A 60,948-nucleotide genomic window follows, 5' to 3' on the forward strand; every position below is an offset into this window, starting at 1 on the left:
GTGAGCTACCAAGTGGCTAGGCCAGGCAAGCACCACACTATTGTGGATGACTTAATTATTCCTGCAGCCGTGGATATGGCTGGGACAATGCTGGGGGAAAGGCCAACAAAACTATTTAAACAAAACTAACAAAACAATGCCTTCATCAAACAACACTGTTTCACGATGCATCAGTGACATGGCAGGAGATGTTTTGAAACAAATGCTGCTTCGCATACAAGCCAGTGAATGATATGCATTAGAGCTGGATGAGTCAATAGACATGGCGGGCCTAGCACAGCTCCTAGTATATGTCTGTTACGTTTATGCGGGGTCAATTAAGTATGACATCCTCTTCTGCAAACCACTGGAAACCAGGACGACATGAGAGGATGTTTTTAAAAGTACTGGACAGCTTTGTGACATCAAATGGACTTTGGTGGTGAAGATATGTTCGTATCTGTACTGATGGCGCAAAAGCCATGACAGGGAGACATAGTGGAGTGGTAACGCATGTGCAAGCAGTTGCTCCCGACGTCATGAGTACATTCCAGCATCCACAGAAAGGCTCTTGCTGCCAAGGGAATGCCTGACAGCTTGAAAAAGGTTTTGGACACTACAGTGAAAATGGTCAACTTTGTTAAAGCAAGGCCCTTGAATTCTCATGTATTTTCTGCATTCTGTAATGATATGGACAGCGACCAGGTAACGCTTTTACAACAAACAGAAGTGCGCTGGTTATCAAGGGGCAAAGTATTGACATGTTTTTTTAACCCTTGTGTAGTCTTAACATTCTGTACGCTTCCCTTGTCCTAAGGGTCACAAATAACTCGCCTTCACTAAACCCCTAAAATAAAGCAGCTTAATTGAAATCATGGTGATCTTCCTCTTCAGGAGCTGCTGGCTGAGTTCATAAGAGGTGAAGAAATTGTCACACGTGACATTGTGCCCCCTCAGACCATCTGTCACATCAAGCACAACCCGCATCCCCTGGCTCTTCTCTGGGCCTCCACTGGTCGGCTTCCCTGTGTAAACTTGCATCTTCCAAGAATAGCTGGATTGTGCGTCACAGGCCACCCATATCTTGATGCCAAACTTTGCTGGCCTGCCGGGCAAATACTGCCACAGAGGACAGCAACCTTTTGACAAAAGAGATTACTATCAGTAATTAGTATCAGTGTCACAGAAAACAATCATATAAATAAATGATATTACAGCAATACATAATAAAGTTAACGATGAAAATCACTTACATTACTGATAAGAAAATAAAAAATATACCTCTGAATGGAACCTGTTGCTCATCCACTGTTACTTCAGGCCCAGGGTTGTAGAGATACGGCAGATGCTCCAGCCACTTCCAGACTTCTCTTATGGCCGCCAGTTTGTCTCTCACACGCCTTGCAGGTCTTGACTCATGGTTATGAAATCATAGCATTCTTGAGAAAGTGTGGAAGACTTTCAGTGGCATGGAAAATCGCCCTTCAACTCTGCATCCCAGAGACTACCTGTAGCCTTGCCCTGGGACCTATACACACCTGCTAAGATTAGCAGCCCTATGTATGCATGCAGGTCAATCTCACCCATCCTTTTTCAGTCGTCTCCATATTTACGGAAACACTCTGTGATGATTTTTTCGATGGCTGCTGTGATGAACATGTAGAATGTTGAGGCGATGTCCTGGGCATGGGCAACTGCATGTCTTGTGGGCCCTGGGGTCATCCTTATGACATTTTGTGCTGCCATTCTGCCCTGGTTGTCAAATGGTGACAAGGACCATGTTATTTTGCTGTTCTTTGACAGAAATGTCTCTCTTTCAGCTTGCAGGATTTATTCTTCATCTGAAGATGATGCATCATGCTCTGGGTTGTATTCTTCCCAGTCTTCTTCTTCAAATACCTCCCCCTCTTCGAAAACATTGTTGTCTTGTTCCTCCTGGGAATCTGAAAAAATCAGATCTACGACCTGTTGGCCACTGAAATGTGCACTCATGGCTTCAGCAAATAGAGAACTGGAGGGATTGTTGTCTGCAGCAACTGACTGCATTCCCATTAGTAAACAATGCTTTCAAGAAATGTTTATTTTGTCTGAAATGCTGTTGATTTTGTCTGGGAACTTGAGTCATGTGTAGGGTCGTGGAGTGGTGATGCTGCACATGCACAAAACATTTTAGTTTTTTCTTTGTTCAATCAGTAGCACACATAATCTCAATTTATCATTGTGTGTATGTGTGTGTGCGTGTGTGTGTGTGTATCTTTGTGGTTTTTGTGGTTTGTAAATGATTTTTTACTGCAGGGTGAAAAATGACCCTAAGACAATATTTGTACCCTGGTGGTGTACAGCTTCATGGAAATATGAACAAATGAGATGTTTCATTTTTTTTATTGTTGGGGTCCCTAGGAAAAGTCATCAAATTTGAAGTTGAAAAAATACAATTTTGTTTTCTCTGCTGTTAAACACATTTTTGACAACACAAGTGTTAACTGAGAGACAAGCTTAATGTTTTCTTTACTGACCATACTTTTCAATTGTCTGACCGCTGAATTTAAACTGAAATTGGGATTTTATTTTAGGAATAAGGCTTGTTTTTCTTTTGAAGCCAGAAGGAGGCAAGTATCAGCTACATTTATGCCTTTACTCGACTATGGAGATATTTTATATGTGAATGCTTCCGCTCAGTGTTTGAGATCAATTGACACCCTTTACCATGGCATTTTGAGATTTGTTTTAAACTGCAAAACCCTTACGCACCACTGCACTTTGTATACCAGGGTTGGCTGGCCTTCTCTAGTCACTCGTAGGCTCAGGCACTGGTATACTTTTATTTACAAAGCCATTTTGTGTTTACTACCTTTTTATTTGGCCATTTTTATTGTTCAGAAATGTGGTGGGTACTCTCTTCGTTTGCTGGACTTCATCCTGCTAACTGTTCCAAATGTCCGAACTGAATTTGGTAAAATGGCCTTTATGTACTCTGCGCCATCGTCTTGCAATGCCTTACAAAATACTTTTAAACTGGAAGAACTTGTCCCGATTGGTATTTTTAAATAACTGATGAATGATCTTGAGACTGATTCCCTGACCTGTCAATGTTTTTAATTTGCAGTTTTTGATTTTGTTATACTCTTGTGAATTCTATGGATTTCACTAGATTACTTGTAGTTTTTCATGTTGTTTGTCTGTAATTTTTGTAACGACTTGGTGCTGCCTATCTTGGCCAGGACGCTCTTGAAAAATCTATTTTAAATCTCAATGAGCCCTTCCTGTTTAAATAAAGGTTAAATTAAAAATAAAAATAAATTACATTTAAAATTAAATTAAAATAAAAAATATTGATATATTGAAGCAACATCTCAAGGCGTCTGTCAGGAAGTTAAAGCTTGGTCTCAAATGGGTCTTCCAAGTGAACAATGACCCCAAGCCTACTTCTAAAGTTGTGGAAAAATGGCTTAAGGACAACAAGTCAATGTATTGGAATGGCCATCACAAAGCCCAGACCTCAATCCCATAGAAAATGTGTGGGTAGAACTGAAAAAGCATGTGTGAGCATGGAGGCCTACAGTTACACCAGCTCTGTCAGGGGGAATGGGCCAAAATTCACCCAACTTATTGTGGGAAGCTGGTGGAAGGCTACCCGAAATGTTTGATCCAAGTTAAACAATTTAAAGGCAATCCTAACAAATACTAATTAAGTGTATGTAAACTTCTGACCCACTGGAAATGTGATGAATTAAATAAATGCTTAAATAAACTATTCTCTGTACTATTATTCTGACATTTCACATTATTATAATAAAGTGGTGCTCACACAAGCACTAATTCAACATAGTGAAGATAAAAAGTAAATAAACAGAAAGCACAGTATGTGTGGATGGTGTGGTGTATGTTTATTTTTATTTGTAAGGTTTGGAAAGTTGAGTGAGTGAGTAATGAAATGGTTGCATATCCCAGAGCCAATGTATTGCTGTGGGCCGGGGTATGAGAAGGCTTTCAATGTTGTTCAGATGATAGATATACTTTTATAATGAATTATATGTCTTATCATGGTGGAACAGTTTTAAAATGGATGATACATTTGATTTGTTATTGTCCTATCATGGGGAACTACATTTTTAAAATAAATTATATCTAATTATTTATTTATGATCCTATTTTAATGGTACGGTCCATGACCCTATACCCTAGACACCCACCTGAATGACCCAGATACTAAGGAGAAGTCCCTAACTGTTTTATGTGCATGCTGTAAGCGGTCTGTATGCAGCCAAATGATGGTCAGAGACCAAGAGCAGTACTGCCCCCTCAAGATTCTGAGCCTGATTGGCAGGATTGGTCCTGCAAAGCCAAAGCCCCCTAAAGGGAGAGCATACTACACAAGGAAATACTCAAAGCTGCTAATGAGATCCTTGATGACCTTGTACCTAGCCGGTGGAGATTCCGGTGGGGTGCCCCCACCCAGGCAGTGGCAGTGCTGGCAGCACTAGCTGCAGTAACCCATGAGGAGGGCGGTCACACTCGGACATTCAGAGAGGGGGTATATTATTGTGACCCTAGTGGCACAGAATCAAGTCGGACTGCATGGGATGCTTGGGAATATGGTCAATATGGGTAACCGTATTGTGGGTGTGTTACGGTTTTCTAGCGGTGATGAAGGAGAGTCGGACCAAACTGCAGCGTGTCGATTGAGATTCATGTTTAATCAAATAAAGAAACACGAACACTACACAAAACAATAAACGTAATCAAAACCGAAACAGCCTATCTAGTGCAAACTAACCGAGAGTACACATAGGACACTAAGGACAATCACCCACGACAAACTCAAAGAATATGGCTGCCTAAATATGGTTCCCAATCAGAGACAACGATAAGCACCTGCCTCTGATTGAGAACCATTCCAGACAGCCATAGACTTTGCTAGATAACCCACTAAGCTACAATCCCAATACCACCACCAAAACCCCAAGACAAACACACCACAATTACAAAAACCCCATGCCACACCCTGGCCTGACCAAATACATAAAGATAAACACAAAATACTTTGACCAGGGCGTGACAGAACCCCCCTAAGGTGCGGACTCCCGAACGCACAACCTAAACCTGTAGGGGAGGGTCTGGGTGGGCATCTGTCCGCGGTGGCGGCTCTGGTGCTGGACGTGGACCCCACTCCATAATTGTCTTAGTCCACCTCCTTAGTGTCCCTTGAGTGGCGACCCTCGCCGCTAACCTTGGCCTAGGAAATCTAACAACGGGCCCCACTGGACTGAGGTAGCTCGGGACCGAGGGGAAGCTCGGGACCGAGGGGAAGCTCAGGACCGAGGGGAAGCTCAGGAGTGAGGGGAAGCTCAGGAGTGAGGGGAAGCTCAGGAGTGAGAGGAAGCTCAGGAGTGAGAGGAAGCTCAGGAGTGAGAGGAAGCTCAGGCAGGTTGATGGATCTACCAGATCCTGGCTGGCTGGTGGTTCCGGCAGATCCTGGCTGACTGGCACTTCTGGCGGATCCTGGCTGACTGGTGGATCCTGGCAGACTGGCGGATCCTGGCTGACTGGTGGATCCTGGCTGACTGGCGGATCCTGGCAGACTGGCGGATCCTGGCAGACTGGCGGATCCTGGCAGACTGGCGGATCCTGGCTGAATGGCGGATCTAACTGATCCTGGCAGACTGGCGGATCCTGGCTGACTGGCAGATCCTGGCCGACTGGCAGTTCTGGCGGATCCTGGCTGACTGGTGGATCCTGGCAGACTGGCGGATCCTGGCTGAATGGCGGATCTAACTGATCCTGGCAGACTGGCGGATCCTGGCAGACTGGCGGATCCTGGCAGACTGGCACTTCTGGCGGATCCTGGCTGACTGGTGGATCCTGGCAGACTGGTGGATCCTGGCTGACTGGCGGATCCTGGCTGAATGGCGGGATCCTGGCCGACTGGTGGATCCTGGCTGACTGGCGGATCCTGACCGACTGGCAGATCCTGGCCGACTGGCAGATCCTGGCCGACTGGCAGATCCTGGCCGACTGGCAGATCTGGCGGATCCTGGCAGACTGGCGGATCCTGGCAGACTGGCGGATCCTGGCAGACTGGCGGATCCTGGCCGACTGGCAGTTCTGGCAGATCCTGGCCGACTGGCAGTTCTGGCGGATCCTGGCCGACTGGCGGATCCTGGCCGACTGGCGGATCCTGGTCGACTGGCGGATCCCGGTTGACTGGCAGTTCTGGCAGATCCCGGCTGACTGGCGGATCTGGAAGAGTCTGGTTGACTGGCAGATCTGGAAGAGTCTGGTTGACTGGCAGATCTGGAAGAGTCTGGTTGACTGGCAGATCTGGAAGAGTCTGGCTGACTGGCAGATCTGGAAGAGTCTGGCTGACTGGCAGATCTGGAAGAGTCTGGCTGACTGGCAGATCTGGAAGAGTCTGGCTGACTGGCGGATCTAACTGATCCTGGCGGATCTGGCGGCGCTGGGCAGCCTGGCGGCGCTGGGCAGACTGGCGGCACTAGCTGCTCCATATAGGCTGACAGCTCTGGCGGCTTCTTACAGACTGACAGCTCTGGCGGCTCCGTGCTGACTGGCTGCTCCTTGCAGCCTGGCAGCTCCTTGCAGACTGACAGCTCCTTGCAGACTGACAGCTCCTTGCAGACTGACAGCTCCTTGCAGACTGACAGCTCCGTGCAGACTGACAGCTCTTGCAGACTGACAGCTCCTTGCAGACTGACAGCTCCTGCAGACTGGCTGCTCATGCAGACTGACATCTCTGGCTGCTTCATGCAGACTGACAGCTCTGGCTGCTCCATGCAGGCTGACAGCTCTGGCGGCTGGCACAGACTGACAGCTCTGGCTGCTCCATGCAGACTGTGCAGACTGGCAGCTCCATGCAGACTGGCAGCTCCATGCAGACTGGCAGCTCTGGCTGCTCCATGCAGACTGACAGCTCTGGCTGCTCCATGCAGACTGACAGCTCTGGCTGCTCCATGCAGACTGACAGCTCTGGCTGCTCCATGCAGACTGACAGCTCTGGCTGCTCCATGCAGACTGACAGCTCTGGCTGCTCCATGCGGACTGGCAGCTCTGGCTGCGCTGAACAGGCGGGAGGCTCCGGCAGCGCTGTAGAGGAGAAAGGCTCTGGCTGCGCTAAACAGGCGGGAGGCTCCGGCAGCGCTGTAGAGGAGGAAGGCTCTGGCTGCGCTGAACAGGCGGGAGGCTCCGGCAGCGCTGTAGAGGAGAAAGGCTCTGGCTGCACTAAACAGGCGGGAGACTCCAGCAGCGCAGGAGAGGAGAAAAGCGCTGGCTGCGCTGAACAGGCGAGGCACACTGAAGGCCTGGTGCGTGGTGCTGGAACTGGTGGTACTGGATCGAGGACACGCACAGGAAGCCTGGTGCGGGGAGCTGCTACCGAAGGACTGGAGTGTGGAGGTGGCACAGGATGGGCTAGACCGTGAAGGCGTACTGGAGATCTTGAGAGCAGTGTTGGCACAGGACGTGCAAGGCTAGGGATGTGCACAGGAGGCCTGGTGCGTGAGGCTGGCACCAACTTCACCAGCCGACTAACACGCACCTCAGGACGAGTATGGAGCGCTAACCCAGGTGCCATCAAATCCCCAACACGTTCCGTCGGGCGAATTCCATGCAAAAAGCACCAACACAGCAACTCCCTCATTTCTCTCTCCTCCAATTTCCCCATTAACTCCTTCACAGTCTCTGTTTCGCTCACCTCCAACACCGGCTCTGGTTCTGGTCTCCTCCTTGGCTCCTCAGATAAACAGGGAGAGTTGGCTCAGGTCTGACTCCTGGCTCTGCCACACTCTCCCTGAGCCCCCCCCCCCAAGACATTTTTGGGGCTGATTCTCAGGCTTCCATCCGCTACGCCGTGCTGCCTCCTCATATCTGCGCCTCTCAGCTTTCGCCGCCTCCAGTTCTTCCTTGGGGCGGCGATATTCTCCAGGCTGAGCCCAGGGTCCTTTACCGTCCAGTTCTTCCTCCCATGTCCATTTCTCCAGGTGGTGCAGCCTCTCCCACTGCAGCTGCTGCTGCTCCTGCTGCTGCTGCCTGTTAACACGCTGCTTGGTCCGTTGGTGGTGGGTGATTCTGTTATGGTTTTCTAGTGGTGATGAAGGAGAGTCGGACCAAACTGCAGCGTGTCGATTGAGATTCATGTTTAATCAAATAAAGAAACACGAACACTACACAAAACAATAAACGTAATCAAAACCGAAACAGCCTATCTAGTGCAAACTAACCGAGAGTACACATAGGACACTAAGGACAATCACCCACGACAAACTCAAAGAATATGGCTGCCTAAATATGGTTCCCAATCAGAGACAACGATAAGCACCTGCCTCTGATTGAGAACCATTCCAGACAGCCATAGACTTTGCTAGATAACCCACTAAGCTACAATCCCAATACCACCACCAAAACCCCAAGACAAACACACCACAATTACAAAAACCCCATGCCACACCCTGGCCTGACCAAATACATAAAGATAAACACAAAATACTTTGACCAGGGCGTGACAGGGTGTTTCAGAGAAAAGGTGTACGTTTGACCTCCATCATCTAGGATGTGACAATGGTAAATAAAATCTCTACATTTTTGCCTATTTTTTTGTGCGGTTTTAATTAACAGTAATTTTGATCCAAATGTGCAAATTGTCCAAACAGATCCTCAAGGTAGATGGATTATTTTAAATATGTTATTGGACAATAAACAGATATGGCTTATTAACCTATACGGTCTGAATAATGATGATCCAAGCTTCCTTGAAAATATATATAAGAACTCTACAAGCAACACTACTCTATTATTATGGTGGGAGATTTTAATACGGTCTTAATTAAATACCTCTATGGACCGGAAAGGAAATCCCACTACAAACTATCACCCTCAGGCACTTAAGGAAATCATGACTGTCATGGATATATTGGAATTAGTGGATATATGGAGACTTAAATACCCTGACCTCGTGAGATATACATGGCGGAGGGTTAATCAAACTAGTCGCCTTGACTACTTTCTTATACCATTCTCTCTGGCACCAAAAGTTTAAAAAGTGTTGATAGGGGACAGAATGCGGTCAGATCATCACATAATTGGCATATATATTACTCTTACAGAATTTCCACGTGGGCGAGGATATTGGAAATTTAATCAAAGCCTACTAGATGATAAATTGTTTAGAACTAGGACAGAAGAATTTATAACTGACTTTTTCAGACATAACATAGGTACAGCAGATCCCCTTACTGTATGGGACACTTTTAAATGTGCCTTTAGAGGCAATGCAATTCAGTACTCATCTATAAAAGAAAAGCAATTTAGATCAAAAGAGTCCATATTAACAAAGCAAATTGAAGGACTAACAGTACAGATAGATAGCAATAAAAACAGTACTATAGAGGCACAGAATAAGTTAGAGGAAAAACAAAAAGAAATGGAGGAACTTATTCAAGAATGATCTAAGGTAATATATTATAATAATAAAGCGAACTGGATGGAATATGAAGCGAACTGGATGGAATATGGGGAAAAATGCACCAAATTCTTTTTCAATCTTCAATATAGAAATGCTACCAAAAAAATGTATTAAAACTTGTTTCAAATGATGGAGTCACGCATGATTCACCAAATGATATTTTGAAAGAGGAAGTAAAGAACTTAAAGAATATGTTTTCATTTCAGGCTCCTCCATCTCCACTAACTGAAACTAATTGTATGTTTTTTCCCTAATAATAATGTAAAATGAATATCTGTACAGAAAGACTCATGTGAAGGCCAAATTACTGAGGAACTGCTTGAGGCAATTGGGGCCTTTAAGGATGGGAAAACTCCAGGGCTGGATGGCATACCAGTGGAAGTATACAAAACTTTTTTCCGTATACTCAAAGGACCATTATTGGCTTGTTTTAACCACTCCTATATAAATGGTAGTTTATCAGACATGCAACAAGAAGGTCTTGATATCATTATTACTGAAACAGGACCCAAGTGGTATTGTCACGACCGTCGTATGAAGCGGACCAAAATGCAGCGTGGTATGTGTTCATGATGATGTTTTAATTAAAGAAAGCACTGAACACTGAATACAAAACAATAAACAAATAACGACCGTGAAGCTATAATAAGAACTGTGCTGAACACAAGCAACTGACATAGACATAGACAATCACCCACAAACAAACAGTGAAACCCAGGCTACCTAAGTATGATTCTCAATCAGAGACAACTAATGACACCTGCCTCTGATTGAGAACCATACTAGGCCGAAACATAGAAATGAAAAACAAACATAGACTGCCCACCCCAACTCATGCCCTGACCATACAAAATAATGTCAAAACAAAGGAAATAAAGGTCAGAACGTGACAGGTATATATAAAGATCCAGTCCATTTAAAAAATTGGAGACCTCTTACACTTCAGTGTTGTGATGCAAAAATCCTAGCAAAATGCTTGGCATCATCCTAATCAGACAGGTTTTTTACATGGACGATACACTGGAGATAATATAAGACAAGTACTGGAAACAATAGAACACTATGAATATCGGACACCAGGCCTGGTTTTCATAGCTGATTTTGAAAAGGCTTTTGATAAAGTACGACTGGAGTTTATATATTAATGCCTAGAATATTTCAATTTTGGGGAATCTCTTATAAAATGGATTAAGTTTATGTATAGTAACCCTAGGTGTAAAATAATAAATAATGGCTACATCTCAGAAAGTTTTAAACTATCTAGAGGAGTAAAACAAGGTTGTCCACTATCGGCATATCTATTTATTATTGCCATCGAAATGTTAGCTGCTAAGATTAGATCAAACAATAATATTAAGGGATTCGAAATCCGTGGCTTAAAAACTAAGGTATCATTGTACGCTGATGATTCTTTTTTTATCCACAATTGGAGTCTCTCCACGGCCTCTTAGAGGATCTAGATACTTTTGCTATCCTCTCTGGATTAAAACCAAATTATGATAAATGTACCATATTACGTATTGGATCACTAAAAAATGCACATTTCCCATTACCATGTAGTTTACCAATTAAATGGTCTGACGGAGATGTGGACATACTTGGTATACAAATCCCAAAAGAAAGAAATGATCTCACTCCAATAAATGTTTATAGAAGGTTAGCAAAAATAGATAAGATCTTGCTACCATGGAAAGGAAAATACCTGTCTATTTGTGGAAAAATCACCCTGATTAACTCCTTAGTTATATCACAGTTTACCTATTTGCTTATGGTTTTGCCTACACCTGCTTTTTAAATTATATGAACAAAAAATATTCAATTTCATTTGGAACGGCAAGCCAGATAAAATTAAAAGGGCATTAGACCTCTCACTAAAGGCATCAGTCATACAAAAGTTATACTTAAATCCAAACTGGTTCTCTAGTCAATTGGTACGAATGTCTCATCCTATATTCAGGAAGGGCCTTTTCCACTTTATTCAGATTACACCTGCTCACTTTCGGTTGTTTGAAAAGGAAATAATCTCCAAAATATCTTTATTTTTTAAACAAGCCTTAGAAAGTTGGTTGCAATTTCAGTTTAATCCACCTGAAAGGACGGAACAAATAGTACAACAAATAGTGTGGTTAAATCCAAATGTACTAATTGATTAAAAGAAAATGTATTTATTGAAGAAATGTTTAAAAAAGGTATAATTTTAGTGAATGATATCATAAATAGGACTGGTGGAGTTATGTCACACATGCAGCTACCACAGACATATGGAAATATCTGCTCTACCAAAAATTAGAACCAATTAATTGCAGCATTACCACAAAAATGGAAGAGGCAAGTAGAAGGGGAAAAAAGTAAGGAACTTGTATGTCGGCCATGTATTAAAGGACATAAATGGTTAAAGAAAAGTGTGATAAATAAAAACATATACCAATTTCATTTAAGGACCAAAAAACTGACAGCTGTGCCACATAAATTGCTAAATAGTTGGGAAGAGATTTTTGATGTACCCATTCCATGGCACATGGTTTATGAATTGATACGCAAAACAACGCCGGATTCAAAACTTCGAATTTTTCAATATAAATTACTATACAAAATTCTTGCAACTAATAGAATGTTATAAATATGGGGGATACAATCGTCCCTGCTCTGCAGATTCTGCTGTGCGGAGGCAGAGACATTAGATCATTTATTTTGGTATTGTACATATGTAGCTCGTTTTTGGTCACAGGTCCAGGAATGGCTGAAGAATTGCAACATTTGCATAGAACTAAAGCTACAGATAGCAGTACTGGGTGATTTGAAAAGCCATAGTCAATCAATCAATAATATAATAATTATTTTAGCAAAAATGTTTATTTTTAATTTACAATCTGTAGAATCTATGAGAATAGGAAGGTTCAATTATTTTGTGAAGCATCACAGCACAGTTGAAAAATATATGGCAAATAGAAACCCGAAATGGATGATGTTGAGAGACAGATGGGAGGGGTTGAATGGAGCTGAAGGGTGGGACTAATAACAAGATAAACAATGTAAAGCATACGGGATCTGTAAAATGTATATAGGTTCGGAACTTCTGTGAAATAGCATAGTTACAAATAGAAATCAAACTGGATGGACATCAGAAATAGATGAAGGACTAAGAACAAATAAGAGAGAACTATTGTAAAGTAGACTGTGTCTGTAAAATGTGTATATATTTTTTTAACCTTTTATTTAACTAGGCAAGTCAGTTAAGAACAAATTCTTATTTTCAATGACAGCCTAGGAACAGTGGGTTAACTGCCTGTTCAGGTGCAAAATGACAAATTGGTACCTTGTCAGCTTGGGGGTTTGAACTTGCAACCCTCGGGTTACTAGTCCAACACTCTAACCACTAGGCTACCCTGCCACCCCAGATGTATAAATTGAAGGTAAAAGCAGAAGTGGTTTCATTTGTTTACTCCAATTGGGGGATCAGCGGTAGGGTTAGCGGGGAATAATAATAAAGGTATACATTGGAAGCAACATTCTTTCCACAATATTAAGCTGATCCTCCTTCTAAAAAATAATAACAAATAATTTAAAAAAATAAAAAATAAAGTGGTGCTCTAACTGACCAGGAATTGTGAAAAACTGAGTTTAAATGTATTTGGCTAATGTGTATGTAAACTTCCGACTTCAACTGTAGCTACAACAAAGATGGAAGAGGAAGTGAGACATCCTACTCCCTAATTGTTTTCTGTTTCAATCGAAGTCAATGAACTAAGTAGACCAGACCCAGCTGCTATCTAACTGTACTGTTAGTCCTTCGTGTCTATGGGAGAGCCAGCTCTTAACTAGACCGGAACTGACCATTTTTCTCCGTGATTCCACAATTCAGAACGGGCTAGCTAGCGCTAACTATTACTTGCCAGCCCACTCCAGACACACAAGCGAATGTTATCAGTTCAATAATATATGCAAAACCACGCTGTTCTGTATGAAATGTCCTTCAATGGCCTCCGGTGCAAGTTAGTAAAGGGAAGCTCCTGGACAAAGGATCAGGAAACCCAGTTTCAACATGTGCGTTCAGAGATCTCAATGAGTTGAAAAGCCACCTTCTGTAGTGAAAGTTGGGTGTGCACATTTAGCCAAAACATAAAACAACATTGATCCAAAACACTAGGGAAAATTGTTTGGTCAACTAGTTTTAACAGTTTAAGTAAACTTTTTCACATTTCTTTGTCCGGTTTACTTACCAATTATTGTGATTCCAACGTTTTGGAAGTTGGCTTTATTGTAGTGTTGAAACACATACACATACACGCGCATATACACACACTCACACACATGCACACACACCCTCTCCAACATACTTCTCACCCCCCACACACCCTATCTAAACAACCTTTCTCCTCACCCCCAATCCCACCCTCACTCTCTTGAGTGTGAGTCACTTCTCCCAGAGTCATCACACAGGCAGCTTTTATTCTCCAACAATGCAACAGGACTTCCTGTCTGTGCCCTACTGTCGGAGTACGGGGAGGAAGAAAGGCGGTCAGCTATTGTTGCTTAGACAGGTTTGGTAATTACTTGCTTGTCCATTCAGTCCTTGTCTGACAGAGGCACACACTCTTCACCCACCAAACCCATTGTGGGCTTGCCAAAAAAAAAGAACAAAGACACAACATTCAAAGTTTGTGATTCATTGTGGAGGACTTAGGAGACAGGTTTCCGAACCATCCAGAGAGTGGCTAGTAATGTCACCTAAAACATAGCGTAGAGAATTCGGGGGAAAGCACTAAGAGGATACAGATTTGCTTCTGTCTGTATTATTTGTCCCAAGATTTAAAATAGCATCTTGAGGCGTTGAGACCACTTGACACATAGTTGGACGCATTAAACTAAGTAATATACGGTGAGTGTACAAAACATTAGGAACACCTTCCTACTATTGCATTGCACCCCTTTCTGCCCTCAGAACAGCCTAAATGCATTGGGGCATGGACTCTACAAGATGTCAAAAGCTTTCCACAGAGATTCTGGCCCATTCCCATAGTTGAGTCAAGTTGGCTGGATGTCCTTTGGGTGATGGACCATTCTTGATACACGGGAAACTGTTGGGCATGAAAAACCCACCAGCGTTGCAGTTCTTGACACCCGGCACTTACTACCATACCCTGTTCAAAGGCACTTAATAACTTTTCACTACAGTGGGCAGGGTCACAGAATCTACATTGAAACAAGGGTATACAGCTCAAACACATGGTTATGGGCTTTAAAAAAAGAAGACAGCAGTTGAAATGCATTCAATTTCATGTTTGCATCCCAATATAACACTTTATATACATAACAGAAGACTTAAATAACAAAACCGTTTGACATAGAAACACCGGACTGTCGGCAGTTTATTTTAAATAATGTTTATTAATTGTGAAATTATAATTTTTTTTTAGAACATTCCACCCATGTGGCCATTAGAGGGTAATTTGTCTTGCCCATTCACCCTCTGAATGGTGCAGATACACAATCCACGTCTCAATTATCTCAAGGTTTAAAAATCCTTCTTTAACCTGTCTTCTCCCCTTCATCTACACTGATTGAAGTGGATATAAAAAGTGACATCCAAAAGAGACCATAGCTTTCACCTGGATTCACCTGGTCAGTCTGTCATGGAAAGACCAAGTGTTCCTAATGTTTTTTAAACTCAGTATAATTGCAGGGGAATATACACGACATGACAAAAGTATGTGGATATCTGCTCGTCGAACATCTCACTCCAAAATCATGGGCATTAATATGGAGTTGGTCCCCCCTTTGCTGCCATAACATCCTCTACACTTTCCACTAGATCTTGGAACATTGCTGCAGGGACATGCTTCTATTCAACCACAAGAGCATTAGTGAGATCAGGCACTGATGTTGGGCGAATAGGCCTGGCTCACAGTTGGCGTTCCAATTCATCCCAAAGGTGTTTGATTGGGTTAAGTTCAGGGCTCTGTGCAGGCCAGTCAAGTTCTTCCACACCGATCTTGACAATCCATTGCTGTATGGACCTTGCTTTGTGCACGGGGGCATTGTCAGGCTGAAACAGGAAAGGGCCTTTCCCAAACTATTGCCACAAAGTTGGAAGCACAGAATCGTCTGGAATGCCATTGTATGCTGTTGCGTTAAGATTTCCCTTCACTGAAACTAAGAGGCCTAGCTCGAACCATGAAAAACTGCCCCAAACCATTATTCCTCCTCCATCAAACTTTACAGTTGACAATATGCATTTGGCAGGTAGCGTTCTCCTGGTATCTGCCAAACCCAGATTTTTCCATCGGACTGCCAGATGGTGAAGCATGATTCCTCACTCCAGGGAACGCATTTCCACTGCTCCAGAGACCAATTGCAGGGAGCTTGCGCTTCAGAACTTGGCAGTCAAGTTCTGTGAGCTTGTATGTTCTATAACTTCACGGCTGATCCGTTGTTACTCCTAGACATTAACACTTCACAATAACAACAGTGTTACGGTTTTCTTCCGTCGAAAGAGAGTCGGACCAAAATGCAGCGTGGTTAATTCGATACATGTTTAATAAATTAATAAACACGACAATACAAAAACAACAAACGGACCGTGAAAACCTATACAGCCTACCTGGTGACAACTAACACAGAGACAGGAACAATCACCCACGAAACACTCAAAGAATATGGCTGCCTAAATATGGTTCCCAATCAGAGACAACGAGAATCACCTGCCTCTGATTGAGAACCGCCTCAGGCAACCATAGACTTTGCTAGAACACCCCACTAAGCCACAATCCCAAAACCTACGAAAAACCCCAATACACAAACACACCACAAAATAAACCCATGTCACACCCTGGCCTGACCAAATAAATAAATAAAACACAAAATACTAAGACCAGGGCGTGACAAACAGTTCTAGCGGGGCAGAAATTTTACGAACTGACTTGTTGGGAAGGTGGCATCCTATGACGGTGCCATGTCACTGTGCTCAATTTTATACACCCTTTTATTTATTTGACTATATCAATATGTATTTGTTGTAAATCTTTTGGCAATTGTAAAAAAAAAGTGAAGCGTTGGAAGAGTTAATTGAAATTAATCCCATTGTTGATAAGATTCCTTTTTTATTAATTCAGCTATTTTCTCTTTGAACCATATGGTCTAGCCACTATAAACTCAAGGACAATATGGGCAGAAATCAATAAAACTATACAGTGCTTTGAAAAAGTATTTTCTCATTTTCTCTAATTCTCAAAGGGGGCAATTAGGAGGCATTTGGTTGGAGATATTGCAGCTAAAGGTGGCACAACCAGTTATTGAGTGTAAGGGGTCAATTCCTTTTTCACACAGGGGAATTGGGTGTTGCATAATTCATTTAAATAGAGAAAATAAGTATCATATTTTTGTTATTTGTTCACTCAGGTTCCCTTTATCTAATATGAGGTTTTGGTTGAAGATACATTCAGTGTCAAAAAGATGTAAAAATAGTAAAAAACTCAGAAAGAGGGCAAATATTTTTCCATCACACTGTATGAATATTACTTTAAAAAAAAAGTTATTCAAGTGTAAATTACCTAAATTACCATAGATTACCTATAACTTTACCGAAGATTCATGTAACTTTGGTAAATTACCGGTAGCTTTGCAACCCTAGTCATTACACAGACTCCATCTATCCTACGGTATGATTGCCCAGAGAACCATCCATCATCTGAAACATATCCATGTCTGTACACATAACATGTTCAAACAATGCCTACTTTATCCTTTACCAATACTACCCATACTCTGATACACACACACACACAAACACACGCACTCACACTGTACGCTCAGCTGGTTTTGGAGTGCTCAGACAGATGGTGCGGTGGAGCCTGAAGTAAGTAACACACAAAGCGATGTACTTGTCTCGCCCAATGAGAGAGCTCATTTGGAACTGCCATCAGTAGACATATGATTTATTGCTCTGTCTGCTGCCTCTCTGAAATTGCAGCCAGCGATTCCACTGCAACAACACAACACCGGATTAAAAGACTAAATTAAACAACCTCCCTCCAATCTCTCTCTATTTCATTCTTGTTTTCTTTCTTTCTCTTTTTCTTCTTTTTCATTCTCTTCCTCCCCTTCTCTCTCTCAAGTGTGAGTAAGTGGAAGGATTGGTAAAAGCCTGAATGTGTTTAAGTGTAGATGTTCTTTCAGCTGACCAGCCAACTCCATAATATAGCCATGCTACTGAAAATGATGGTAACATATTTTTACATCCTTAAAATAGCTTGGTGGTCTTGCGTTAAAAAAAAAATCCTGATAGGAATGAAGAGTTCATTTAAATGCTTCTGTACTGAATGTGCTCTATCCTTTTTCAACATTCTGGACTCCAACTCTGCAGGAGGGAAAGAATTTCCAGATACATAAATTATAAAAATGTGGCATTATTTGAAAGTTCCGTTATTGAAGCAAGTTTCATGTTTGAGAAGTCTGAAAAGACATCAGAAAGTTGGCAGAACCGCAAAGGGGACTGCTCGACAGAACTTACATATTTGTGTTAAAGAAACCTTGAGCACCATAAGGTATCAAAACTGATATAGTCTATCTGATGCAAGTTTACACCTTAAAGGTATACTCAGTAATATGACATTTTCATACACGGTGGGGATACTTCTTGCTTTCAGACATAAACAACACTCAAATCTGTAAAGAATGCTACTATTTGTTCTTGTCATTTGCGCCCTCTTGGCAGACTTGATTGTTCTTGTTCATGAGAGAGAGGGAAAGAGAGAGAGGGTGGGGTGGAGGAGGAAAGAGCATAACAATGTCCCAGATATGTCCCAGATATAATGAGATATAATGAGTTGGGAGATGGTGGTACAGTAGATGTAGACAAGCACAAGTATCAAATACCACAGCTATGCCACAGGAAGTGAGTGGCAAGAGGATCTGAATGTGAAGGTGATTGACACGATCAAGCTCAAGAAGCCTTAATATGTGTTGATCAATGCCGATTGTACACAAGATCAAATCAAATGCTATTCGTCACATCCGCCGAATATAACAGGTGTAGACCTTACAGTGAAAAGCTTACTTACGAGCCCCTAACCGACAGTGCAGATTTAAAAAATACGGATAAGAATAAGAGAAAAGTAACAAGTAATTAAAGAGGAGCAGTAAAAATAACAATATATACAGGGGGGTGCCAGTACAGAGTCAATTTGCGGGGGCACCGGTTAGTTGAGGTAGTATGCACATATAGGTAGAGTTAATTAAAGTGACTATGCATAGATGACAACAGAGAGTGGCAGTGGTGTGGAGAGGGAGGGGGGAGCAATGTGAATAGTCTGGGTAGCCATTTGACTTGGGGGTAAAAGCTGTTTAGAAGACTCTTGGTGCTCCAGTACCACTTGTCCTGCGGTAGCAGAGAGAACAGTCTATGACAAGGTTGGCTGGAGTCTATGCCAATTTTCAGGGCCTTCCTCTGACACCGCCTGGTATCGAGGTCCTGGATGTGTGTTGAGGTCCTGTTTTGAGGATCAGCATGGCGGATGATTTGTTGGCACTCCTACCCTTACCACCTGGGGGCGGCTCGTCAGGAAGTCCAGGATCCAGTTGCAGAGGGAGGTGTTTTGTCCCAGGGTCCTTAGCTTATTGATGATCTGTGGACTTCAGGAAACAACAGAGGGAACACCCCCCCATCCACATCGATGGAACAGTAGTGGAGAGGGTAGCAAGTTTTAAGTTCCTCGGCATACACATCACAGACAAACTGAATTGGTCCACTCACACAGACAGCATCGTGAGGAAGGCGCAGCAGCGCCTCTTCAACCTCAGGAGGCTGAAGAAATTCGGCTTGTCACCAAAAGCACTCACAAACTTCTACAGATGCACAATCGAGAGCATCCTGGCGGGCTGTATCACCGCCTGGTATGGCAACTGCACCGCCCTCAACCGTAAGGCTCTCCAGAGGGTAGTGAGGTCTGCACAACGCATCACCGGGGGCAAACTACCTGCCCTCCAGGACACCTACACCACCCGATGCTACAGGAAGGCCATAAAGATCATCAAGGACATCAACCACCCGAGCCACTGCCTGTTCACCCTGCTGCCATCCAGAAGGCGAGGTCAGTACAGGTGCATCAAAGCTGGGACCGAGAGACTGAAAAACAGCTTCTATCTCAAGGCCATCAGACTGTTAAACAGCCACCATTAACATTGAGTGGCTACTGCCAACACACTGTCAATGACACTGACTCTACTCCAGCCACTTTAATCATGGGAATCGATGGGAAATGATGTAAATATATCACTAGCCACTTTAAACAATGCTACCTTATATAATGTTACTTACCCTACATTGTTCATCTCATATGCATACGTTGATACTGTACTCTATATCATCGACTGCATCCTTATGTAATACATGTATCACTAGCCACTTTAACTATGCCACTTGGTTTACATACTTATCTCATATGTATATACTGTACTCGATATCATCTACTGTATCTTGCCTATGCTGCTCTGTACCATCACTCATTCATATATCCTTATGTACATATTCTTTATCCCCTTACACTGTGTATGACAGTAGTTTTTTTTGGAATTGTTAGTTAGATTACTTGCTCGTTATTACTGCATTGTCGGAACTAGAAGCACAAGCATTTCGCTACACTCGCATTAACATCTGCTAACCATGTGTATGTGACAAATAAAATTTGATTTGATTTGATTTGATTTGATCTTTGAGGGCACTATGGTGTTGAACGCTGAGCTGTAGTCAATGATTAGCATTTTCACATAGGTGTTCCTTCTGTCCAGGTGGGAAAGGGCAGTGTGGAATGGGTAACCATTGAGCTGGGTTATAGTGAGCTGTAAGTGTGGTCAAAATGCAGGGCAGGGAATTTCAACCTTGACACTTGACCAAGGTTTTTGCTGGATGGATTGTGAATAGGTTATGATCATGTCAGAGTTTGAACTATACCGTGACGTTCGAGAGGGTCTCTATTGGGTGCACTCGCTTATGGGCCTAATAATGAAGATGTCATTTAAGATGAACAAGTATTATCATTTAATGTGGCATGAACAAAACCAGTCATGATGCTTTCATCTGATTGTCAAAAAAATATTTTCAAAAAGTAGGCTGCTTGTGCATGTTCGTCCACTCCAAAATTATCCAAACAGTACAATGCATATACGCTCGCGCCATTTTATGAATGGAAATAGGCTGTTTACAAAACACCAAAAAGTGCGCTTAACGAAATTCTGCAATTGCCATTGATTAGGCCTACAGTACATTAATTGATGCGTCGTGCTGACAAATTGACATTTTTTTTTGTAGCCTGGAAAATCGGGACACTAGAAACGGGTCTGAAACTGTCCCGTGAAAAACAGGATGGTCACCCTAACACACAGGTCAATTTACGAGACTAAGCTATGTACAATGTGTAGGCCTATTACCATGAACTGTAAATAGGCCTACCGGTAGCCATAGTTTATCTGGCCACAGACAGCACAAAGAACACCAATACCCACGCGCACCTGAAAACAAAGCAATGAGCACTATAAACAACTGACTGACAAAAGCAAATGATAAATCAACAGATAAATCAAATTCATTGGAATAAAGTGATAGGCTATTTTTTATCTAGGGTGCATTGGCAAACAAATGGCGAAAATTAGAAAGTACAAAGGAAAATCTACGCATTTAAAGGAGGCCAGTCGAGGCCAAATCTAGCACTACTGAGTGGACAGTGCAGTGGACAGGGTGACGTGTGTGCAGCCAGATAGAAATAAATGGTTTAAACCATGACAGAGAGGTGGGGGTGTTTGTTTCATTTGGAAGCTTTTATTTTAATATGTACCACTGTAAAACATATTTACCACTGCATTTTAAACAAATAGAAGAGTGGTTAAATTAGCCCCCACCACACACACACACACACACACACACACACACACACACACACACACACACACACACACACAAAGTTTGACTTTTGTTTCATTCAGGGGAGCTATGACCACCGACTCCCCTGGAATTCGCACCCTGGAACAGGCCATATCACAGACATCAGGTTAATTTGTTAGGAATTGGGCTGTGCCATTTTAAGTTGGAGCGACATGAAGACCATTTCCATGTTTTACTCAGAAAACATTCGCCTGATACTTAAACCTATGCTTCCCCACTACCTCTTGCTCTATCCATTCAAGCTAAATGAATCTTACTGTGCTTTGCTTTGACTGACATGTACATTGTACAAACTGCCAGAAGTTGTTCGACGGGAACAAATTGATGTGTGTCTAAGCGCTGTTCGACTCTTTTGACCCATTTCTCACAATGCCTACCTATTTGACATGTAATATAATGGCATGATGTAGAAGTGCATTAAACCAGCTTAACAATGGATTCCAACATTGTTAAATGCAGCAGGCAGGCAAACTTCGATGTGCAGACAGAGAAAAGAAAGAGAGGAGAGGGCTTCTTTCTCTAGTACGCCCTTTTCATATCTATTTGATGCCACTCTGTGTGAGATGGCCTTCCAATGCAGGGAGCAGTTGGAACTTTCGACAACAGACAGACACACTGTGAAACCTAATTTCAGTGTGTGTGTGTGTGTGTGTGTGTGTGTGTGTGTGTGTGTGTGTGTGTGTGTGTGTGTGTGTGTGTGTGTGTGTGTGTGTGTGTGTGTATGTGTTTCTGTGTGTGTGTGTGTGTGTGTGTATGTATGTGTACACGTCTCTGTGCATACGTGCATGGGTGTGTGTGGTTGTGTGTGTGTGCATGTCGTGCTGCACATCAAACACAGTCCTGGTAATCAGGCAGAAGGTGCATCAAACATCAGCCTGTTAGACCTTGCTGGTGACATTTAAACTGCTGTTTTGTTCAAATTAGAAAGGGACCCATTTATCTGACAATGTCATTGGTCTCCTCCTGAGGCTGCATGCGGCGCTTTCATTCGTCTCGCTAAAAAATGCCGCAGCACCCGTCAGAAGCCCCCGTCGGAAGGGATGGGTGTTATATCAACCACAATCAGCAAGGTCATTATTAAAGGACTATTAGCGCATCACATTTTCGGTTTTATGGAAATTACCCTGGCCAACTCCCCGGTAGCTCTACTCAATTCCTTCATGTATCGCTTTGCAAAGGTGCAGATATAAGTGAGTGTTAAGTCTGACTGCGACAGCGAGCCCTCAAAGTATCACAGTCTTGTTAAGATAATGGACACTACTAATGACACTTCTAACCTGAGGTTGTTTAGATACCCGGACGTGTGTGTGTGTAATGTGATGAATACTTCCAGACTAATAGTTTGTCTGCACCTCCATCGTTTCAGGGGAGGATTCTTCAGTAATGGCTCTCCGTCACCAAGAGCAAGAGAAGAACAATATTTTCTCTGTTTTGCTTTTTCATGATACAAGTCTTAACTTCCACTTACTGTACTGTAAGTCAAATGTTCCCTGAGTCATGCATTGATGTCAATAGAGACAAATACAAAATTTGACTTGATTTGAAGGTTTCAAACCTACTAACTGTGCATTTGGAAAGTTTTCAGACACCTTGATATTTTCCACATTTTGTTACGTTACCGCCTTATTCTAAACTTGATTAAATAGTTTTTTTTACCCACTTCAATCTATACACAATGCCCATAATGACAAACCAAAAACTGTTTTTAAATATTTATTTACATAAGTATTCAGACCCTTTACTCAGTTCTTTTTTGAAGCACCTTTGGCAGTGATTGCAGCTTTGCGTCTTCTTGGGTATGACGCTACAAGCTTGGAACACCTGTATTTGGGGAGTTTCTCCCATTCTTCTCTGCAGATCCTCTCAAGCTCTGTCAGGTTGGATGGGGAGCATTGCTGCACAGCTATTTTTAGGTCTCTTCAGAGATGTTAGATCGGAGTTCAAGTCCGGGCTCTGGCTGGGCCACTCAAGGACATTCATAGACTTGTCCCAAAGCTACTCCTGCGTTGTCTTGGCTGCGTACTTAGGACCGTTGTCCTGTTGGAAGATGAACCTTTACCTCAGTCTGAGGTCCAAGTAGCTCTGGAGCAGGTTTTCATCAAGGATCTCGCTGTACTATGCTTCATTCATTTTTCCCTCGATCCTGACTAGTCTCCCAGTCCCTGCCACTGAAAAAAATCCCCACAGCATGATGCTGCCACCACCATACTTCACCGTAAGGATGGTGCCAGGTTTCCTCCAGAAGTAGCTTCAGTCTGGCCAATTTGATGTGCTGCAGCTAAACTCTGCTCTTTTCATCTTTAGTCATTTAAACAGTCGATTACAGAGCAAAATGCCAGGGATTAAGCTGTGCATGGAAAAAAGACATTAAGGATTTAGTTGTAACAGGTGGTTTTATGTTTTGTCTTAACTCCCTCAGACTTGATATGTGCTACCTAATTTCTTTCCACTTTAGCATCAAGGCCTGATTGGTGGAGTGCGGCAGAGATGGTTGTCCTTCTCGAAGGTTCTCCCATCTCCACAGAGGAACTCTGGAGGTCTTTCAGAGTGACCATCAGGTTCTTGGTCACCTCCTTGATCAAGGCCCTTCTCCCCAGATTGCTCAGTTTGGATGGGCGGCCAGCTCTAGGAAGAGTCTTGGTGGTTCCAAACTTCTTCCATTTAAGAATGATGGAGGCCACTGTGTTCTTGCGGACCTTCAATGCTGCAGAACTGTTTTGATACCCTTCCCCAGATCTGTGTCTCAACACAATCCTGTCTCAGAGCTCTACAGACAATTCCTTCAACCTCGTGGCTTGACTTTTGCCCCTGACATGCACTGTCAACTGTGGGACCTTATCTAGACAGGTGTGTGCCTTTCCAAATCATGTCAAATGAATTCCATTTACCACAGGTGGACTCCAATCAAGTTGTAAAAACATCTCAAGGATAATCAATGGAAACAGGATGCACCTGGGCTCAATTTCGTTCTCATAGCAAAGGGTCTGAAAACTTATTTAAATAAGGTATTTTTGTTTCTGCTTTGTCATTGTGGGGTATTGTGTGTAGATTGCTGAGAACAAAATATATTTAATCCATTTTAGAATAAGGCTATAACTTAATAAAATATGGGAAAAGTCAAGGGGTCTGAATACTTTCCGAATGCACTGTACACCTATGCACATCGTCACATATTTTTTAAATCTCGCCTACCAGCCGGCTCTCTCTCTGTCGAGACGTGTGGTTTCAGAATGCCTTGAATGGTAGACTTGAATGGCAGTTTGTGGCAGGAGCGACAGGTTTTAATTGGCTAAATTCAAGTAATGGGCTAAATAAGGAAGTGAGTTTTGGAATTTGGAATGTATGCATCTAAGGAATTGTTCTCATGTATAAACTTTATTTCCCGAACTCAATTGAGCTCAAAAAATAATATGGTCACCATGGTGTTATTTTGATAGGTGATTTTTGTCATTTTTCAAAGTCCCATCTAATAAAGCTGTTGCAGGCTTGCTCCCTCTCCCGCCTCAATGTTAACCACACTCCACTTTGAGGAACAGTGTTAGCGGGCACTATGTGCCAGCATTATGAGCCTGGGGACAAGGTAACATGATTGTTTTGGCGGCATTGTTTGCTTTTACAGTCAGCAGGAAACATACTCCATATTTTGGTATTGTTTTATAAAAAGTACAATTTGAGCCACTAAAGAGGGATATCCCTGTAAGAGATGGAATGACATGAACAGATGGAGAGGTCATTGCTCATTCTGGAAGTTTTCCTCCTGCAGTGTCTCAGAGGCATTTATACTGGTACATCCATTCCAGTCAGTCAGCACACAAACACTTAGCAGCATCCTGGACTACACTGAACTGGAGACTGACTATTTACCAGAGCAAATAGACAAACTAAAAGCACACACACACACACACAACACACACACACACACACACACACACACACACACACACACACACACACACACACACACACACACACACACACACACACACACACACACACACACACACACACACACACAGGCAGCAATAGAAGGGGTTTTCCATTATCAAGATAGTCCAGTAGATAAGCACTGCATTTTTTTCAATCATGTTTATCCCATGAACAACGTGTTCACTGTCCTAGCATGGGCAGAATGACAATGTCATTGAACAAGTCAGTAGCTCTCTGAGTGACGGCTGTGATGTGTAGGGAGAGGAGTGGGATGACAGGGAGGAAGACAGATGGAGAAAGGGGAGACAGAGACAGAATATGAATGAGAGAGGATATCTGACAATGTCTGGAGATTCTACAGCTTTGAATTCCTAGGGTCAAATATATTCTCGAAGACACAATGAGGAAAACAAGAACATTTCAGTAACCCCAAAGGTTTTGGTTTGGAATCGCATAAGGCAACAATTTACAGTCAGGTAGATTTGCTGAATCATACTTGGAATGTAGAGGAACCACATCCAAAAGCTCTCAGTGAGCTTGTTGATATTTTTCTACCTGGACATTCCTGAGTTTCGAAAGTAACAAATAAACCTTGCAGTCGAGCCTTGATTGGATGACTGTCATTTTCCCTGGTGGCTTCAAAGAACCTTGCAGTACATCCTGAAAATAGCATTATCCCTTTGCTTTCTCATGCTCAGATGTGTGTGCTTAATATTTTAATTAAACTAGCCCAGTAAGAGGATTATGACATGATGAGTGTGTCCTCGCTCAGATGCAGTTCAGTCCTCCTTCTGAACTCATTAATTAGAATTTGAGTTTACTGACGGGGAAGTTTGGACAATGAGAAACATGGCTTTCAATGTTTTGACATATTCTAATATGGGGCGATGCCACCACCTCCTCTCTGAAATGCGTCATTGTTTATTACGATGTGGTCCATGCCTTGCCCCTCCCTATTTAACATATTCAAATCAAATTTTATTGGTCGCGTAGACAGTTAAGCAGATGTTATAGTGGGTGCAGAGAATTCCTTGTTTCTAGCTCCTAGCATTGCAGTAAAATGTACACAAATAATCAAAAATTTTAAATAAAACACAGGAAATCGCGAAATGTCCGAATGAATCCAATTTAAAATCCAAAGAGCACTGTAACAGTAATCCAGATACAATCTATACATACTGTATCTCTATTTGATGAATTTACACAAGCTATCTAAGACTGTTATGCACAGCAGTAGATAGTAGAGTGAGCTATGTCAAGAATCCAGTATATAAATGAATATGGGGTGTGTATAAACAGTGTAACTAAATTGCAATGTACAGTAGGGTGCATATTGGAATGAGGTATATTGAGAATGCAGTATTTAAAGACACACTACAAAAACCCATGGCAAAATGGATAGAATTGCAGGGAATTAGCTTCCGGACCAAAGTCTGGAATATAAATATATACTGTATGTCTGTGAATGGTTTGTATAGACAGTATGAACAGTAAGTGCATAGAAAAGGTGTCTATAACAGTAGTTATATAGGATAAGCCATGACTAGAATATAGTATATACAGTACATATAAATATGGAAAAACAGTATGTAAACATTATTAACGTGACCAGTGTTCTTCATTTCACCTGGGGAGATTTGTGACCTCCAGCAACCTCTTCACGGAGCCCACTCTGACAGGAAGTAATTGATTGATGGAGAAACTGTGTCAGTAAGAAAAGGATAGGATAGTCTCTCTGTCTTTCTCTAGCTATCTCTGTTCTCCTCTCATCCAGCCTCATGCTTCTCCTACACTTAACCACTTGTATCTCTTCACATAACCAAATGGTCTATCTTGGGCATGGGCGGATCGTATGATCAATGCCTCCGTTCACCCACTCTGCATTTGTCCTCTATCCCACTCCTCCCCCACCTTTCCTCCTGTCTCTTTTATTAACGTCTGTGTCTCTCTCGCTATCTTTCTCTTGTTCGGTATCTGTCCCTCTGTCAGTCATCTTCTGGAGCCCCCGGGACATTTACCCACACAGGCCATTAGTTTACTTCGAGTAATCTCTCACCTTTGTCCTCCAGCGCAGCGATGTTAAACGTACAAATGTCACACGATTCACAGATTCACCGCTTTGAATGTCACCGCATGTCACACAGAGAAGAGTCAGTCAAATCTGCAACAAACTGCCCCAGATACAGTGTGTATGCGCGTGTGTGTGTGTGTCACGACTTCCGCCCAAGTCGGCCCTTCTCCTTGTTCGGGTGGTGTTCGGCGGTCGACGTCACCGGCTTTCTAGTCACTACCGATCCATTTTTCTGTTTCGTTTTGTTTTGTCTGATTACACACACACCTGTTTTACATTCCCTCATTACATTCCCTATTTAACCATCTGACACGCATTTCTGTTCTGTCCGTGATTGTTCATGTCGTTAGTGGTTGTGTTTGTGTTTGTGTTAGAGTTGTGTTGTATGTTCCTATTTGGAATTTTGCTTTATTCTTTGAGTAAACTCAGTTGGATTACTCTATACCTGTGTCCTGCGCCTGACTCCGCTTTCACTCTGCACCCAATCGCTGACAGAGTGCCTGTGCACTTGTGTGACTTTGTGCGTGTGTGTCTGTGACTGAGATACACTGGTACTGTACAGTTCTACCGTTGCCATTCACATCGTGGCTCAGTAGTCGGTACATGCTCACACACACCATTCACGCAACTGAATCAGATCCACAGCAGGCAGTGGAAAGGGTGAATGTTTAGGAGAGAAGTATGATACTGTGTTATACACATGGCTTCACACAGTTTGAAATGACAAATTAGTTATTCAGAATGGCTTTAAAGGGGCAATCTGGGATTGATACATTGAACGTTCAAATAAATGATGATTCTGTATGATTCCAAAAATTGACGTACCAATCCCAGACGACAACCATTGAATGGGACTCATTTGAAATGGGACACTTGGAGAATTTTACATATGCGTACCAGTTACTTAGCCTCATAATTACCAGACAGATTACTGGAATGTAAACTCATGAGAATTCTGGATGGTTGTATGAGGTGACCAGTTGCTAAATACAGACTTTTTTTATTTCCGTTAAGGGATAAATCACATTCCTCCTCAAAATCAACTAGATCACTATTTTTACAGCCTTAACACTATGCTCATTTTTCATATATGAATTGCATTCTTCCCATTTACACATTTTTACAATGACCTTTACAGTTACCTTAGCATTTCTTTTTTTATCCAGAGCTAGCCTTCTTACAATAAGTAGGTAAAACACATACAGTATCTCGACCACTGCAAGTACAGATGTTAGGATGGCAATCTGATCACCCGGTTGCAGGATAACTTTTGAAACGTGCCGTGTGTTTGAGGTCTAAAAAGGCTTCTGAAGTTGCTCATTTCCTCTTTGAAATGTTCAGGATACGAAAAAATGATCAGCCCTTTCAAAAACATCATCCACATAATAATTCACCTTGTCTGTGGCTTGCAGATTTATTTTACTGCTGCAGCAAAATGGCTCAAAATAAGATCCTACACCTGAATTGTAAAAGCTCCTTCCAAATAGTCGCTATCAAGCAATATTAGTGCCGGTGAGAATAAAAATGATCATTGGAGACATTGTGATGTTTTGACATTTATTGTGTGCTGATTTAGGATGACTATGGTGCCTGGGGGACAGTATGGTTTGAAATCATCTGTTTTGACTCATCCTGAAAATGTGGGTGTATATTCCTATGTATTCCTGCTCCTATTTTGTTCCTTTTTGTATTCTGTCTTTGTCTCATTCTCAGTCATTTTTTATCAACACAAGTCAAGCATAATAGAGGCAAATATTGTATTTGAAGTGTCTTTTATGTGTATTTGTAAATTGTCTATCTTCATACTGTCATGGACAAATATCAGAATGCATTAGCTACAAAACACCCGTAACAATGTAAAGTACCACACCTACTTATTCAAGCGTTTTTCTTTATTTTTACTATTTTCTACATTGTAGAATAATAGTGAAGACATCAACACTATGACATAACACGTATGGAATCATGTAGTAACCAAACAAGTGTTAAAGAAATCAAAATATATTTTATATTTGGGATTCTTCGAAGTTGCCTTGATAACAGCTTGCACACTCTTGGCATTCTCTCAAACAGGAGGAATGCTTTTCCAGCAGTCTTGAGCACTTGTTGGCTGGTTTTCCTTTACTCTGCAGTCCAACTCATCCCAAATCATCTCAATTGGGTTGAGGTTGGGTGATTTTGGAGGTCAGGTCATCTGTTGGAGCACTCCATAAATTACATTCTTGGTCAAAAAGTGCATACACAGCCTGGAGGTGTGTTTTGGGTCATTGTCCTGTTGAAAGACAAATGATAGTCCCACTAAGCGCAAGCCAGATGGGATGGTGTATCGCTGCAGAATGCTGTGGGAGCCATGCTGGCCTTGAATTCTAAATAAATCACAGACGGTGTCACAAGCAAAGCACCCCCACACCATCACACCTCCTCCTCAATGCTTCACAATGGGATCCACACAAGCAGAGATCATCCATTCACCTACTCTACGTCTCACAAAACATGGGGGTTTGGGACCAGAAATCGCACATTTGTACTCATCAGACCAAAGAACAGATTTCCACCAGGCTAATGTACATTGCTCGTGTTTCTTGGCCTAAGCAAGTCTCTTCTTATTATTGGTGTCCTTTAGTAATGGTTTCTTTGCAGAAATTCACACTGTCTCCTCTGAACAGTTGATGTTGAGATGTGTGAAGCATTTATTTGGGATGCAATCTTAGGCACAGTTAAATCAAATGAACTTATTCTCTGCAGCAGACGTAACTTTGGGTCTTCCTTTCCTGTGGCGGTCCTCGTGAAAGTCAGCTTCATCATAGCACTTATTGTTTTTGAGACTGCACCTGAATAAACTTTCAAAGTTCTTGACATTTTCCCGGATTGACTGACCTTCATGTCTTAAAGTAATGATGCACTGTCACTTCTCTTTGCTTATTTGAGCTGTTCTTGCCATAATATGGACATGGTCTTTTACCAAATAGGGCTATCTTCTGTATACCACCGCTACCTTGTCACAACACAACTGATTGGCTCAAACACATTAAGAAGGAAACAAATTCCACAAATTAACTTTGTTCAACACTTGTTTGGTTACTACATGATTCCATATGTGTCATTTCATAGTTTTGATGTCTTCACTATTATTCTACAATGTAGAACATAGTGAAAATAAAGAAAAACCCTGTAATGAGTAGGTGTGTCCAAACTTTTGACTGGTACTGTATATATGGGCTGTGATACAGTGTGATTAGAAAAAACAGCAAGGTATTACATATTCCATTTCAAAACAGCTTTACATATTTTAGACTCGGTTTCAGTGCTTATGATTTAGTTTCTGGCTTAGACTGGAAATAAGATATAGCTCGTCATAAGCTGCCCTTGTCGATGGTGTGGCAGAAAAGAATGAAGCTTGTTAGGGCATATGAAGCTCAGCTCAGCCACAGTGATTATCATGCATCACTATCCAAGTGTTTTAGCCGCTGACAGCTCTGTAATTATGTCCTTTGGCTTCTCTGAGCTCAATTCTAAACCTGTCTGACAATTAGTCATTTTTATCACCACAGCTCAGCATGGAACACATGCTGCGTGCGGGGCCGGACTTCTTATGCCTGGAACAAGCCTTGTCTACTGTATGTGTGCGTGTGTGCTTATGTGCGTGTACTATGAGTATGTCTGTCTGTCCCAGTGTGTCATTCAGTGTGCGCAAGCACATACTCACACACACACACACACACACACAGAGACATCTCAATGAAACAGTAGGAGAAAGGAAAACACTTTCCATGCTGGCTGAATTTCTTTATTTTTTACTTATTGATTCACTGTGCAAATTAATTGTCTTATGTTTGTGTCAACTGGAGCACATATTGGACATTCTCCTTTATTTATTTATTTATTTATATAAACATGGCAATGTCTACTCGCATGAGATGCTACAAAAACGTCCTCCACTATAGGTCATATCAGAGACCAGAACTCTTGAGACCAAACAGTTTCATGGGAAGTTTAGAGTTAGGGTTAAGGTTAGAAAACAAAAAAGCAACAGCAGGATTTGAACCAGCGGCCTTCTGTATGTTGTGCCACCATGTGTATGTTGCGCCCCCCTATTCTATGACGTACTATGTAGTCTCTTATAAACAACCATAGTGGGTTGGTGGTGACTACGGGGCCACATCAAGTAAGGGAATGTAGTCAACAATTAGCTGCAGTAATTAGGGACAGTCAGGCGTAAGGTTGAGATGTAAATTGAATTCAAAACTTGTTTTCAGGAACTAGGCTAACAGGACTAAATGGATGTGTGTGTAATTATTAAAGTTGCTGGCTAGCGCAGTGGAAGGTGGAAAGAGTGGGACGTCTAGCCTTAATGACCATGTACTCTTATAATCTCCACCGGCATAGCCAGAAGAGGACTGACCACCCCCCAGAGCCTTGATCCTCTCTAGATTTCTTCCGAGGTACCTGCCTTTCTAAGGAGTTTCCTAGCCACCGTGCTTCTAAATCTACATTGCTTGCTCTTTGGGGTTTTAAGCTGGGTTTATGTATAAGCAGGTTGTGACATCTGCTGATGTAAAAAGGGCTTCATAAATACATTTGATTGATTTGAAATTTGACATGACAGGAGTACTCTTAGAGTCAGGACAGAAAATGGCTCTCAGGTTGTTATTAAACATATACACCCCTGTACATTCCAAAGACAAGGCTGACTATTATCAAAATGGGAACATAAGCAACTTATTCTTCCACACAGACCATCCCCTGGCGCAGTACTATATTAGCACACTATCCATCTGTTAAGAGGGAGGGTGTCAGCAATGGGTGGAAACTGAGTGAGCCAATGTCAACCTCTACAAGTCTGGAACAATAATGGTTCAGGGAAACCCCAAACAATTTCAGCTGGACTTTCACATAATCAAAGAGATAGAGTTTATCCCGTTGAGCTGTCTTGAGAAAGATAACGCCACCCCGAGCGTGTCAGATCAGACCTCTTCATTATACAACCCCAAAAGGAAAATCAACCAACTACTCCCTCATTGAAATGAAGGAAAAATTCTCCCAGCTGGAGGTAATGCAGGTGTAGCTGGAACAGCAGGTGAACACATTCCAGTCAGCACAAAAAAATTGTCTAGCTCAACGACACCCCTTCAACCAGACCCGGAGAGCTGGAGGTGGAGAGAGACATATCTGCACTCTGGACTGTGGTGAGGCAACATCAACAGGAGAAGGAGCAGGAGAAGAATAGAGCACTAGAGGAGAAGGTGAAAGTGCTCGAGAAGCAGGTCAGAACGATGACGTGTGACAGAGAACAAACCATTAAAGAAGCCAGCAGAACAGCCCACCTCAGACACCAACCAAAGTCTCGACATCACAGCAGAATTGTCCACACCAGACCCTGACCATAGCCTCAACATCACAGCAGGAAAGACAAATGAAAGGACATGTACTAGTCTGTGGTGACCTAAGTACCAGAACTGGACAAGAACCTGATACCCTCAGCACACAGGGGGACAAACACCTACCTGGAGGTGACAGCATTCCCTCCCCCATATGCCCCCCTGGGCATACCACAACAACATAACCAACAAAAATGGGTCACAACTCCTGCAGCTCTGTCCCATGCTGGGTATGTACATAGTTAAAGGTAGGCTTCGAGGGGACTCATACGGTAGGTGCACCTATAGCTCATCTCTTGGCAGTAGTACTGTAGACTACTTTATCACTGACCTCTGGGTTGAGTCTCTCAGAGCGTTCAGAGTCAGCCCACTGACACCACTATCAGATCACAGCAAAATCACAGTCTAATTGAACAGAGCAATACGTATTCACGAGGCATCAAAGCCAAAGGAACTGAATAATATTAAATTCACACAGGACACCGGATAACACAGAAGAAATACTCCAGATATAACAGACTGACCCTAGCCCCCTGACACAAACTTTTGCAGAATGAATACTGGAAGCTGAGACAGGAGGGGTCGGGACACACTGTGGCCCCATCCGACGATACCCCCCGACAGGGCCAAACAAGCAGGATATAACCCCACCCACTTTGCCAAAGCACAGCCCCCACCCCACTAGAGGGATATCTTCAATCACCAACTTACCATCCTGAGACAAGGCCGAGTATAGCCCAACAAGATCTCCCCACGGCACAAACCCAAAGGGGGGCGCCACCCCGGACAGGAAGATCATGTCAGTGACTCAACCCACTCAAGTGACACACCCCTCCTAGGAACAGCATGGAAGAGCACCAGTAAGCCAATGTCTCAGCTCCTGTAATAGGGTTTGAGGCAGAGAATCCCAGTGGAGAGACGGGAATCGGCCAGACAGAGACAGCAAGGGCGGTTTGTTGCTCTAGTGCCTTTCCGTTCACCTTCACACTCCTGGGCCAGACTACACTCAATCATAGGACCTACTGAAGAGATGAATCTTAAATATAGACTTAACCTATCTAGGCTAGATGGGATGCTAGCGTCCCACCTGACCAACATCCAGTGAAAGTGCAGGGCGCCAAATTCAAACTACAGAATTGTAAATATTTAACATTCTTGAAAATACACATGCAATATGTCAAAATAAAGCTTAACTTCTTGTTAATCCAGTTTTTTAATCCAGTCAGATTTCAAAACGACTTTGCGATTATCTGAGGACACCACCCCATCAAACAAACCCAGACAATCATATTTTATCCCGCCAGGCGCGACACAAACGTCAGAAATAACGATATAATTCATGCCTTACCTTTGAAGAGCTTCTTCTGTTGGCACTCCAATATGTCCCATAAACATCACAAATGGTCCTTTTGTTTGATTAATTCCATTGTTATATCTCCAAAATGTCCATTTATTTGGCACGTTTGATCCAGAAAAACACCGGTTGCAACTCGCGCAACATGACTACAAAATATCTAAAAGGCTACCTGTAATCTTTGTCCAAACATTTCAAACAACTTTCCTAATACAACTTTAGGTATTTTTTAAAGTAAATAATCGATACAATTTAAGACGGGATAAACTGCGTTCAATAGAGGATAAAAACAAAGTGGAGCGAGCTTTCAGGTCGCGCGCACCAACCACAACAGTACACTAGACTCTACCCTCGTTCTACCCTCGTTCTGACTCTACCCTCGTTCATTTCTCAAAGGAAAAACATCCACCAATTTCTAAAGACTGTTGATTTACAGTAGAATAGATAGGAACTGCAAGCAATTGCCTTAGAAATCTAGATCCACATAGAAAACTCATTGAAAGAATGACCTCAAAAAGAAAAATCCTGAATGGTTTGTCCTCTGGGTTTCGCCTGCCAAATAGGTTCTGTAATACTCACAGACATGATTCAAACAGTTGTATAAACTTCAGAGTGTTTTCTATCCAAATATACTAATAATATGCATATCCTAGGTTTTGGGCCTGAGTAGCAGGCAGTTTACTTTGGGCATACTTTTCATCCGGATGTGAAAATACTGCGTGAAAATACTGATTTGCTATGTTGTTGTCTTAGGTCTCTCTTGATGTGGTGTTGTGTTGTCTTTCTCGTTGTGATGTGTGTTTTGTCCTATATTTATATTGTATTTATTTATTCATTTTAATCCCAGGCCCCCGTTCCAGCAGGAGGCATTTTGCCTTTTGGTACTTCGTCATTGTAAATAATGACTTGCCTAGTTAAATAAAGGTAAAATAAAATAAATATATAAAGTCGATGCCAAAAGTTTTGAGAATGACACAAATAATAATTTCCACAAAGTTTGCTGCTTTAGTGTCTTTTGTAACGGATTTTCTCGTCTTCGTCTGAGGAGGAGTAGCAAGGATCGGACCAATACGCAGCGTGGTAAGTGTCCATGATACTTTAATAATCACTGAACACGACAAAATACAAAAATAACAAAGTGAATGAAAACGAAAACCGAAACAGTCCTGAATGGTGACACAAACAACAAAACAGGAAACAATCACCCACACCACACTGGTGGGAAAAGGCTACCTAAGTATGATTCTCAATCAGAGACAACTAACGACACCTGCCTCTGATTGAGAACCATACCAGGCCAAGCACAAAACACAACATAGAAAAACGAACATAGACAACCCACCCCAACTCACACCCTGACCAACCTAAAACAAAGACATAACAAAATAACTAAGGTCAGAACGTGACATCTTTAGATATTTTTGTCAGATGTTACTATGGAATACTGAAGTATAATTACAAGCATATAATTACAAGTGTCAAAGGCTTTTATTGACAATTACATGAAGTTTACCCTTTTTTTCAAGACCTCTGCAATCCGCCCTGGCTTGCTGTCAATTAACTTCTGGGCCACATCCTGACTGATGGCAGCCCATTCTTGCATAATCAATGCTTGGAGTTTGTCAGAATTTTTAGGTTTTTGTTTGTCCACCCGCCTCTTGAGGATTGACCACAAGTTCTCAATGGGATTAAGGTCTGGGGTGTTTCCTGGCCATGGACCCAAAATATCAATGTTTTGTTCCCCGAGCCACTTATTTATCACTTTTGCCTTATGGCAAGGTGCTCCATCATGCTGGAAAAGGCGTTGTTTGTCAACAAACTGTTCCTGGATGGTTGGTAGAAGTTGCTCTCGGAGGATGTGTTGGTAAAATTAAAAATTCTTTATTCATGGCTTTGTTCTTAGGAAAAATTGTGAGTGAGCGCACTCCATTGGATGAAAAGCACCCCCACACATGAATGGTTTCAGGATGCTTTACTGTTAGCATTTCACAGGACTGATGGTAACGCTCACCTTGTCTTCTCTGGACAAGCTTTTTTCCGGATGCCCCAAACAATCGGAAAGGGGATTCATCGGAGAAAATGACTTTACCCCAGTCCTCAGCAGTCCAATCCCTGTACCTTTTGCAGAATATCAGTCTCTCCCTGATGTTTTTCCTGGAGAAAAGTGGCTTCTTTGCTGCCCTTCTTGACACCAGGCCATCCTCCAAAAGTCTTCGCCTTACTGTGCATGCAGATGCACTCACACCTGTCTGCTGCCATTCCTGAGCAAGTGGTGCCCCGATCCCGCAGCTGAATCAACTTTGGGAGACAGTCCTGGCGATTGCTGGACTTTCTTGGGCGCCTTGAAGCTTTCTTCACAACATTTGAACTGCTCTCAAAGTTCTTGATGATCCAATAAATGGTTGATTTAGGTGCAATCTTACTGGCAGCAATATCCTTGCCTGTGAAGCCCTTTTTGTGCAAAGCAATGATGATGGCACGTGTTTCCTTGCAGGTAACCATGGTTGACAGGAATAACAATGATTCCAAGCGCCACCCTCCTGTTGAAGCTTCCAGTCTGTTATTCAAACTCAATCAGCATGACAGAGGGATCTCCAGCCTTGTCCTCCTCAACACTCACACCTGTGTTAACGAGAGAATCACTGACATGATGTTAGCTGGTCCTTTTGTGGCAGGGCTGAAATGCAGTTTTTTGAGGGGGGATTCAGCCTCTTTCGCATGGCAAAAAGGGACTAAAATTAATTGCAATAAATCTGATCACTCTTCATAACATTCTGGAGTATATGAAAATTGTCATCATACAAACTGAGGCAGCAGACTTTGTAAAAATTTATATTTGTGTCATTCTCAAACCTTTTGGCCACGACTGTACGTATGTTGTCTGTCAAGGGTTATTTTTTACTTGTTTTGTACACTAGAGGGCACTATATGTTGGTGTCATGGGTCATTGGTCACGTTTGTATGTAGATAGCACAGGTGACCAGGAAGGTTTAGCACAGGTGAGAGGAGAGCACATAACATTCTTACCATATCACAGATACAGGTCATAGAATGCATTTCTCTGCACCTTTTCTACAGGAATATGTGTTTGGAGCTATTTATATTTTATTTGTGTAATATTCACCCAAAAAGAGAAGCATTTTGGAAAGCTGATTTTTGTGGACGTGTTATCTCTCTCCTGTGCCAGTGGCATTTCATAGGTAATCGCCACTACAATCACAGTGTGCCATCACAGCAGCATGCTTTGTGACCTGTTGCCACAAGAAAAGGGCAACTAGTGAAGAACAAAAACCATTGTAAATACAACCCATATTTATGTTTATTATTTTCCCTTTTGTACTTGAACTATTTACACTAAATATGACATTTGAAATGTCTCAGAGAGAGAGAGAGAGAGAGAGAGAGAGAGAGAGAGAGAGAGAGAGAGAGAGAGAGAGAGAGAGAGAGAGAGAGAGAGAGAGAGAGAGAGAGAGAGAGAGAGATTATGTTCCTGACCACAATTTTATACTATTTGTTTCTCCTCTGTTCCTCTAGGTCAGTGAAAAAATAGGGAAGTGATGTAGAGAGTCCGGGCTCAGCAGCAAAAGGCATGGAGGAAGAGGAGTCAGAGATGATTGGAAAGATAGATATGTGGAGAGAGGAGGGAGGAGTGGAGCAAGTGGAGGGAGAGAGGAAGAGGAGAGTGAAGAGGAGGGAGAGATGAAGAGGAGAGGAACATGTATAGGATGAGGGAGGGGCAGAGGTAGCAGAGGAGTAAGCAGATAGAAAGGTGGAAGCAGAAGGAGGGGAAGAGGGGGAACCTATTGCACGTTTCCATGGAGTGGCTCTTTGCTTGAATTCCCCAATCAAATATCATGTTATTACTATCTAAATTTATCTAGTTGCCTAGGAGACTGAGACACCCAGTTATGGACAGGCCATTTTTGAGATCACAAAGTCAAGTACGACGATACACTGCTAGAGTGGGACATTTACCGGAAAAGGCCAGTAAGGTCTGAACATTGGAAACTAAAAATCTGGTTTAGAGACCCCCCACATAAAACCCACACTTTAACAGTTCAATATTCATCCTCATGCAATGCCTCTTCTGAAATTCACTTAGGGGAATTTATATATTCATTTAACACAAGCTCCTAGCTGTTATAGCCTATGTAGCCATGAGAGTTCCTCAAGGGGAAGGGGAATTGCACGGGGGCGTTTCAGTGTGTACCACTCTGGCTTTAGGCCATTATCCTCTGATAGGGTCGTCTTCTCTCATCCTCTCCCCCTCCCAAGCCCTCTTACCACCCCAAGGTAGAAGGCGGGGACAGAGGTCAGGTGACCTTTCCAAAAGAGGTAGGTCACTACATCTGTGTCCCAAATGGGCTGCCACCCAGACACCCACATTCCTCCTGTGCCAACACTACCATCAGGCTGTTTTGGAATCCTGTTCATGGCCATGGAACCATGCTCTCTCTCTCCAACCCTCCAGCCCTCCTCCCACTAACCCTCCACCCCGTATCTGACTCTATAGGGCTCTTTTGGAGTGGCTACAGACTCCTGTGCTGCATCCAGTCCCATCCGGCCCCCCTCATCGGATAGTGATTGGCAGAGCGAGGGCAGAGACGAAGGAAGCGAAGGACAGACCGAGGATATCATTACACACCCCGCCGGCATCGCAGCGTGCACCTCTCTATCCGCCGGTCAGCTCTTTAGCCCTGTTTTTGCTTAGCACAGATACATGCTCCTACCCTCCCTCCCTCGCGCTATCCATCTCTCACTCTCTCTTCTCCTTCTGTCTTTCACCATCCCTTGCTCTGTTTTCGATCTCCTTTTCAATCCCTGTATCTTTTTCTTCCCCCAACATCGCATGGATTGTCTCATTCTTTCTGTCTCACTCAGTTGGGGTCTCAACTTACTGTTGATATTTAGAACAATAGATTACAAAAGGTTCAAGTTCAAAATTTGTTTGTGCATCAGCAATTTCTCACTTGTTTTGTCAGTCAATTTTCGCTAACAATTTTAAATTGGTAAGTTAGTTTAGCCAGCTATCTAAACTTGTAGTAATCATGGCCGAATACCGACCAGGCACACCAGGCACATGCACAGAGATCCTGACCTTCAGGGGGCCTCCATTGATTTTGCTCATCACTCACTCTCAGTCAGATATCAATATCATGGCATAAGTCAAGGTAAAATGTGTAGAATTTATGAAAACGTGCTTTAATTAATACTGCAAAAATCTCTCTCTATCCCATGGGAAAATGAGTAGAATTGCATGAAATTTGTTATAAAATTGCTATAAAAAAAAGGATTACTCAAACCATGACAAAATGTGTAGAACTGCAGAAAATGTACTGCGTGTGTGTGTGTGTGTGTGTGTGTGTGTGTGTGTGTGTGTGTGTGTGTGTGTGTGTGTGTGTGTATCTGTGTGCATGATTTACATGTGCGTGAGTGCGTGCGAGAGAGAAAGAGCGATATAGAGAGAGGGGAGAAAGGGAGAAGAAGAGAAGCCAGATACAGGTGAATTGGAGGTGGGGGTTCAAATATCTGATCTTTTCATCCACTGAGAGAAAAGGTGCCTCCTCTGGCCTCAGTTGCCTGGTTGTTTAATTCCCGAGGGACGGATGAGGGGATCGAGGCTTACTTTAGCTTGGTCTGTGTCTGAGTAGTTGAGGAAATGTAATCTCCTCTGGCTGCCTGGGGTCAAGCTTATTGTAGACACAGCTTTGGGAGTGTCAGACCAGATGCCGATATAGTGAGAGTGAGATTACGTAATCAGATGAACTTCTCCATTCCCACTCAAGCACATCAATGTCACAATCCTGTGTCACGACTCGGTAATGAGATCTGTCGATGTTAAGGACACATCATCCAAAGGGAGAAGTGACAGATTTTTTTCTGTATTGCAGTTGTCTGTGATTAAATGTAGGGCTGTGCTGCCCTCTGGGGGATATACTGAATAACTGCAAAATGGAGGCTCCAGGAGCATCTGTACACAGGTACAAGGTTTGCACTATCTAAGGGTGGCAGATGCTGAAGTGACAAATGAGTTCACTCCAGTGGCGATCCGTCATTCAGGGCGGTTTTGAGCCCCACATTTTTAGCAAATGTTTTTTTGGGGGGGCCTTTCCTGTTTTTCATGCTATTTTGGCATTAATACGTGTCACATATCAGTGTGAAAAACATGTAAAAATATATATATATAATTGAGATAATAAAGCCACATACAAACATGGTCTCTTTTTTGTTTTATTGAGTAAGACAGTTCCAAAGTGCAGGTGTTTCAGCCTAGCTCAGTGCTTTCTGTGGTGGTGGGTCAAGCCAGGAGAACCCTGAGCCGTGATTGACTCATGGTTTTGCCACTCATTGGGACACTACATCACTGCCAAGTCTAAGGGTAGAGCTAGAAAATTCAAGCCCCTTTGGTGCTGCCATAGAGTCACATTAGAAGTGCCTATCCATGAAGGCTCAAGGTCATTAGACACAAATATAATTATGTGAAATTGCAGTAGCTTTGATTGGACTGATAATGTCAACGTCATACTTTCAAAATCTGTTTTGCTGTTTGTAACCTAGCAAGTCAGTTAATAAGAACAAATTCTTATTTACAATGATGGCCTACTGGGGAACAGAGGGTTAACTGCCTTGTTCAGGGGCAGAACAATGTATTTTTACCTTGTCAGTTCGGAGATTCGATCCAGCAACTTTTTGTTACTGTTACTCTTACTACCAACGCTCTAACAACTAGGCTAATTGCTGCCCCGTTGTCACCAGTATAGTGCATTTAATGTATTGTTTAGTGTTGTGTTGTGTAGTGGCTTTGCTGTTACGCATCCCACATTTTATTTTTTTGTCCACTGGTTCACTCGTCCACACACACGCACGCATACACACACACACACACACACACACACACACACACACACACACACACACACACACACACACACACACACACACACACACACACACACACACACACACACACACACACACACACACAAACACCTTTGTATTACAGTTACAGCAACAGAGTTATTTTATGTCTTTCTCTCTTTTCTCCGATCACATTTTCTCTCAAGACCATACACATCCACGTACACACACATACACAATATGAGGACGGTAGCATGCTGTGTGTTTGAATAATGTTGACAGCCATGTCATTTCAGCAGTCGCTACGCTCACAAATATATTGCAAAGATCTTACATTGTGATACATCACTCGGCATTTCCTGTTCCCATGTACCATTATCAATCAGACAACACTCACTCAATAGTTTTTCGCATTTTATTCTATGCCATTTTTTTAAACGTAAATTGCAGTACTCTCTTTGACAAACCTGTCCAATCCCAACCCCCACCCCTAGTCACTAGTCACTGGTCCCTGTCCCATACATCACTGGGACAGTGCTTCCACCCACCTAGGAAATCTACTTGAAATGGTGCCTGAGGAAGGCACGCATCATCATCAAGGAACCCCCACACACCCCAGCACAAGCTGTTCTCTCTCTTACCGTCAGATAGATGGTATCAGAGCATGAGGTCTGATACCAACTGGACTAACCACTTGCTCTTATTCTCTGCACCTTAGCATACATGTACATGCACTCACTCATGCACACACCCACACAGACATAGACACACATACACAGACACACACACATATACATTCATGCTACACACACGTCACAACTGCAGCTACCAGACTCATATTATACTGCTCAGTTTATACACCGCCCCTCCATCGCCCTGTTCCCCAATACACATGTAAATACTAAATCATAAATTGTGCCATCCTGTATTATACTTGTACTAACATTTGTATTTTATTTTGATGAGCCATTTATTTTATGTTCATATTCTTATCTTTAATAATTTGTTATTGTTGTTGCATTGTCAAGAAGAAACCTTGGACGATGTATACCATGCGTATCCCGCACATATGACTAATACAACTAGAAACGACCCCTTACTCCTTAGCACCTACCCCCTATAGATAAGACCAACTAGAACAGGGGTCTCCAACCTCTTCTACTAATTAGTTTTTTTTAATCTAGCTTTCAAATATGCACATTATTCTCTTCTCTTCCCCGGATCCTTACTGTACAAGAGATGTGTTTTCTGTCAATATACCTGGTCAAATAAGGGTGAATAATAACTCCGAAGACTGGAAAAAGCGAGAATAAAAAATACAAATGAATATTTCAAGTGCACACCTAGCGAGAGAGGAATGTGTTTGACTAGCAGTGTTTCTGTGCTGCTACTGCAACTGCACATGTGATGGCAACAAATTGACACAAATAATAATTATATCATCATAGCCAGGTAGGCCTACTTTGAAGTGAACATTTAATTGAGAAGGCTTCGAGGAAAACCTTTCTGTCTACCCACAAGACGGTAATCATGAGCATCGCTAACTGGTTACACATCATGATAGACAGACACGCAGGCAGGTGCAATATTGCTGGAAATGAATTGGTAAATATTATGTTACGTTTGGCCTTTTAAGCCAAATGTGGCTAACCGTTGGTAGTAGTGTCATCGTGGCTTTGATTGGATAGTAACCAGGATTTTGCAGTGTCTGATTTTTGTGAGATTTGTTTATGACAGTTTGCGGTTGTAACAGTATAACTTTAGACCGTCCCCTCACCCATACCCGGGCGCGAACCAGGGACCCTCTGCACACATCAACAACAGTCACCCAAGAAACATCGTTACCCATCGCTCCACAAAAGCCGCGGCCCTTGCAGAGCAAGGGAAACTACTACTTCAAGGTCTCAGAACAAGTGACGTCACTGATTGAAACGCTATTTAGCGCGTACCACCGCTAACTACGCTTGCAGTTTCGCATCCGTTACACTGTGGTACACTGTGGAGCATGTGAAAAAAATGTATGTACTTTCGGATGATAATTAATTGTTTGGAAGCCCACTGATACCTGATATAATAATGATATGTGAAAATCAGTGGCCTCCACAATGATAATACATCATTTGGGCTAGGGCAACTGTCTCAGTGCCAATGAGGAAATAAGATTGTTCTTCTTTCTTCACTATACGCCCATAAAAAGAGAAGTTATCAGTTTCTTCCCCTTACATTTTGACATTGTGCACATTTAGCAGGCACTCTTATCCAGTGTTACTTAAAGCTGTTGTTACAATTGGAACACACCACAGAACAATGTGATGGCATTTTATCTTCTCATCACTCTGGGATTTCGATTCATTTCAGGTTTGTGTTTTCAGGACTTAACTTACTATAGCCTAGATACAATAATATCATTTTTTTTACCTTTATTTAACTAGGCAAGTCAGTTAAGAAGAAATTCTTATTTACAATTACGGCCTAGGAACAGTGGGTTACTTGCCTGTTCAGGGGCAGAACAACAGATTTGTACCTTGTCAGCTCAGGGATTTGAACTTGCAACCTTTCGGTTACTAGTCCAATGCTCTAACCACTACCCTGCCGCCCGTTTCTAAACTGATTGATCATTGCTGCAGTGTCACTGTTTACCTTTGGATTCCTTTTGATTTTTTGGTAACTTTTGATTCCTTTGTGGCAAGCTAAATCAATCAGACAAAGTACTTGACAGTATTTGACCCAGGTCTTACTCTAGTATTTGAGTGTTATTTCATCTCACTGGTCTCTTGTATCTGAAGAGTGTCTTTCTGTCTCAGTCTAATTCTGGTAATCAACTGAGTGTTTGTTTCTTTCATTCTATAGCGGAGTCACTTCTGCCTCAACCACAAAACGTTGAGGTGGTCTCTTACAACATGGATGCCATAGTTAAGTGGGACGCTCCCCTTACTTCACTGAAAAACCTTACCTACACAGCTGAATACAAGTGAGACACACGCACACGCACACACACAATAAAAAGTATTGCTCATGCTGGATTCAGTTTTCCTCCCGCAGTGTCTCAGAGGCATTTAGACTGGTACATCCATTCCTGGACTATACTGGACAAGATCTTTTTACCAGACCAAACCGAAGAACAAAATACACACATATACAGATGTAGGATCTTAATTTGATTTTCCCTTACAAAAATTATCAACTGCTCAAAGATTCCATTCATTTTAATGGACATAATAATTCACGTTTTATTTTGCTGCAGGATTATTTTCCTGCTGTAGGAGACTGGCTCCAGTTAAGATCATACATTTTTATGACACACAAATACTTCTGGTTTAAGTGTTTTGTCTTTGACATCATACTTAGAGGTTGTTCACACTTACTAGAATTTTTAGCAAAAATATCCTCAGCTACACATACTGTGAGAGCAAAATTGCACGATTATGTAATAATACTGTAATTGCATCAAATGGTTGTTTCATGCAACAGAATAGGGCAGGGATTCTTAAACTTGTTCAGCCTGGGACCCAAATTAGAAATGTTGTGTCCCTGGGACAAGCTTAGGAAAATATGCAACTATATGTAAATATCGGTACATTTAATTGCACTTATGCCTAAAACAAATGTAATATAGACAAAAACAAATAACAATTAAATGTTCATATAAATGCATATTCATGTTAATTTTCCCCCATTGAAAACACTCTTAGATATCTGTCTAGGTTGAAACTGTTGCAGTTAAAATACAATAAATCATTTTCATTCTGAACTGGAATAAACTGATTGATCACATCACACAGATGAGTAACAGAATGCACACACATGCTTTTTGATAAGGCAACCCTAACCGTACAGATGAAAAATGATCAGGCCTACTGTACATCTTACTGTAGAAATTATTGTTGAAAGAAAATCAAGGTTGGAACTGTTGCTGTTTAAAATACAGTACATTATTTTATTCTGAACTAGAAGAAACTGATTGATCACATCACACAGATGTAGATCAGAAAACTCACACACACACAGTCCTAATGAGAGGTGTGTGGCTGGTTGAAGTTTTCAAAAAAGCATGTCTATTCTGGGCTCAGTTTTTTACAGTGCAACACTGAGGTCAAACTCAGCAATGAGACCATTTCTGTATCTATTTTTTAAGTATGTCAGAGTTGAGAACCCTGACTCACATAGGTATGTGGTGCCAAACTGGATCAGAACTTCTACTGCTTTCTCAGTCAGGCAGGAGGCTGCTTCCTGCTGTAGATGAACAACCCAGAACTGTGTTTGCCTCAAAAAGCATCTTACTTCAATCAGTTTATTCCAGTTTAGAATACTAATTCTTACTTGTATATTAACAGCAACAGTTCCAACCTAGACTCGTTTTCAACAATCATTTCTACAGTAAGATGTACAGTAGGCTTGATCATTTTTCATATTCATCTGTACTGTTACTAAGGGTTGCACCATCAGTAACTAGCTAGCTTTCTTTCCTTTGGCTAATGTTAGCTATTAGTTGTGTACCTTACAAGGCCACGGGAATGTTTGAAAGAGAAACTCACATCTACTACTATTAGAGTTAGTACTCCGTTATTTCTGCTTATCGCCTGTTATAAAATGACAACAATGCCTTGCTAGCTGACTTACTTCTCCACTGTCAAAGCACTGCTTCCTGAAGCATGATGCCCTGTTCTGAATGAACTCCCTGGGTTTATCATCATGCTGTATGTTTGGTCAGGACGTGTCATTTTATTAATTTGTTGGTTTTGAGAGACTCAATACTAACATTAAGCACTTCCCCGCACAAAACACATTGTGGGCGCTCCTCATTATTTCTCAAAGTTTGTATGAAAGAGAGAGAAACTCATCCCTGTATTTGTATTTCATGACAATTGAGATCAGTCAGAACTTGTGGCTAGCATGAGTCCATTTGATGATGGCGGTGAGTGATGGCGAGTGGGAATGACAAGTCAGTGGCTGACAGGGCATCATCTGCTGCTGAACGACAGCGCTGCATTGTGTGTCACAGAGTGATCTTCCAGATAACGGCAGAAAAAAAGATCCTGTGAAACGCGAATGGAGGGGACAGATTAACTTTGCCAAATCAATTCCAGCAATTAATTAAATAACATTTACTTTGAAATAATTATGAATTTACTCTAACACATTGCGACCCACCGTTAACAGGTCCGCGACCCACTTTGGCTCGCGATCCATACCTAAAGAAAGGCTGGAATAGGGGGTTCAAAGAACACTCTCATTCTCATCTGAGAAGGGACCTCTGGGGGCTTAATGCTGACAGAAGATTTACGATGCCTTGAATGATAAACCTAACAAACTGCATTCCATGGCATGAGTTGGTGTTTCTGTACTGAGGTACCAGGGTGTAGATGGCTCCAGTATGGATACTTGTGAGAGGAATTTTGTTTTAGGGGCCAGGTCCTGAATTCTACATAATGAGAACAGTCTTTTCAACAGATACTGTCTGTTGTGAATTATTAGTATCTTTCATACAAATACTAACCTTGTGACCCATTCCATACATCTGTTGTCTGTCATGAACATTCAAGAGGATGTACTTCGCTATAAAATGATGTTGCTCAAATTCGCTCGTTGGGCTCTCAACGAATTACCTACAGTTGGGTCATTGACAAGCTTCATTATTGCAATAATTTATTAATGTTATTAATACATTTCGAATAAAGTAATATCCTGATTGGTGATTGATCTTGTCTCTCCTCATTATTTGATTAGAATTTCCATGACAATATACTGCAATGTATACTTGCGAACTTGTCTCGCCCATTACCTCTGGAGTTAGGGCACAACACTCACGATAGTTGCCCCCCTGTAAGCAAGGCAGCGTAAACAGAAATGTCTCGTCGAGCCAACACTATTACAGTAAAAATTGTAATAGCATAGCAATGTTTTGCAGTTCTGTGGGGTTTGTCGGTGTCTGGCATTCAACGTTATTGTGCATTAATGCCACCTACTGTTCTGGACCGCCCCTGCCTCCTACCTGTCCTAAATTAAACATGTCCCAATAGAAGTATAAAGAGGGGTTCCTGCAGATGCAGGAATGACTACATGCAGGAACGTCGAGAATTGCTGGATGCAATTGCACCCTTCCCCTGAGATCCAGGCAAGAAGCAACTCTGAGGGATTCATCAATGTTTTCAAATGCAATTTGCTTTTGATTTCCATGATATTGATACAATGAAGCCTGTTTTCTTCTAGTGTAACTTTAATATGATAGATAGTGTAAGCCTAAGAGCTCCTATCTAGCTTTGGTTCACCGAAACCTCAACATTCAGCTACAGCGTTTACGTAAGGATACAGAAATTACTTTGTTAAGCTAGGGAGATAACATTACCTAGCTGTGTAGCCTATATACAGTCGAAGTCGGAAGTTTACATACACCTTAGCCAAATACATTTATACTGAAATGTATGTGAAATGTCAGAATAATAGTTGAGAGAATGATTTATTTCAGCTTTTATTTCTTTCAACACATTCCCAGTGGGTCAGAAGTTTACATACACTCAATTAGTAGTTGGTAGCTTTGCTTTTAAATTGTTTAACTTGGGTCAAACATTTTGGATATCCTTCCACATTCTTCCCACAATAAGTTGGGTGAATTTTGGCCCATTCCTCCTGACAGAGCTGGTGTAACTGAGTCAGGTTTGTAGGACTCCTTGCTCACACACGCTTTTTCAGGTCTGCCCACACATTTTCTGACAGCTTGAAGACAGGGCTTGTGATGGCCACTCCAATGCCTTGACTTTGTTGTCCTTAAGCCATTTTGCCACAACTTTGGAAGTATGCTTGAGGTCATTGTCCATTTTGAAAACCCATTTGCAACCAAGCTTTAACTTCCTGACTGATGTCTTGAGCTGTTGCTTCAATATATCCACATAATTTTCCTATCTCATGATGCCATCTATTTTGTGAAGTGCACCAGTCCCTCCTGCAGCAAAGCACCCCCACAACATGATGCTGATATCCTCATGCTTCATGGTTGGGATGGTGTTCTTCGGCTTGCAAGCCACCCCCTTTTACCTCCATACATAACCATGATCATTATGGCCAAACAGTTCTATTTTTGTTTCATCTGACCAGGGGACAATTCTCCAAAAAGTACGATCTTTGTTCCCATGTGCAGTTGCAAACCGTAGTCTGGCTTTTTTATCGTGGTTTTGGAGCAGTGGCTTCTTCCTTGCTGAGCGGCCTTTCAGGTTATGTCGATAAAGGACTGTTTTACTGTGGATATGGATACTTTTGTAATTGTTTCATCCTGCATCTTCACAAGGTCCTTTGCTGTTGTTCTGTGATAGATTTGCACTTTTCGCACCAAAGTACGTTCATCTCTAGGAGACAGAACCCGTCTCCTTACTGAGCGGTATGAAGGCTGCATGGTCCCATGGTGTTTATACTTGCGTACTATTGTTTGTAGAGATTAACGTGGTACCTTCAGGCATTTTGAAATTGCTCCCAAGGATGAACCAGACTTGTGGAGGTCTATAATTTTTTTCAGAGGTCTTGGCTTATTTTTTTAACTTTTCCCATTATGTCAAGTGAAGAGCCACTGAGTTTTAAGGTTGGCCTTGAAATACATCCACAGGTACACCTCCAATTGACTCAAATGATGTCAATTAGCCTATCAGAAGCTTCTAAAGACATTACATAATTTTATGAAACGTTCCAAGCTGTTTAAAGGCACAGTCAACTTAGTGTATGTAAACTTCTGACTCACTGGAATTGTGATTCGATGAATGATAAGTGATGTAATCTGTCTGTAAACATTTGTTGGAAAAATACTGGTCATGCACAAAGTAGATATCCTAACCGACTTGCCAAAACTTTAGTTTGTTAACAGGAAATTTGTGGAGTGGTTGAAAAACGAGTTTTAATGACTCCAACCTAAGTGTATGTAAACTTACGACTTCAACTGTGAATAACAAAGTTATAATACTTCACTGTACATTTATATTAATATGTTTATTACCAATACGTTAACGTTACTTGATCATGAATCATGTTGTTAGTTTGCAGGAGTAAACTTTTCATGGTCTCCACATGCTTGTGGATTGTTGCATTATTCTAGAGTGTAATATGGCTTGCTTGAATTATTCAATATTGTTAAATAGTTTGTGCTCCCTGGCTAGTGGCTACTGTGATATTTATGGTCAATTTGAGCTGTGGACGAAGAATTGATAAGTAGAAATCTCTTTCGCCATATCTATCGTACAGGGAATAAGGCCATGCACTTCATTGACATGTTGAAATTTTGCCATAGTGTGAGTGTATCAGTACCATTATGTCTGTGGTTATACAGATGTAGGATCTTAATTTGATCACTCTTTTGTGCCTGAGAATTTTCTCAGTGTATTCAAGGTTTAAAATGTCAGACTTGATTGTCCTAACAACCCCTATAAGAAAATAATAATAATTATACATCCACTTAATAATTCAAATGTCCTGTTGCTGCAGGATTATTTTCCTGCTTTCCTGCAAACTGGCTCAAATTAAGATTCTAAATCTGCATGAGGAACTTCACTGAGAGGGGAAGTTGTGAACAATGAAAGGGCATTGATATGACCATACATACAGTATAGGAACTAAAAAAGTTCCATCTTTTCTGGAAGAGAACAAGACGCACACACCTGCAAAAAAAAAAAAAAAGTTTTCGATTTTTATAAAACAGGTAGTAACATAAACACTGAGAAATTAAGAGAATGAAGAGGATTTCCTGTCGAATGAATCAATTGCATCAGAGCTATTGAGTTTGTAGCTACTTTTTTTGACATTCATTAACAAGTGTTATGTTATTTTGGAATACCTTGCCAAATCAGCTGTGTGTTTTCTCCTCTCTACTTAATAGTAAAGCAACATAAAGACACTGTTATTACACATCGATGCCACAAAAAAATGCAATTAAAATGTTAACCTCTTGTTATTGTCTGATACTCAGAATGCCTTCAACTGCCTTATTCTACACCGTATGTAAAGCCACCAAAGAGCACAGGTGTGACTTCGGTAAACTTCCCAGTTGCCATGGAAATTATCAATTCAGAGTGAGGATAGAGTTAAAGGGAAATACCTCCAGTTGGGCGGAAACCCCAAACTTCTCTCTTAAGAAAGGAAGTGAGTACCAACATGCACTTTGGTGACATTGTTCATTGTAGCTCTCTCATTCTTGAAATCCTATCTTTGACTTCCTGTATTGTGTCTCCTCAGCCGTAATTGGTCCTCCAAACGTAACCTTGGTCACCAAGGGAGGACCTATAGGAGCTGTGGAGGTGAACATCCAGAATCCGGTGCTAAAGATCTCATCACTAAAAGAAGCATACAGCAAAGTGGAATACAATATCAGATACTGGAAGAAGACTGACAAGAAGGATGTAAGAGAAACATATGACAGTCAAACACACACACAAACACACACACACACACACACATACACACACACATACTATTTACATTGAGTGTACAAAATACCTTCCTACTATCACACCCCCTTTTGCCCTCAGAACTGCCTGCATTCGTCGGGACATGGACTCTACAAGGTGTCGAAAGTGTTCCACAGGGATGCTGGCTCATGTTGACTCCAATGCTTCCCACAGTTGTGTCAAGTTGGTTGGATGTCCTTTGGGCGGTGGAACATTCTTGATACACACAGGAAACTGTTGAGCATGAAAAACCCAGTAGCGTTGCAGTTATTGACACTCAAACCGGTGTGCCTGGCACCTAGAACCATACCCTGTTCAAAGGCACTTAAATCTGATGTCTTGCCCATTCAAGCTCTGAACGCACACATACACAATCCATGTCTTAATTGTCTCAAGGTTTAAAACTACCTTTTCACCTTTCATTCAGAAGCTACAGTGCATTCGGAAAGTATTCAGACTCCTTGACTTTTTCCAAATTTTGTTACGTTACAGACTTATTCTAAAATTGACTAAAATGTTTATTGTCAATCTACACACACAACCCCATAAAGACAACGCAAAAACAGGTTTTTAGGAATGGAAAATGCAAATATCACATTTACATAAGAATTTTGACCCTTTTCTCAGTACTTTGTTGAAGCACCTTTGGCAGAAATTACTGCCTTGAGTCTTCTTGGGTATGACGCTACAAGCTTGGCACACTTGTATTTGGGGAGTTTCTCCCATTCTTCTCTACAGATCCTCTCAAGCTCTGTCAGGTTGGATGGGGAGCGTCTCTGCACAGCTATTTTCAAGTCTCTCCAGATATGTTCAAGTCCAGGCTCTGGCTGGGCCACTCAAAGACATTAAGAGACTTGTCCAAAAGCCACTTCTGGGTTGTTTTGTCTGTGTGCTTAGTGTCATTGTCCTGTTGGAAGGTGAACCATCACCCCAGTCTGAGGTCCTGAGTGCACTGGAGAAGGTTTTCATCAAGGATCTCTCTGTTCTTTGCTCTGTTCATCTTTCCCTCGATCCTGACTAGTCTCCCAGTCCCTGCCACTGAAAAACATGATGCTGCCACCATCATGCTTCACTGTAGGGATGGTGCCAGGTTTCTTCCAGACGTGACGTTTGGCATTCAGGCCAAAGAGTTTAATCTTGGTTTCACCAGTCCAGAGAATTTTGTTTCTTATGGTCTGAGAGTCCTTTAGGTGACTTTTGGCAAACTCAAAATGGGCTTTCATGTGCCTTTTACTGAGGAGTGGCTTCCGTCTGGTCACTCTACCATAAAGACCGGTTTGGTAGGGTGCTGACAAAGAAGGTTGTCTTTCTGGAATGTTCTCCCATCTCCACAGAGGAACTCTGGAGCTTTGTCAGAGTGACCATAAGGTTATTGGCCATCTCCCTGACTATGGCCCTTCTCCCCCGATTGCTCAGTTGGCTAGGTGGCCAGTTGTAGAAAGAGTCTTGCTGATTTCAAACTTCTTCCATTTAAGAATGATGGAGGCCACTGATCTTCGGGACCTTCAATTCCTTCAACCTCAACCTCCTTCAACCTCATGGCTTGCTTTTTACTCTGACATGCACTGTCAACAGTGGGACCTTACATAGACAGGTTTCCAAATCATGTCCAATCAATTGAATTTACCACAGGTGGACTCCAATCAAGTTGTAGAAACATCTGAAGGATGACCAATGGTATCGTGATGATCAATTTCGAGTCTCATAGCAAAGGGTCTGAATACTTAAGTAAAGAAGATATTTCTGTTTTAAAAAAATGTATACATTTGCAAACATTTCTAAAAACGTGTTTTTTCTTTGTCATTATGGGGTATTTATTTATTTCACCTTTCTTGTGTGAAATATTGTATCGTGTGAAGATGGATGAGGATGTACAGTGAAGTCGGAAGTTTACATACACTTAGGTTGGAGTTATTAAAACTCGTGTTTCAACCACTACACAAATCTCTTGTTAACAAACTATAGTTTTGCCAAGTCAGTTAGGACATCTACTTTGTGCATGACACAAGTATTTTTTCCAACAATTGTTGTTTACAGACAGATTATTTAACTTATAATTCACTGTATCACAATTCCATTGGGTCAGAAATTTACATAGACTAAGTTGAAAGTGCCTTTAAACAGCTTGGAAAATTCCCCAAAATTATATAATGGCTTTAGAGGCTTCTGATAGGCTAATTGACATCATTTGAGTCAACTGGAGGTTTACCTGTGGATGTATTTCAAGGCTTCCCTTCAAACTCAGTGCCTCTTTGCTGAACACCATGGGAAAATCAAAATAATCACCTTCATCCTTGGGAGCAATTTCCAAATGCCTGAAGGTACCACGTTCATCTGTACAAACAATAGTACGCAAGTTTAAACACCATGCGACCATGCAGCCGTCATACCGCTCAGGAAACACGGTCTGTCTCCTAGAGATTAACGTACTTTGAGGCAAAAAGCGCAAATCAATCCCAGAACAACATTAAAGGACCTTGTGAAGATGATGGAGGAAAGGTACAAAAGTATCTGTATCCAGTGTCAAACGAGTCCTATATCGACAGAACCTGAAAGGCCACTCTGTGAGGAAGAAGCAACTGCTCCAAAACCACCATTAAAAAAAACTACGGCTTGCAACTGCACATGGGGACAAAGATCGTACTTTTTGGAGAAATGTCCTCTGGTCTGATGAAACAAAAACAGAACTGTTTGACCATAATGACCATCGTTATGTTTGGAGGAAAAAGGGGTAGGCTTGCAAGCCGAAGAACACCATCCCAACGGTGAAGTACAGGGGTGGCAGCATCATGTTGTGGGGGTGCTTTGCTGCAGGAGGGACCGGTGCACTTCACAAAATGAATGGCATCATGAGGCAGCAAAATGATGTGGATATATTGAAGCAACATCTCAAGACATCAGTCAGGATGTTAAAACTGCAAATGGGTCTTCCAAATGGACAATGACTCCAAGCATACTTCCAAAGTTGTGGTAAAATGGCTTAAGGACAACAAAGTCAAGGTGTTGGAGTGGTCATCACAAAGCACTGAACTCAATTCGATAGAAAATGTGTGGGCAGACCTGAAAAAGCGTGTGTGGAGCAAGGAGACCTACAAACCTGACTCAGTTACAGCAGCTCTGTCAGGAGGGCCAAAACTCCCCAAATTTATTGTGGGAAGCTTGTGGAACGCTACCCCGAACGTTTGACCCAAGTTAAACAAGTTAAAGGCAATGCTACCAAATACCAATTGAGTGTATGTAAATCTTGAAAGAAATAAAAGCTGAAGTAAATCATTCTCTCTACTATTATTCTGACATTTCACATTCTTAAAATGAAGTGGTGATCCTAACTGACCTAAAACAGGGGATTTTTACTAGGATTAAATGTCAGGAATTGTGAAAAAATTAGTTTAAATGTTTTTGGCTAAGGTGTATGTAAACATCCGACCTCAACTGTATGTTTAAAAAAAAAAATACATTTTAGAATAAGATTTAGAAATAGGGAAGGGGTCTGAATACTTTCCGAATTCAATGTATGCAATCCATGCCTCAATTGTCTCAAGGCTAACAAATCCTTCTTTAAAATCCTTCCCTTCTTCTACACTGATTGAAATGGGATAATAGCTTTCACCTAAATTCACCTTTTCAGTCTATGTCATGGAAACAGCAGGTATTCCTAATGTTTATACAGTGAGTGTATATACACACACACAAACACACACATACTCCCACTATTTCTCTCACCCACCCACACACCATCCCCTCACTCACTCACTCACTCACTCACTCACTCACTCACTCACTCACTCACTCACTCACTCACTCACTCACTCACTCACTCACTCACTCACTCACTCACTCACTCACTCACCCACCACTCACACACTCACTACCTCACTCACTCACTCACTCACTCCATGTGTTATCACAGGTGTCTGAGATAGAGATGGTGACTCAGCAACATGTTAAACTGAAGCCACTGGAGCCCAACACCAGATACTGCGTTCAGGTACAGGTGTACATACCAATGCCGCACAACAATACGGGGCAGTACAGCAAGGCTGTGTGTGTGATGAGCACCACAAACAACACAACCACAGGTGAGCTCTCCACCTCCTCCACCACTTCTCCCTTCTCCCTCACGCACACCCTTCCCCCCTTTCTTCCACTTTTTTTCCCCACCCTTCATAATTTGATGATACCAAAGAGCATTTGTGTTCCTTGTTGCAAATGGAACGTAAAACTGCCTCAGCAAAACAGAAATTTAAATGATCTGTGCCATCAGTTCAGTTTCTGAGGGTCGTTCTAACTGGTGTCCACCTGTGTCTGTGCTTTAGATGGGGAGCGAAGGTTGTCTGAGGGCCTGGTGGTCAGTTTGGTGACGGTAGCTGTGGCTTTTCCACTACTACTCCTAGTCCTCTGGGTCATCTACAAAGGGAAAAGGTTTCTCCATCCCAAGGTTAAGCTGCCTGAGCATTTGAAACAGGTACTGTGTGTGTGTGTGTGTGTGTGTGTGTGTGTGTGCACGCGTGTGTGTGTATGCATGGGTGCATGTGTGCACCCCTGCGTACTTGGTGCACATCTGTGTGGGTCTGTGTTCAATTAATTAATTAATCAATCCATCCATCTATTCACCCACCCATTCATCCATCCATTCATTGGATGGTTGATTGACTGACAGTTCTTCTCCCCCACAGCACCTGATTGATTCTCATCAATACCCTTACCTGGCCTCGCAGATCACCTCTCCTCTACAAGAGAAGTATGATCAGATCAGCGCTCTGTGTGAGGAAAATCCATACAATGTGCTGACTGACATACCAGAGGACAACCTTTACCATGTGGATAGTGAGGTCTCTGTGGAGATGCCTAAATACTACAATGCTGTTGCTGAAAATGCCAATTTTGACATGTCCTACAAGAATATCTGACAATGGTATCAAGACATGAGCTACTGTAATCATCCTGTATATGGGCATATAGAATCTGAGTATAACAGGTAGTCATGATGGATTGCAAGCCATTAACATTAGCGTGCCCATTAGGGGCTGAGGCCCCTACCCTTCAACATAAATATTTTAACTTTTAAGTGTTTTTCCTCTTCAATGTTCCTGCTTACAAAACCGTATTCAACTTCATACTTTTTAGTTGCTTTTTTTTACATACTTTATATATATACATACTACCAGTCAAAAGTTTGGACATACCTACTTATTCAAGGGTTTTTCTTTATTGTTAATATTTTCTACATTTTAAAATAAAAGTGAAGACATTTGTTCAGTGTTATTTCATAGTTTTGATGTCTTCACTATTATTCTACAATGTAGAAAATAGTCAAAATAAAGAAAAACCCTTGAATGAGTAGGTGTGTCCAAATTACAGTATAAATGTACAGTATATCATCCAAATTACAGTATAAATGTGTATATATATGTATATATATATATATATATATATATACATGTATATGTATGTATATGTATATATATATATATATATGTATATATATGTGAATATATATATGTATATATATATATATGTATATACACATAAATATATATATATATATATATATATATGTATGTGTATATATATGTACAGTGGGGAGAACAAGTATTTGATACACTGCCGATTTTGCAGGTTTTCCAACTTACAAAGCATGTAGAGGTCTGTAATTCTTTTATAATAGGTACACTTCAACTGTGAGAGACGGAATGTAAAACAAAAATCCAGAAAATCACATTGTATGATTTTTAAGTAATTAATTTTCATTTTATCGCATGACATAAGTATTTGATACACCAGAAAAGCAGAACTTAATATTTGTTACAGAAACCTTTGTTTGCAATTACAGAGATCATACGTTTCCTGTAGTTGTTGACCAGGTTTGCACACACTGCAGCAGGGATTTTGGCCCACTCCTCCATACAGACCTTCTCTAGATCCTTCAGGTTTCGGGACTGTCACTGGGCAATACGGACTTTCAGCTCCCTCCAAAGATTTTCTATTGGGTTCAGGTCTGGAGACTGGCTAGGCCACTCTAGGCTAGGCCACTCCTTGAGATGCTTCTTATGGAGCCACTCCTTAGTTGCCCTGGCTGTGTTTCGGGTCGTTGTCATGCTGGAAGGACCAGCCATGACCCATCTTCAATGCTCTTACTGGGGGAAGGAGGTTGTTGGCCAAGATCTCGCGATACATGGCCCCATCCATCCTCCCCTCAATACGGTGCAGTTGTCCTGTCCCCTTTGCAGAAAAGCATCCCCAAAGAATGATGTTTCCACCTCCATGCTTCACGGTTGGGATGGTGTTCTTGGGGTTGTACTCATCCTTCTTCTTCCTCCAAACATGGTGAGTGGAGTTTAGACCAAAAAGCTCTACTTTTGTCTAATCAGACCACATGACCTCAGACATGCGCTGGCTTGAGCAGGGGGACCTTGTGTGCGCTGCAGGATTTTAATCCATGACGGCGTAGTGTGTTACTAATGGTTTTCTTTGAGACTGTGGTCCCAGCTCTCTTCAGGTCATTGACCAGGTCCTGCCGTGTAGTTCTGGGCTGATCCCTCACCTTACTCATGATCGTTGATGCCCCACGAGGTGAGATCTTGCATGGAGCCCCAGACCGAGGGTGATTGACCGTCACATTTAACTTCTTCCATTTTCTAATAATTGCGCCAAGAGTTATTGCCTTCTCACCAAGCTGCTTGCGTTTTGTCCTGTAGCCCATCCCAGCCTTGTGCAGGTCTACAATTTTACCTTGATGTCCTTACACAGCTCTCTGGTCTTGGCCATTGTGGAGAGGTTGGAGTCTGTTTGATTGAGTGTGTGGACAGGTGTATTTTATACAGGTGACGAGTTCAAACAGGTGCAGTTAATACAGGTAATGAGTTGAGAACAGGAGGGCTTCTTAAAGAAAAACTAACAGGTCTGTGAGAGCCGGAATTCTTACTCGTTGGTAGGTATCAAATATGTATGTCATGCAATAAAATGCAAATTAATTACTTAAAAATCCTACAATGTGATTTTCTGGATTTTTGTTTAAGATTCCGTCTCTCACAGTTCAAGTGTACCTATGATAAAGGTTACAGCCCTATACATGCTTTGTACGTAGGGAAACCTGCAAAATTGGCAGTGTCTCAAATACTTGTTATCCCCACTGTATATATATATTTTATATACATATATATATATATATATATATATATATATATATATATATATACAGTATATATAAATATATAAACACCTTCAAACTTTGCTTTCGTCAAAGAATCCTCCATTTGCAGAAAATACAGGCTTGCAGACCTTCGGCATTCTAGTTGTCACTTTGTTGAGGTAATCTGAAGAGATTTCACCCCATGCTCCTGAAGCACCTCCCACAAATTGGATTGGCTTCATGGGCTTTTCTTATGTACCATACGGTCAAGCTGCTCCCACAACAGCTAAATAGGGTTGAGATCCGGTGAATGTGCTGGCCACTCCATTATAGACAGATTACCAGCCGAATGCTTCTTCCGTAGTTTGATGTTTTGCTTTGGATCATTGTCCTGTTGTAGGAGGAAATTGTCTCCAATAAAGCGCCCTCCACAGGGTATTGCATGGCGTTGCAAAATGTAGTGATAGCCTTCCTTCTTCAAAATTCCTTTCACCCTGTACACATTTCCCACTTGACCACCACCAAAGCACCCCCAGACCATCACATTACCTCCACCATACTTGACAGATGGCGTCAAGCACTCCTCCAGCATCTTTTCATTTTTTCTGCGTCTCACAAATGTTCCTCTTTGTGATCCGAAAACCTCAAACTTAGACTTGTCTGTCCATAACACTTTTTTTCCAATCTTTCTCTGTCCAGTGTCTATGTTCTTTTGCCCATTTTAGTATTTTATTTTTATTGGCCAGTCTGAGATATGGCTTTTTCTTTGCAACTCTGCCTAAAAGGCCAGCATCCCGGAGACGTCTCTTCACTGTTGATGTTGAGACTGGTGTTTTGCGGGTACTATTTACTGAAGCTGCCAGTTGAGGACTTGTGAGGTGTCTGTTTCTCAAACTAAACACTCTAATGTACTTGTCCTCTTGCTCAGTTGTGCACCGGTGCATCCCACTCCTCTTTATATTCTGGTTAGAGCCAGTTTGCCCTGTTCTGTGAAGGGAGTAGTACATAGCGTTGTATGAGATGTTCAGTTTCTTGGCAATTTCTCACATGGAATAGCCTTCATTTCTCAGAACAAGAATAAACTGAAAGAGTTTCAGAATAATGTTATTTGTTTCTGGCCATTTTGAGCCTGTAATCGAACCCACAAATGCTGATGCTCCAGATACTCAACTATTCTAAACAAGGCAGTTTTGTTGCTTCTTTAAATCAGCACAATAGTTTTCAGCTGTGCTAACATAATGGCAAAAGGGTTTTGTAATGATCAATTAGCCTTTTAAAATGATCATTTGGATTAGCTAACACAATGTGCTATTGGAACACAGGGGTGATGGTAGCTGATAAAGTGTAGATATTCCATTAAAAATCATCAGTTTCCAGCTACAATAGTCATTCATTTAGATGATTCATAATAAAGGAGTCATGAGTTGTGTAAATGTGTTTGTTTTTAATGTTCACTTGCCCCTTTTGGACCAAATTCACTGCATTATTCTTGCTCTGGTAGTGCATATGTCTGCTTCAACTTACTATCAAGATCCTCCACTCATCCATCAACACCTCTCACAAAGTGGACGAGGACGAGGAATGCCATCCTACTCAAAGAATAATGAAACATAAAAAAATGTATTCTTGTTAGATAAAACTATACTAAACATATTCATGTCACCAAATACCTGAATAAAACACACTGTTTTGCTACCATAGTGTAGCCGGAGGACAGCTATTTTCCGTCCTCCTCTGGCTATATTGACTTCAATACAATACCTAGGAGGCTCGTAGGCCTCACCCACATCCATAGACCTACATGGTAATTATGATCACCTCCGGAGGATATCCTCCAAAAAAGCAAAGCTTTTGAAATAGGAACTGACATGTTGTTCATCCAATCATAGGTTTAAGATCAAAGAACTAACCTAGTGTGGTGTACTGGGGTTGTGCCGCAGAGCATTATTGGAGTTCTATGTGTTGAGAAGCTTGGTGAGTTGGTGACATATTGATTGAGAGCGAAAGAGTGATAGTTGAGAATTTTTAGGATATTATTCAATTCAAATTAGTTTCCTCAAACTACAGGAGATGGAGGAGGAAGATTATATATTGTAATCTTGGATTTAGAACTTCTTGTGTCAAATTAGTGCAATTTATTTCAATTTGCATTGCTAACTTCAGCAAGTAGCTAGCTAGCTACTGTAGTCCAGTTTTGGCAAACAGAAGGGCTATATAATGGTAACAACAATGTAGTCGATTTTTGTATTAATAAACCAATTAGGCACATTTGGGCAGTATTCATACAACATTTTGAACATATATGCAATGGTTCATTGGAAAAAACTTTGCACATACACTGCTGGCCAAAATGTAAATTGTGCATGGGCTGGAATAATACATTATGGCCTTTCACTTGCATTTCACAGATGATGGTACTAAAAAATGTATTTTACCAGATCCAATGTGTTATATTCTCCTACATTAATTTCACATTCCCACAAACTTCAAAGTGTTTCCTATTTAAATGGTATCAAGAATGTACATATCCTTGCTTCAGGTCCTGAGCTACAGGCAGTTAGATTTGGGTATGTCATTTTAGGCGAAAATTGGAAAAAAGGGTCCGATCTTTAAGAGGTTCTACTTCTGCTTCTGCGGTGAAAGTGCAGTATTTGTCATGCCATGAGACATCCTGAAAATCGATCTTCTTACAACATCATGTGTAACCATTATGACCCCTCTATGGAATGATGAGGACTACTTCCGGCGCCGACTGAGATGGCCGCCTCGCTTCGCGTTCCTAGGAAACTATGCAGTATTTTGTTTTTTAATGTGTTATTTCTTACAATGTTACCCCAGAAAATCTTAGGTTTTATTACATACAATCGGGAGGAACTATTGGATATAAGAGCAATGTCAACTCACCAACATTAAGACCAGGAATACAACTTTCCCGAAGCGGATCCTCTGTTTGGCCTACCACCCAGGACAATGGATCGGATCCCAGCCGGCGACCCAAAACAATGGCACCATAGAAGAGGCAGACGGAGAGGTCTTCTGGTCAGGCTTCGTAGACAGGCACATTGCTCACCGCTCCCGAGCATACTACTCGCCAATGTCCAGTCTCTTGACAACAAGGTAGACGAAATCCGAGCAAGGCTAGCATTCCAGAGAGACATCAGAGACTGTAACATTGCTTCATGGAAACATGGCTCACTCGAGACACGCTATCTGAGTCGGTACAGCCACCTGTTTTTTTCACGCATCGCGCCGACAGAAACAAGGATCTCTCTGATTAGAAGAAGGGCGGGGGTGTATGCCTTATGATTAACGAGACGTGGTGTGATCATAACAACATACAGGATCTCAAGTCCTTTTGTTCACATGACTTAAAATTCCTCACAATCAAATGCCGACCGCATTATCTACCAAGAGAAT

At 41.8% G+C, this 60,948-nt stretch overlaps 1 protein-coding gene across 1 annotated transcript; it reads left to right on the forward strand.

Moving 5' to 3' along the window:
- The first annotated feature begins 43,183 nt into the window (after positions 1-43,183).
- Positions 43,184-55,627, forward strand: LOC112232489 (interleukin-10 receptor subunit beta-like). Its single transcript, XM_024399523.2, has 7 exons — positions 43,184-43,335; positions 43,828-43,948; positions 49,922-50,094; positions 50,188-50,351; positions 54,310-54,478; positions 54,716-54,864; positions 55,076-55,627. Exons 1-7 carry the CDS (start codon positions 43,290-43,292, stop codon positions 55,307-55,309), a joined length of 1,056 nt encoding a protein of 351 aa, XP_024255291.1. The 5' UTR covers positions 43,184-43,289; the 3' UTR covers positions 55,310-55,627.
- The last annotated feature ends 5,321 nt before the right edge of the window (positions 55,628-60,948 follow it).

The sequence above is a fragment of the Oncorhynchus tshawytscha genome, linkage group LG07 (assembly GCF_018296145.1).
Source record: "Oncorhynchus tshawytscha isolate Ot180627B linkage group LG07, Otsh_v2.0, whole genome shotgun sequence".
Taxonomy (NCBI): Eukaryota; Metazoa; Chordata; class Actinopteri; order Salmoniformes; family Salmonidae; genus Oncorhynchus; species Oncorhynchus tshawytscha.

Coding starts and splice junctions, on each gene's coding strand:
- LOC112232489 (XM_024399523.2), top strand. CDS start 43,290: ATGGCATTTTATCTTCTCATCACTCTGGGATTTCGATTCATTTCAG. Junction 50,095..50,187: donor CTTCTCTCTTAAGAAAGGAA/GTGAGTACCAAC, acceptor GTGTCTCCTCAG/CCGTAATTGGTCCTCCAAAC. Junction 50,352..54,309: donor AGAAGACTGACAAGAAGGAT/GTAAGAGAAACA, acceptor GTGTTATCACAG/GTGTCTGAGATAGAGATGGT.